Below are 72089 nucleotides of genomic sequence, written 5' to 3'. Positions count from 1 at the left end.
CACTGACAAACCTTAGTTTTAGGATCTCTTCTTTTTCTTCTTTTTCGTTACCTTTGTTTTCCTTTGTTAAACTCTGTTTCTTTTTATTTATTTATTCTCTTTTGTTCGTTTGTGATTATATATGCATAACTATATACTTATGTCACATATGTTTGCTAAACTCGTTTTATTCATAATTGTTTTGTGTTTACATCATATTTCTTTCCATCATATAATCTAGAATGGAGGATCTCTCCTCATTCTTCTGCACTCCTGGCGCTGCTCTGACCTATCCTTCTCCAGACGCTCCAGTACATGCTGGATGTTGCTGAGCCTGATCTTTAGCTCATCCCTCTCCAGAATCTCTTCTGAAGTCTTGAGCTTCTCTTCCAAACTCTCTTTCTCTTCCAGCAGCTTGAGTTCAAGCCGGCTGAGTTCTTGCACCTCCTCCACGAAGGCAAGAAATTCCTTCAGGTCTCTCTCCAACTCTGGACGCAGGTCCTCTTCCAGTAGTGTCCGTGTCAGCTCCGCGATGGTAGTTGCACCCTCTGGATGCCTGATGTTCAGGAACAAGTCCTCTTCAAAGGCCTTCTTCCTCAGCTCTTCTAGTGCTACGTTGTATGATGCCATTTTTTCTTACTGAAAATTATTCGAGGTGTGAAGCTTACCTTTCTCTCCAACGCTTTTTATAGGCTTCACTTTCTCTCTGAAAGTTAATGCTCTTACAGTTTCTCGAGGTTAAGTTCTTGGTAACTGACCCTTCTATTTACTCACTTGACCGGTGGTAAACGTTCATCCCTTGCATTAACTCTTCTATTTATTTTCGCCTAACTCTGATTCTTACATCGTTTTCATTTTCTTTTAAACTTAGACCTTCTCTAAGGGGGAGTACCTTGTCCTTCAAGCTAAGTTTTTCACACCCCAAGCTTTTTGCTTATGACAAAAAGGGGGAGTAAACCCAGTTTTTGATTTGTAAGATGTGTTAGTGTGACTTATTTTTCTTTTGGAGATTTTAAGAGTTCCACCTTCATGACCATAGATGTGTCACTGGGCAAATACAAGGAATACATTTTACTTCTTCTGAAGTGAGTCTAAGTTGACTCTGATACCCAAGACTCTGATACCTTGTTCCTGACTCTGATCACTTATGCGCTCTGATTATTCGTTTTTCATCTATGTCATAAGCTTTTCACTCTGAACTCTTATATTTTTTAGCTCAGAATCTAGACTTTACTAACGTTTTCATCAAGTATTAGATTCAGGGGGAGCTAAGCTCAGAATCAAGCAGTGACTTGAATTCAGAATGAGCAAGATAAACTATTCACATCAGGATAAGTCTTAATCTATATCTCTAAACTCTGAGTGAATTCAGTTTAATGTTTAAGAATTGTTCATCAAAAATCTTAGTTTTGTCATCATCAAAAAGGGGGAGATTGTAAGATCAAGTTTTGATCTAGTAGTACAACTCTATGTTTTGATGATTACAAGTTAACCTTTTGATATGAACAATTGTGGTACTCTAACGTGTTTTTCTGAGTGTGCTATTTACAGGCTCTGACCTCAACTCAATCTCACACAAATCAGAAGCACTGTGTATAAAGGGTAACCCAAGCAACGCTTTCGCATTCACCATGTTCAGTATGAACAGTGGAAAAGCTTCAGAAGTTCTGAAGCTATACAAACTCTGATGTGGACTCAGTCGCTAGAAGCTCTGAAGATCCAGAAGTTCTGATAACCAAGAAACACTAAAGGTTCAGATGTTCTGATGGTGTAGAAGACTCTGAAGATCCAGAAGCTGAATAGTGGAAACTCTGAAGTCCAGAAGCAAGAAACTCTGAAGGCCATGTTCTTCCCTCTGAGTTCAGAATCAGAAGATACAATGGTCAGAGGATCTGTGCTTTCCCTCTGACTCTGATCAACCGGCTTCACAAGTTCCAATATGAAGTATTCTCCTGATCAGAAGTCTCCTAGGTTAAAAGGTCAAGTCGCTATCCAAGTACAAAAGCAAGTGTACCTTCCTGACGACCTACCTAACGTTCTCAGCCACAGCAGAAGCTGGATTTTCCAGAACTGCCCTCCAACGGTAGCATTTCCCATGCAACGCTCAACCCTAATCCTTGGAGTATATATAGAGGCTGAAGATTGAAAGAAGCGGCTAGAGAAAAAGAAACACATATACGCGCAAGACATATTCAAAATATTCTAAGCTTTCTTTCATCTGAAATTCATTGTGTTTACTATTAGCTTTTTAGAAGCAAATCTCTTGTAAACAATTCTTTGATAAACAGTTTGTTTAGTTCCTTTAGGAGATCAAGGTTGATCGGATCCTAGAGAAGACTAAGAGAGTGAATCTTAGTGTGAGCTAAGTCAGTGTAATCGTTAGTCACTTGTAGGTTTCAAGTGCAGTTGTAACTCTTACCTGATTAGTGGATTGCCTTCATTCTAAGAAGGAAGAAATCACCTTAACGGGTGGACTGGAGTAGCTTGAGTGATTTATCAAGTGAACCAGGATAAAATCCTTGTGTGCTTTTCTATCTCTTATCTTTAGCACTTAAGTTCTCGAAAGATTTGTCAAAATCTTTAAGGTGGAAGTTTTGTTCTGAAAACGTTATTCAAACCCCCCCTTTCTACCGTTTTTCATACCTTCAAGGCTGAGGTCCTTAGATGCCAAGCGCTTGCACCAGTAGTGTTTACTCCTGCTGCTTCTGCTTCCATTCCAGCTCCTCAAGCTGCTCAGTTTGTTCCTTCTAGTTCTACACAGTCAAGCTCGTCCAGACTCGACATCATGGAACATCGTCTTGACACACATAAGTCTATGCTTATAGACATGAAGCAAATGATGATGGAACTTCTGCGTCGATCTGATAAACCCTAGTCTTAGGATCTCTTCGTCTTTCTCTCTTAACTTTGTTTTATTTTGTTAATTTCTGTTTATTTTCCTTAATTTACTTTAGTTATTCTGCTTTGTTCGTTACTGTTTCTCTTTGCATATATATATATATATATATATATATATATATATATATATATTTGTCACATTGTGTTTGCAAAAATCTTTTTTATTCATAATCTTTTTGTGCTTACATCATACATTCTTTTTTTCTAAAGTCTAGAATGGAGGATCCTTCCTCATTCTTCTGCACTCTTGGCGCTGCTCTGACCTCTCCCTCTCTAGACGGTCCAGTGAATACTAGATGTTGTTGAGACTGGCTTTTAGCTCATCCCTCTCCAGAATTTCTTCTGCAGTCTTGAGCTTCTTCTCCATAATTTCTTTTTCTTCCAGCAGCTTCAGTTCAAGCTGGCTAAGTTCTTGCACTTCCTTTACGAAGGCAAGGAATTCTTCTAAGTCTCTCTTCAACTCTGGACGAAGGTCCTCTTCTAGCAGTGTCCGTGTCAGCTCTGATATGGTTATTGTACCCTCTGGATGCCTTATGTTCAGGAACAAGTCCTCCTCAAAGGTCTTCCTTCTGAGCTCTTCCAGTGCTACCATGTATGATGCCATTTTTCTTTTGATGGTATTGATCGAGTTGTGAAGCCTACCTCCTCTAACCCGCTTTATATAAGCTTCATTCGCTTCTTGGAAGTTATTGCTATTGCAGTTTCTCGAGGTTAAGTCCTTGGTAACTGAAGTTCTCTTTACTCCCGTGGCCGGTGGTAAACGTTCTTCTCCCGCATTTAACTCCCTTCTTTATTTTGCTTAACTCTCGTTCATGCATCGTTTCTTTCTCCATTTTCTTAAACTAAGACCTTCTCTAAGGGGGAGTACCTTGTACTTCAAGCTAAGTTTTTCACACCCCATGCTTTTTGCTTATGACAAAAAGGGGGAGTAAACCCAGTTTTTGATGTGTAAGCTGTGTTAGTGTGATTTATTTTTCTTTTGGAGAATTTAAGAGTTCCACCTTTATGACCATAGATGTGTCACTGGGCAAATACAAGGAATATATTTCACTTCTTCTGAAGTGATTTTAGTTTGAATCTGATATCCAAGACTCTGATACCTTGTCCGTTGACTCTGATTACTTATGCGCTCTGTTTATCCTATTTCATCTATGTCATAAGTTTTTCACTCTGAACTCTTATATTACTTAGCTCAGAATCTAGACTTTTCTAACGTTTTCATCAAGTATTAGATTCAGGGGGAGCTAAGCTCAGAATCAAGCGGTAACTTGAATTCAGAATGAGCAAGATAAACTATTCACATCAGGATAAGTCTAATTCTATATCTCTAAACTCTGAGTGAATTCAGTTTATTGTTTAAGGATTGTTCATCAAAAATCTTAGTTTTGTCATCATCAAAAAGGGGGAGATTGTAAGATCAAGTTTTGATCTAGTAGTACAACTCTATGTTTTGATGATTACAAGTTAACCTTTTGAGTATGAACAATTATGGTACTCTAACGTGTTTTTCTGAGTGTGCTATTTACAGGCTCTGACCTTGATCCAGTCTCACACAAATCAGAAGCACTGTGCATAAAGAGTGACCCAAGCAACGCTTTCGCAACATCTATGTTCACTCTGAACAGTAGAAACGCTTCAGAAGATCTGAAGTTATACAAGCTCTGATATGGACTCAGCCACCAGAAGTTCTGAGGATCCAGAAGTTCTGACAACCAAGAAACTCTGAAGGTTCAGATGTTCTGATGGTGTAGAAGACTCTGAAGATCCAGAAGCTGAATAGTGGAAACTCTGATGTCCAGAAGCAAGAAACTCTGAAGACCATGTACTTCCCTCTGAGTTAAGAATTAGAAGATACAACGTCCAGAGGATCTGTGCCTTCCCTCTGACTCAAATCAACCGGCTTCACAAGTTCCAACATGAAGCATTCCCCTGATCAGAAGTCTCATAGGTTTAAAGGTCAAGTCACTATCCAAGTACAAAAGTAACTGTACCATCCTGACGACCTACCTAACGTTCCCAGCCACAGCAGAAGCTTTTATTTCCAGAACTGCCCTCCAACGGTACCATTTCCATGCAACGTTCAACCCTAATCCTTGGAGTATAAATAGTGACTGAAGATTGAAAGAAGCAGCTAGAAGCTTTCACACACGCGCAAGAAATATTTGAATCCTTCTAAGTTTTCTTTCATCCTGAATTTCATTGTGTTTACTATAAGCTTTTTAGAAGCACTTTCTTTGTAAACAAGAACTTCATATACAGTTGTATAGTTTTCCTTTAGGAGATCAAGGTTGATCGGATCTTAGAGAAGACTAAGAGAGTGAATCTTAGTGTGAGCTAAGTCAGTGTATTGTTAGTCACTTGTAGGTTTCAAGTGCAGTTGTAACACATACCTGATTAGTGGATTGCCTTCATTCTAAGAAGGAAGAAATCACCTTAACGAGTGGACTGGAGTAGCTTGAGTGATTTATCAAGTGAACCAGGATAAAATCCTTGTGTGCTTTTCTATCTCTCATCCTTAGCACTAGGTTCTCGAAAAGATTTGTTAAAATCTTTAAGGTGGAAGTTTTATCTTGAAAACGTTATTCAAACCCCCCCTTTCTACCGTTTTTCATACCTTCAATTGGTATCAGAGCGCAAGTTCTGATTACCACACCTAACAGTGTTCAGTGATCCGGGCCGGTGTGAAAAACAATGGCTACCACCAGTGAAACACAAAAAGATGGATACAACGCAAAGCCTCCTATGTTCGACGGTCAAAGGTTCGAGTATTGGAAAAATAGACTCGAAAGTTTCTTTCTGGGTTTTGATGCAGATCTCTGGGATATTATTGTGGATGGCTATGAGCGTCCAATCGATGCAGATGGCAAGAAGATTCCAAGGTCAGAGATGACTGCAGATCAAAAGAAGCTGTACTCACAACATCACAAAGCAAGAGCAATTCTTCTAAGTGCTATTTCTTATGAAGAGTACCAGAAGATTACAGATCGTGAGTTTGCAAAAGGCATTTTTGAATCTCTGAAGATGTCTCATGAAGGAAACAAGAAAGTTAAAGAATCAAAGGCATTGTCTTTGATCCAAAAGTATGAATCCTTCATCATGGAGCCAAATGAGACCATTGAAGAAATGTTCTCCAGATTTCAGTTGCTTGTAGCTGGAATACGACCTCTCAACAAGAGCTACACAACAAAAGATCATGTCATAAGGGTCATCAGGTGTCTTCCTGAAAGTTGGATGCCTTTAGTGACATCAATTGAGCTCACAAGAGATGTTGAGCATATGAGTTTAGAAGAACTCATTAGCATTTTGAAATGCCATGAGCTGAAGCGTTCTGAGATGCAAGATCTGAGGAAAAAGTCTATAGCCTTGAAATCCAAATCTGAAAAGGCTAAGACTGAGAAGTCAAAGGCTCTCCAAGCTGAAGCAGAAGAATCTGAAGAAGCATCAGAAGATTCTGATGAAGATGAGCTGACTCTGATCTCCAAGAGACTCAACCGCATCTGGAAGCACAGGCAGAGCAAGTACAGAGGCTCTGGAAAGGCAAAAGGAAAGTCTGAATCCTCAGGCCAGAAGAAGTCATCAATAAAGGAAGTCACATGCTTTGAGTGCAAAGAATCAGGGCACTACAAAAGTGATTGTCCAAAGTTGAAGAAGGACAAGAAGCCAAAGAAGCACTTCAAGACAAAGAAGAGTCTGATGGTGACATTTGATGAATCAGAGTCAGAGAATGTTGACTCTGATGGTGAAGTCCAAGGACTCATGGCTATTGTCAAAGACAAAGGAGCAGAGTCAAAGGAAGCTGTTGACTCTGACTCAGAATCAGAAGGAGATCCTAACTCAGACGATGAAAATGAGGTATTCGCTTCTTTCTCTACCTTTGAACTGAAACATGCTTTGTCTGATATCATGGATAAGTATAACTCTTTATTGTCTAAGCATAAGAAGGATGAAATCACCTTAACGGGTGTGAGCTAAGTCAGTGTATTGTTAGTCACTTGTAGGTTTCAAGTGCAGTTGTAACACATACCTGATTAGTGGATTGCCTTCATTCTAAGAAGGAAGAAATCACCTTAACGGGTGGACTGGAGTAGCTTGAGTGATTTATCAAGTGAACCAGGATAAAATCCTTGTGTGCTTTTCTATCTCTCATCCTTAGCACTAGGTTCTCGAAAAGATTTGTTAAAATCTTTAAGGTGGAAGTTTTATCTTGAAAACGTTATTCAAACCCCCCTTTCTACCGTTTTTCATACCTTTAGCACGTGGCAAAAAATTTGATATCATGGTCAATCTATAAAAAAGTTGTCTTAAATTACTATAATTAAATTATATGTACACAATTTATAGCATCATAATAAAAAAAATTAAAAACGCATGGTCAATTTAAAAGATTTTATCTTAAATTACTATAATTAAAGAGATGAGAAGTTTATTTTGATACAGAATCATGATTAAAAACTCATGATCAATTTAAAAGATTTTATCTTAAATTACTATAATTAAAGACTTGAAAAGTTTATTTTGATACAAAATCATGTTCATCTATTATCTATATAAAAAAATTCTTTTTGTATAATGAGATCATTGCTCAAAATATGTTTATTTATTGAATATGTGATTTTATTATATTTCCAAAAAAATAATGTTAATAATTTCTTAAAATTAATATTTCAAAACGATGTGGGGGTGCCACGTGGCAAAACCTTCTAGAAAAAAACCTTCCTTTAGTAATTAAGTATTACAAGTGGATGGAGAGAGAGGTTAGAGAGAGAGGCTCTGGAAGGGAGCCTCCGGCACGGTGGTTTCAGCCACGCCGGCGATCGGCGGAGATCTCAGGGAGCTGGCGCCCCCAACAACGTTGGGATGTGCCGAACTGGAATCGGAACTCTTCTGGTTATGGGGGATCTCAACGCACCTCAAGGCCAGGAGCTTTTTTCGTGAACTCAGGGCAAAGGCAGCAAAGGAAACCAGTCCAAAATAGAGGTGTACGACAAGTTTCGAATCAGCAGCAGGATTCGAATGAGCAGCAAGTATCCTTCTATGTGTTTGTGGATGGCTTGGGTGATCGAATTACATTGGCAAAACTTCGATCAATTTTTGGCAAAGCGGGGAGATTGCGTGATGTTTTCATTCAACAGAAAAACAAACTCCAACGGCGCTGTCGCTTCGGTTTTGTGCGCTTTCAGCATGATGATGAAGCTTGGAGGGCGATCAAGATGTTTAATGGATTGCGTTTGGAAGGGAACTTTCTAATGGTACAAAAATCAAAGTATCAGCGACCTTCTCGGAGTTTCAAGGTTCCGTCTCCGGGCGGATATCAATATGAAATCAAGGGGAGAAATCGTAGTCCAAAAGCTCAGCATCCTACGAATGGACAGGTTGCAGCTATGAAGAAAAAAGACACCCCAGATAAGCCAAAGGAGGTTAATCACAAGTCTGAAAGTAGTCAGTTGAGTTTCTTGGCATCGGATTTGGATGAGGAGTGGGTTCAAAGATGTGCTCAAGCACATACTCTTGCAGCTATGCCGTTAGATGAGTTGCAGGAGGAATTCAGTAAGATCGGCTTGTTTAATTTTCGTCTCATCCCATTAGGAGCGAATGAAGTGATTTTGGAATTTGAGAATAAGGATGAGATGCAGGTCACGATTACAGAGTGTCGTTATTTTTTGGAACAAAAGCTCTCTGATGTTAGACCGTGTACAGTGCTCACTTTTGGGGCTGCACATCTTGTTTGGATTCGGTTATGGCAAGTTCCGCTGGGATTGTGGACTGATTCCTTTTTTACGACAGTGGGAAATAGGTTGGGGACCTATATGTCGTCTGATTTTGCAACTTCACCGCGTCATCGTGCTGATTTTGCCAGAATTTTAGTTCGTATGAATCATCCGTTATTGCAATGTTTCACTATGTCTGTTGATGTCGGCGGGACTTCATGTATTATTTTGGTTGAGAAGGACGACACGACTTATGATTATGGGAGCGTCGAGGATATGCCGTCAACGCCGGTGAAGATTTATGTGTCAGATGACGATGATGCAGATGGTGGTTTAGATGTTGATGCCGTGAATGTTGGTGTGGTTACCACCCCAGAATTTGGTCATGACAAAGATTATGAGTCTGCCATTGACGTTGATTCAGAGGAAGAAGATGAAGTGTACAGGGATGATAGAATGGAGGGCCTTGGCTGTCTTCAAGCAGGGGCGACTGGTGGTGTATCAGAGGAAGGTCACGTGGAGGTGGTGAAGCTGGCTGGGTCGCCGGCGAGTGACCACGGCAAGGCGGAATTTTCGCATGTGATTCAGAAAGCATTTGTTTCAGATACGTCTGCCATCAATTCAGGGACGAAAGACCAGGAACTGTTACAGAAGGTGGTAATTCCAGGTTTCACGCGTGTCATGCTAGCACCATCCCAAGGGTTTCAAAATTTGAATTCACACGTGAATGTTATCGGGGTGGCGGAGATTGAGGCTGAGTCGCCAGCGGATTTTTGGAAACCGAGTCTAAAAGTTTTAAACGCAGGAATAACGACCATCAATCCAGGAACGGAAGACCAGGAGAAATTGCAGGAGGTGAGAAATTCAGCAAAAACGCGTGTGGGGGAGGAGGAGTCTTTTTCGTTCTCAGCATCAGAGGAATTACAACGTTTGAAATCTAATGTGAAAGCAGGAGAGGAAGAGGGGAAACAGTTAAAAGATTTAATTGATTCAGGTTATACAGTGGAGGAAATTGAGGAATGGAAAAATTCATTAATGAATCAGGAAAAAACTGATAAGGAATTTCAAATATTGAGTAAAGAGCAACAGAATTGTGTCAAAGATTTTGCCCAAAATTGTGCTGTTACTGGTTACTCTTTCAATACTCAAGATATGTTCCTGACTTCAAATTTTAATTGGCAGCCATGGAACCCACGACTTATTCATCAACAGAATTGTGTAGGGATGTGTTTGGCTTCCCCCAATAGCTTATCAAAAATCTTTAATCGTTAATCAGGGGATGTCTTGCTTGGATAAACCTATTTTTGCAAGTGAGGAGTTTGGAAATACAGAAACAATTTCACGCCAACAACAACAGGTGTTTGTTCGTACTTCTCCTCACCAAATAATTAGGCAAGAGATGCATACGACAAGCTTTTCCTCCCCTGCGTGTGCTGTGAAGAGAGAAACGACTGTTCAGCAACAAGGTGCGTCTCATGACTACGACGAAACAGTTACTCCTGTGTTGCCAGTACTGATTTCTACCCCAGATACAAATTCTTCACGAAAAAGCAGCTCTCAACGGGGTCGCCCAAAAGGTAGTAAGAACAAGCCTCAGCCGATGCCAGTTGATTTTTTGGAACCAGTTCCGGGAGAAGACGGCGTCACGACACGTGCACAACGAACGTGGTTGATTGGAAAACAGCTGGTGTAAGACCTGGATTTTCAGAACAAGTTAAGTTTCCGACTCACACGTAGAAATAGTGTAAGCGTGACAGGAGTTTGACATTTGAGAAAGATTAATGAAGAAGAAAGTTCAGGAATTGCTTGAGGAATGTTGCGTAGCTGTTTTCGGAGTTAGTGCGAGTCGTCTGCACACTTGCCTTAGGGCGAGCGTGTCCAGAATAGACTATTTCGCTCTTAAAGCAACGTTTTGAGTGAGATTTCGAACTCTCGGAAAATTTAAAGATTCTCTTTATTTTTCCATCGACCAGCGTTTCATTTCGGAACTCTGGACTGTACGCACGATAGGTTTCACTTTTCGGATGTCCGCCGACGCTAATTTCTTTGCTTCGAAACCCTATTTTCGAGCAATGGATGAATACTTTTTCTATTCGGGACTTCTAACGAAGATTCCGTCCGCGTTGCCAGACTTGTTTCGACGTTTCCAATCTTTCTTCAGTTGGAAGTTTTGTCGTTTGAGCATCACAGCAAAAAGTAGTTTTTCGGGGCAGATTAACCGACACCGCTTTTGAGTTTTTCGATATCGTTTTTCCCAAATTCTAGATATTTGTTTTGAGTTCTGGAATTCTGACGCTAGAATCTCTCTTAGAATTCCACGGTGATCGTGCTGCAAAAATCGGAATCGCGAAATTTTCATTTTCCCGCGATTTCGCCCGCCTATAAATAGGCGAAAAAGCAAAAATCTTGCCATTTCCACCCATCAAGGCCGAGAATTGTAGAGAGAGAGGGAGAGGGGAGATTTCCGCGAAAACTTGACCAATCTTCGTGCAGTTCGTCCCTACTTCTAGGTATCGAGGTAACTATCATGAATCCTGCCTCTGATTTCTGTTTCTGCTGAGTTTCTGAAGTCGTTTCTGTGCTCTAAGTTTTGAGCTTTTTCTAAAATTGTCCGATTTCTCTGATTTCTCGCTTGGGTTATGTTCCTTATGTTCCCCTGAGTCTAAAACCTCTGTCAGTAAACTCTGATTGCGATTCAGTTGTCCAGGATCTGAAAAATTGACTCAAAACTCTTTTTGTCTCACATTTCGAAACTTTATTGTCGTAAAGACTTAATCTGACTTCGTGCCTTTAGGATTTGTTGTCACGGATGTCATGAGGATCGTTGCTGTCAAATTTGTTTTCAGAACTGATAACTTTGAAGTTTTGAGCCTTTATTTTGGACCAAAATGCCCCTGCGTAGTCGTATTTCGACCCGATTGTCCGAAAATTGTTCTGACAGTTTCTTTGCCTTAGTTTTACCCTAAAACTACCTTGTAAACTGATTTGATCGAAGAAAAAGAGCCGAAGCCCTTTTCTCCTTATGGCCGTGGGCTATTTCCTAAGGGGGGGGAGTTTTTCGTTTTCGAAAACTTGTCCTTTCGTACCCGTTTGTCGTATTCTGAAGCTTTGATGCTTTGTCTATCGTTTATGTATTGTATTGCGATCGAACTAATCGATTTTGTGTGGATTCTGCTTTGTTTTTCCTCCGAGGTTCAGTTGAAGGAACTTTGGAAGTTTCAAGGCATTCCTGTGAAGGAGATTTGATTTGCGAAGCTGGATCAGCTCGAGGTTAGGGCAACTTACATATATATTAGCTATGAATGCATGATAGGCGTCGATCAATTCGACTTATGCTTTACTTTGATGTTGATTATGTTGATGAACTGATGTTGTGATGTTGTGCTTTGTTGGATTGAGCGTTTTGACGCAATTTCGGAGTGGAGATTCATTGATCTGGTGATCTTTGATATTTCGGGTTGGATGAACAACCCTAGGCAAGTCCAAATGTGGGGTTTGAGACTTAGCCATATGTTGGAATTCTTAGACTTTCCCCGGGAAATGTATTTTGGGTGATTGATCTTTGAAAACTTAGAATGATAGAGCTTTGAAAAACTAAAGACTTGGGAAACCTAGATTTTGAGAAATAAACTCATAACCTGACTAATCTGAATTGAAATCACTTTTATTAACGTTTAAGTATAGGAAAACTGAAGGGGAAAATATTTACGAAAGACGGGGAAAAGTCGACCTTTGTTGTGAGTTATTGGAATTGGGGGAAGCCACTAAGGTGAGCTATGGTGATGATTGAAAGTCACCGAGTACTCTAGTACTCTTGGGGATTGTTGTGGAGCCGTGTTGTATTGACCGACACCTAGTGCTCTTGTTGTTTGGGCTGTGTTGTATTGACCGACACTAGACCCTTGTGTATTTTTGTTGGTGGAGCTGTGTTGTATTGACCGACACTTACTCCGAGTTGTGTTGTATTGACCGACACTAACTCATTGGGTTTGGTTGAGATTGGGTTGTGAGCTAGACACTTTCGTGGTAAGGACGATTCGTTGTTTGGCTAACCACGTTGCATTCAATCGGGTGAATAACGGGAATGGTTCACCTGTGCATATCATGGTGAATAACGGGAATGGTTCACCTTGCATTAATGATGAATAACGGGAATGGTTCATCATTCGGTGAATAACGGGAATGGTTCACCAAGGATGAATAACGGGAATGGTTCATCCAGGATGGATTTCATCCAGGATGGATAACGGGAATGGTCCATCCATAGTGAAAATGCTTCACTTGTGGCGAACGGGAACGCGTCACAAATCCGGATACATATTGTGCATTTCACGCATACATTCATGCTGACTGAGATTGTGTGTTGTTTGTTTATTGAAGCAATGTTAGAGCCATAACATGCTAGGATTGTTTATATGTATATATATCAACATATATCTATACCCCATATCACATGTTGAGTGTATATCTACTTATTGCTGTGAGTTGACCCTAGCGCCTTGGCTTTGTTTGTATGTTTGTGTTTGGGCGGTCGGCCTGCTGCCAGATGTCGATGGCCGACTGGTGTTCGATGGTCTCTCCCTCGGGGGGGATCAGATATGAGCTTGTGGATCGGGATGCCCCCACCGCTTGGGTGATCGATGTTGTGGGTCATCGAGCGACGTACCGGGGAAGGGTCATGGAGGACCGGACTGACGAGTGTGAACATCTGACGAAAGAAGTTCTACGACGCATGGAGCTGAGCTTCAACTTGCCGTCTTCAGTTCGCCGAGGACTCGGATGTGTGAGCAGTTATGGGTTGGTAGAGTTAGGCAGGCGTCATATTTGTGTAGAGCTCTGATTCGTTTTGCTTTTGGGACGGGGTAGGTTCCCGACGCATGGCTTTTGTGTGGTTCTCTTATTGAGGGATCACAGTGAGTCAGTCGGACTATAGGAGTCTTTGCTTAGGCCATTTTGAGGCCGACTTTCTCCCAGTGGATTGTAATTATAACCTTTTCACTCACACTTCTGGATCTGTAACTATTTGCCTACGGGCACACTACTTTGGAGTCACTGCGAGTGCGCGTGACATGGGAGTGCAGCTGAGGCTGTACATGTGTATATATTTGTGTGTTGGTTGGGTTTTGTCTTTATTTTCTATTGCTTGATTTAAAAGGTATCAAACAAAAAAATTACCTGTTTTCAGCGTAAAGTCTATTTTTGGTTACTAAAGTGACACCTGGAAATCGGGGTGTTACATTGTGGTATCAGAGCTTAGTCGAGTCTTTTGGGAGTCTTTGGGGAATAGGTCTTCTGTGCTAGGTTGTTTGACTCTGCAAAGAGTGAAAATTGATTGTCTGCAGAGCGATTTTCGCTCTAATTGCTTGCGTTACTACTCAATCGGATTGAGTGGTTTGTCTAGTGCTACCGTATGGTTAGTACTAATCGGACGTTCGATGGGATATAGGATGGTGGATCTTAACCGGATGGCGGAGGCTACACGTGAGCATCATCAACGACTGATGGCGACAGCAATGTATCAACAAAGAGGAATGAACCGAACTGGAGCTGGGGGACCAATGAGGTCAGGTTCCCAAGGCTACAACGGAAGGAAGAGCTACCATAAGTGGGGACCATATCAGCGTTCCGAGGGAAGAAATCTTATCTCAAGAGAGTACAAACCGACGACTGCTGATACTGGGGGGGAAGCCAGTTGGTGACAAAGGAGTGACATCTACTCGTTGCAGAAAGTTTGGGCATTTTGCTAACAAATGCTCAGTGATTGGACGGAGATGCTTCAAGTGTAACCGAGAGGGGCATCTAGCTGTGAACTGCAAGACCAAAGAAAGTCTATGCTTCAATTGCAACCAACCGGGACATTTCTCCCAAGATTGCAAGGCACTCAGGGGCGAATCATCAGGGAATGTTGGGAAAGGAAAACAACTTGCTACAGAGGAAAGGATTCATATCAAGGGAGGAGCAAGAGTTGAGGAGTCGAACGAGGAAGAACGTGGGAACGATGGTAATATTTTAACTGTTCTCGTATTCTAGAATAACTTACTCTTTTATATTCAAGCGAGTGTGACGCGCCTAACTTGTATTTACTACTTAGACTATGATCCTATGATTATTATCCCTAGTAGGACCTTATTCGAAGTTGCTCGTGATTTAACTATAGAGGTTACACGAGATCTAGAATAGCACGCGGAGCTAGGGAGTTGTTTTACCGAGGCGTTGATAAGGAAGCTAGGATCTCAGGGAAATTCCTTATGGGTACGAATCGTAGGATTTTAGGGCGTTTAGTTTTGAAGCGGAGTCGTTAGAGGATCTTTCGGCAAAAGGGATTCATTCGACCGAGTGTTTCACCGTGGGGAGCGCCAGTGTTGTTAGTCAAGAAGAAGGACGGAAGGTCGAGATCGTGGGTGGATTATCGACAATTGAACAAGGCGACGATCAAGAACAGATACCCGTTGCCAAGGATAGATGATTTGATGGACCAACTACGAGGGGCTACCGTATTTTCCAAGATAGATTTGAGGTCAGGCTATCGTCGGATCAGAGTGAAGATTGAGGATATACCGAAGACTGCTTTCAGGACACGTTAAGGACACTACGAGTACCTAGTGATGCCGTTTGGAGTGACGAATGTACCTGCTGTTTTCATGGATTACATGAACCGCATCTTTCAGGAGTTCTTAGATCGGCGTGTGGTGGTGTTTATTGAGGACATATTGATCTATTCGAAGGACGCGAATAAACATGAAGGACATTTGCGCCAAGTTTTACAATTGTTGAGAGAGAAAAAGCTGTATGAGAACCCTTCCAAGTGTGAATTCTGGCTGGAGGAAGTCAATTTCTTAGGCCATGCTATCTCGAAGGAGGGCATAGCTGTGGATCCAGCGAAAGTGGAGACTGTTTTGGCTTGGGAGCAACCGAAGATGGTGACAGAGATCAGAAGTTCTGTGGATTTAGCTGGATATTATAGACGCTTCATTGAGGGATTTGCCAAGATTGTTGGACCTTTGACTCAATTGACGAGGAAGGATTAATCTTTTACATGGATTGAGGGTGTGTGGTTCCGTAGCGGAATCGTTAGGAACTTGATATCAGGATAATTGTGGTTACTGGATGTTAGGATCTCATTGTCTGTTCCAGTGGGTTTTTCTAAATTTCCACCTTCGATGTATTAGGCCTGATCAACCTAATATTGAGGGGGTGATATTCGGAATCACAGCTGGTTATGGACTTTGATAGAAGGACGGGTAAGATGAATTTGAATTGATTGAGGATTAGTCGGATTTGGGAGGAAAGTTCGTGTTAAGCATTTGATTGTACAAGATTAAGATTTGAACCTTTGGAAGTTGATGATTTTCGTATAGACATTGATTGGTTAGTTCGTGTGATTACTCCAAGTAGAGGTAGACTAAGCCAATAGAATTGATGTTGGAAAATCTTTAAGTATTTTCTCGGAAGTTATGAAGTCATAGGTTATGTGATTTCTGACGTGGGATTATTAGAGATTAGATAGGTTGGATTTAATATCCGGTTATAGATGATTGTTTGATGGTAGCGAGATTGAGAAGAATTAACTCTGAACTAGATTGTTATAGTCGAGTTCGAGGAATAAGTTTTGCTAAGCGTTGGATTAATATGTGGAGACATTATAGTCTTAAGAGATGAATTTTCGCTTGAAAAGTGTTGAATTAATGATTAAGTTGGAGAAAGAAAGTTTTAGCATAAGTTGAATACTTGAGGTTGGTGATATGGATTCCAAGGAAATATGCTGAGATTACTAAGTGAGATTTACTAAGTTGGATTGAAATCTTAGGGTTAAGATTGAATCTTGAGAGCCGAGAATCACGTACGAGTAGGAGATCTTATGGTTGTAGGTGTGACAATAGGAGTTGAATCTTAGAAGATTGAAGACCTGAAGGTGAGTTTCGGGTTAAGACCATTGAGGTGTAGTATAAGAGAGATCTTGAAGTAAGGGAATTCTGGGTTGTGTGGAGTGTTAAGGTTGGTGATCGATTGATGTTGATTATGAGGTTGCGGACATCATGACCATGTGATAAGATTTGAATGATGTTAGCATAATAAGTTATGATTATGGATAGCAGGATCAAGTGGTGAGTGTGGAAGCATGACGACACTTATCAGGTCGTTTGGGTAAGTGAAGGAGTTATAGTTTTAAGGAACGGATATTCATTTAAGAAGTATTGAAGAATTAAATGTTATTAGAGGACCAAACTTGGTGAAGGTTTAGGTTTTAAATCTATGAATGTCTGTCTAAGGTGTAGGACTCGAAGTTTGTCAGAATTTGATTGAGAGATTAAGAAGTTGATTGACGAGATGGTGATTGAGTCACAGAAAGGAAGGTGTTAGTATTAAGATGAATACCTGAGGTTGTTATATTTTGACGAGTTTCGTAGAGTATAAGAGTCAATGGGACTTTTTTATGGATTTTGATAATGCATATTACGAGTAACAAGTGAATTTTACTAAGGTTGAATGAGAATCCTAGGGCTAAGGTTGACCTAGTGAGCTGAGATTCATGTACACATAAGAGATTTAGTGGTGTTAGCGGTTACGATAAGAGTTAAATCTCAGAATGTTGAAGGATCGGAAGATGTAATGGCTAGTTAAGTCCCTTGAGGTATAGTTATGATTTAATCTTCTAGAGGATAAGTCTCGATTCGTGCGAAGTGTTAGGGATTTCAGTAAGTGTAAATAGGTTTGAGTGAGGGAAGTTCTAAGGAAGAAGACGATAATAATGGATTGTTAGATATTAAGAAGAGGATTATCTTATAAGTTGTTGATAACTTGATGTTGAAGGGGATAAGATTAGTGAAGGACAAGAAATAAGGACATAAGTCGATTTTTAATTCGAATGGTGACTAAGTAGGAGATTGATTTCATTGTGCGAGTGATGATAGTTACGAAGTTGGATGTGACGTTAATGGACTATTAGATTCCAACGCAATGTTTCGTCTAAGAGTTATCGAACGAACAAGTGATGGACTGTAGATGAAGATCACGAGGACAAGTTGAGTATCTACTTTGAGATGACAGAGAGGCACTGAGTTTAAGAAGAATTCCGGACGACCGAAAGTAAAGAAGTAAGTGGCTAAGGTTGTGCGACTGCACGGAATGCCAACCGGTATCATTTCAAGCAGAGGTCCGACGCAAGTAATCGAGTCAGACGACATGAGGTTGAATGATGTTTTGTCTTTTGAGACGCCGATAGTTAGCAGTGGGGATAGAAGAGTGAAACAGTTAAGGGGAAGGCAGATTGCTTAAGTAAAGATTTTGAGGAACAATGACACAGGCACTACTACATGGGAATTGGAAGATAAGATCAAGGAACTGTATTCCGAACTTTTTGCAGAGCTCTGAGTTTCGAGGACGAAACTTTCTTTTTGGAGGGGAGTATTGTAAGACCTGGATTTTCAGAACAAGTTAAGTTTCCGACTCACACGTAGAAATAGTGTAAGCGTGACAGGAGTTTGACATTTGAGAAAGATTAATGAAGAAGAAAGTTCAGGAATTGCTTGAGGAATGTTGCGTAGCTGTTTTCGGAGTTAGTGCGAGTCGTCTGCACACTTGCCTTAGGGCGAGCGTGTCCAGAATAGACTATTTCGCTCTTAAAGCAACGTTTTGAGTGAGATTTCGAACTCTCGGAAAATTTAAAGATTCTCTTTATTTTTCCATCGACCAGCGTTTCATTTCGGAACTCTGGACTGTACGCACGATAGGTTTCACTTTTCGGATGTCCGCCGACGCTAATTTCTTTGCTTCGAAACCCTATTTTCGAGCAATGGATGAATACTTTTTCTATTCGGGACTTCTAACGAAGATTCCGTCCGCGTTGCCAGACTTGTTTCGACGTTTCCAATCTTTCTTCAGTTGGAAGTTTTGTCGTTTGAGCATCACAGCAAAAAGTAGTTTTTCGGGGCAGATTAACCGACACCGCTTTTGAGTTTTTCGATATCGTTTTTCCCAAATTCTAGATATTTGTTTTGAGTTCTGGAATTCTGACGCTAGAATCTCTCTTAGAATTCCACGGTGATCGTGCTGCAAAAATCGGAATCGCGAAATTTTCATTTTCCCGCGATTTCGCCCGCCTATAAATAGGCGAAAAAGCAAAAAATCTTGCCATTTCCACCCATCAAGGCCGAGAATTGTAGAGAGAGAGGGAGAGGGGAGATTTCCGCGAAAACTTGACCAATCTTCGTGCAGTTCGTCCCTACTTCTAGGTATCGAGGTAACTATCATGAATCCTGCCTCTGATTTCTGTTTCTGCTGAGTTTCTGAAGTCGTTTCTGTGCTCTAAGTTTTGAGCTTTTTCTAAAATTGTCCGATTTCTCTGATTTCTCGCTTGGGTTATGTTCCTTATGTTCCCCTGAGTCTAAAACCTCTGTCAGTAAACTCTGATTGCGATTCAGTTGTCCAGGATCTGAAAAATTGACTCAAAACTCTTTTTGTCTCACATTTCGAAACTTTATTGTCGTAAAGACTTAATCTGACTTCGTGCCTTTAGGATTTGTTGTCACGGATGTCATGAGGATCGTTGCTGTCAAATTTGTTTTCAGAACTGATAACTTTGAAGTTTTGAGCCTTTATTTTGGACCAAAATGCCCCTGCGTAGTCGTATTTCGACCCGATTGTCCGAAAATTGTTCTGACAGTTTCTTTGCCTTAGTTTTACCCTAAAACTACCTTGTAAACTGATTTGATCGAAGAAAAAGAGCCGAAGCCCTTTTCTCCTTATGGCCGTGGGCTATTTCCTAAGGGGGGGGAGTTTTTCGTTTTCGAAAACTTGTCCTTTCGTACCCGTTTGTCGTATTCTGAAGCTTTGATGCTTTGTCTATCGTTTATGTATTGTATTGCGATCGAACTAATCGATTTTGTGTGGATTCTGCTTTGTTTTTCCTCCGAGGTTCAGTTGAAGGAACTTTGGAAGTTTCAAGGCATTCCTGTGAAGGAGATTTGATTTGCGAAGCTGGATCAGCTCGAGGTTAGGGCAACTTACATATATATTAGCTATGAATGCATGATAGGCGTCGATCAATTCGACTTATGCTTTACTTTGATGTTGATTATGTTGATGAACTGATGTTGTGATGTTGTGCTTTGTTGGATTGAGCGTTTTGACGCAATTTCGGAGTGGAGATTCATTGATCTGGTGATCTTTGATATTTCGGGTTGGATGAACAACCCTAGGCAAGTCCAAATGTGGGGTTTGAGACTTAGCCATATGTTGGAATTCTTAGACTTTCCCCGGGAAATGTATTTTGGGTGATTGATCTTTGAAAACTTAGAATGATAGAGCTTTGAAAAACTAAAGACTTGGGAAACCTAGATTTTGAGAAATAAACTCATAACCTGACTAATCTGAATTGAAATCACTTTTATTAACGTTTAAGTATAGGAAAACTGAAGGGGAAAATATTTACGAAAGACGGGGAAAAGTCGACCTTTGTTGTGAGTTATTGGAATTGGGGGAAGCCACTAAGGTGAGCTATGGTGATGATTGAAAGTCACCGAGTACTCTAGTACTCTTGGGGATTGTTGTGGAGCCGTGTTGTATTGACCGACACCTAGTGCTCTTGTTGTTTGGGCTGTGTTGTATTGACCGACACTAGACCCTTGTGTATTTTTGTTGGTGGAGCTGTGTTGTATTGACCGACACTTACTCCGAGTTGTGTTGTATTGACCGACACTAACTCATTGGGTTTGGTTGAGATTGGGTTGTGAGCTAGACACTTTCGTGGTAAGGACGATTCGTTGTTTGGCTAACCACGTTGCATTCAATCGGGTGAATAACGGGAATGGTTCACCTGTGCATATCATGGTGAATAACGGGAATGGTTCACCTTGCATTAATGATGAATAACGGGAATGGTTCATCATTCGGTGAATAACGGGAATGGTTCACCAAGGATGAATAACGGGAATGGTTCATCCAGGATGGATTTCATCCAGGATGGATAACGGGAATGGTCCATCCATAGTGAAAATGCTTCACTTGTGGCGAACGGGAACGCGTCACAAATCCGGATACATATTGTGCATTTCACGCATACATTCATGCTGACTGAGATTGTGTGTTGTTTGTTTATTGAAGCAATGTTAGAGCCATAACATGCTAGGATTGTTTATATGTATATATATCAACATATATCTATACCCCATATCACATGTTGAGTGTATATCTACTTATTGCTGTGAGTTGACCCTAGCGCCTTGGCTTTGTTTGTATGTTTGTGTTTGGGCGGTCGGCCTGCTGCCAGATGTCGATGGCCGACTGGTGTTCGATGGTCTCTCCCTCGGGGGGGATCAGATATGAGCTTGTGGATCGGGATGCCCCCACCGCTTGGGTGATCGATGTTGTGGGTCATCGAGCGACGTACCGGGGAAGGGTCATGGAGGACCGGACTGACGAGTGTGAACATCTGACGAAAGAAGTTCTACGACGCATGGAGCTGAGCTTCAACTTGCCGTCTTCAGTTCGCCGAGGACTCGGATGTGTGAGCAGTTATGGGTTGGTAGAGTTAGGCAGGCGTCATATTTGTGTAGAGCTCTGATTCGTTTTGCTTTTGGGACGGGGTAGGTTCCCGACGCATGGCTTTTGTGTGGTTCTCTTATTGAGGGATCACAGTGAGTCAGTCGGACTATAGGAGTCTTTGCTTAGGCCATTTTGAGGCCGACTTTCTCCCAGTGGATTGTAATTATAACCTTTTCACTCACACTTCTGGATCTGTAACTATTTGCCTACGGGCACACTACTTTGGAGTCACTGCGAGTGCGCGTGACATGGGAGTGCAGCTGAGGCTGTACATGTGTATATATTTGTGTGTTGGTTGGGTTTTGTCTTTATTTTCTATTGCTTGATTTAAAAGGTATCAAACAAAAAAATTACCTGTTTTCAGCGTAAAGTCTATTTTTGGTTACTAAAGTGACACCTGGAAATCGGGGTGTTACAGCTGGGTTTGAAGCCAAGAGGTTCGGAAGCCTTGATGCTTAGAGGTTTGGAAGCTCAGATACGACAAAACCATCCTCATCTCCGTTCAGATGCCAGGGCTGTGAATTACTTGGAACGTCTGTGGTTTATGAGGTTTGACAAAGAAGGAGGCTGTAAAGAAGGCTATCTTGCATTGGAAAAACTGTTCTTAGCCGTTTTGCGGGGAAGCTGCCAGGGGAGGGCTTAATAGCTTCGTTTGTTTAGCTATCCATGTCATGTGGCTCAAGGGGAAGGCTTTTTGCTTGTTTTCTCAAGGCTACTGTTGAATCAGGAATTTGACAGAGATCAGCGCAGCCTATTTGGGACTATTAGGGACCTGGTGTACTCGGTTGCGGTTTTGTCACTTGTGGTGCTGCATTATGGTTTTAGGGTCTTTGGTTTTTACTGCTATGGGGCTGTTTGCTTTTGTGCTTTGGTATTACAATGGGTGGTGGACCTAGCTAGTATTTTGGCAGGACATTTTGGTACCAAATTTATGACGTGCATAGTACTGCATATGGGACTAAAATTTCTGGTGTGAGTTTGACTTATATGGAAGGAAATTCTGTCAAGTTTTAATGAGGTAAAGAGAATTGGAGTTGCTGAATTCATGTGGCCGTATTGCAATACACATTGCATATGAGTTTGCTGCTGCAAGTGGTGAGAATGTAGGAAAGGTTGTAGAGGCTAGTTTGTTATTTTTGAGAATTGCAGACCATTGTTTATATGTTCATATTGCAGTACTCTATGGGGTAGGATATATGTTTTGGGTGTTTTGATTGCTTTCTTGGATTTGGGTACTCTTTTTCTTTCATTAGTTTTTCCCACTGGGTTTTCCTCTGAAGGTTTTGATGAGGCCATTCCTTTGATTGTATTTGAACACAAAGATCCTAGTTTGGGTGGGTTTGTCTTATGGCTCTCATGAGAGGCTTGTTCTCATGAACCTTTTATTTCTAATAATACTTCTGCTTTCAAAAAAAAAAAAAAAACCTTCCTTTAGTGTATTATATAGATATAGATGGCTTCAATAATTTAGTTTCGAACCAAATTTTGTTTAAAAATAAATAAAATTATCCCTAACAATTTTTTAATTAAATTAATTCTATGATTTTTTATTAGTCAATCTTTTACGTATAAGTCTAGTCTGTTGGGAGTGATCACATGAACCTTAACATTAGTTTTAGTCCAAGAAAATTTTAATTCAATTTAGTCATTCATCTTCCACCAGCGTCTTCTTTCTATTCCACCTTTATCTTATTCGTCTTCTCTCTTCTTTATTTTTCTACATAACTCAAACCTATAAATTACTCTATCATGGATCTCTTTCTCTTATCAATCAACAACATGCTCCTTCAACTCAAACCATAAAATACAGGTCTAGCTTTAGAATTATCTCAATTGGAGAGGGTTTAGGAGTAAGAGTGTGGATTTTTTGTTTTTAATTTTTTATAATGCGAGGAGAAGAATTATTACCAAAAAGGGAAAAAGTCAACTTTACCCCACAGTGTGTTTTTCGACAGCTTGGAGCCCATGTGACAGCTAAGGGTGAATTTGCGTCACCCCACACGAATTCAATGTAGGATTCACATCTCCATAAGCGAATGCCTTGAATGTGGATGACATGGATTCTTGTAGGGCCTTAGATGTCAACAAAACACCAGATTCCCTTACAACTAGGCAAATCCATTGTTTAATGTCTCATACGTCCCTTGTTTCCCGCAATGTCTCATCTGGATAGTGTCATCCTCAATTCGCGTGCAATCAAGCAAATCTCGATAAACAATGGATTCGTCTAATCCTAAGCGAATCTTGTGTTTTGCTGACACTTGGGGCCCTGCAAGATTCTCTATCCTCCACATTCAAGACATTTGCTTATGGGGACGCAAATTTAGTGGGGTGACGCGAATTCACCCCTATCCGCCACATAAGGTCCAAGCTATCCAAAATCACAGCATTGAGGTAAATTTGATTTTTTTTTCCTTTTTGGTAATTATTTTTTCACATTATTCAAAAAAAAAAAAAAAACAAGACTGTGGTAATGGAAGGAAGAAGACGACTTTTAACCAGTGGTCGAAAAGCTGTATGTAAATCTTGCTATTACCGATTCTTTTTCCTTAATGAAGTGGCGGGAAACTTAAGTGCGGACCTTATCGACAACTTTGATCGTCGATAACGTGGCAAAAAAATATGCTTTTGTGCGAAAAGGTTACCGCCACGTCGCCGGCAGTCTTTTCCATTGGTCACTAACGAGTATATTTTTCAATAAAAATGTCAACGATCTTACCATCAATATTTATAATAAAGGATGGGAAAAGCAGTCGGTAACCTACATATAACTTTGTGATTAACGCCAATATCACAACTCTCAACCCTTGGGCACCAACCCAAGTTATTTTCTCTAGTCTTTTCTTTTCTTTTCTTTTTATTTTTTGAAAGCAAAAGAATTATATTGATCTAATAGGCAATGATGTGCCAAACTACTAGTGTACAATTTCTCCCAGGGTTTTAATTTATCGAACCTCAAGGATTGTGATAGTTTACTTATAACATTACCAATTTCTCGTTGTAAGGACGTAAAGCGAAAGTAAAAGGGAGTTTTGGTTGGTTGATAGTACAAAGCAACAGGAAAACGCAGAAAACGACAATTATTGATGTTAAATTAATTAAAGAAAAGCGCACCGGGGAATTGATTTCGTCTACCCTTTCTATGTTTATACTCACTTCAATTATATATGAAATTAGTTAAATATGTTCATGGTGTTAAGCCTATTTGTTTACTTTCTAATCCCTTAGTCAAGCACCCCTTTTAGTTAATTAGTGGTAGCCAATTTCTTAGTACATAATCCTAATTAACTAGAGATTCAAATTCATGTTCAGGCAAACACAAATAAATTACTACCCTTATCCTTAAGGTGTAGAAACCCTTATTTAATTTCTTCATAGATCTTTATCAGCTACCAACTTCCCAATTGTGCAAATGGTAGCATGAAACTCACTCGCGATAAGATTCAATAAAAACAAAGAAGAAATTCATGAACTAAAATAATCATTCATATATAATTGAAGTGTATCAAAACATAGGCTAAAGAAAACTACATCAAATCCCCAATACAAACGAGGATTAGTTCCACATAGTCATAAAAATCAATTCAAGAAAAGAGAAGCAAAGCATTAAAATTCCTAAAGAACTCAAAGTTGTCTTCTCAAAATGTTTCCACGTGAAAAGAGAGACCAAAAAGTAGGTTAAAATCAAGTTTTATTACCATTCACAACGGAGTTTGGCGCATTTGCGCCAAGAAACACAGAAATTGCACGAAAATTTGGGCAAGAAGACATAGCTTGTGCATTTGCGCGAAATAAAGAAAGAATTGCATGAATTTTCACGCAAAAATTCCAGCAACCATGATGCACAAGCATTTGCGCGAGAAGTAAGATAAATTTGCACGAATTTCATGCTAAAATTTACAGCCACTCCATATCTTCATCAATTCCCGATTTCCTTTAAATCTTCTCCTAAGATCAATAAAGGGAAATAATTAAAAGCTAATAACAGGAATTAACTAAAAGATAGAAAAAGATAACAACTTCAAATAACTTGAGTAAATCCTAATGAAATCCATAAAAATAACATAAAAATTATAACAAGATTATAAAACTAATTAAAATAACAAAACACTAAATAATGAAAATACTTAACTAAAAAGAGGAGAGCTCCATTCACTCCAAGAGTAAGCCAAGAAAGTTACTCCAAATCTGAACCCTTAATTTTATTATACAATAACGGCGTAGATTAAAACTTAGAATCTGTCATGTGACCCTCCCCATTGTTTGGGAGTTGGGTTTGGCACCCCACCTATGGGGCTTGGCACCCCACTTTATCAAATACGGAATTTAAAATTCCGTATTCTCCCTATTGAATACGGAACTTAAAATTTCGTACTGTATTTAAGCATGCGTGTCACATTTTCAACCACTCATTATATACTAAAACAGATACGGAATTTTATTTTCCGTATTGATACGGAACTTTAAATTCCGTATTTAATAAAGTGGGGTGCAAAGCCTAAGGGGTGGGGCACCAAACTCAATTCCCCCATTGTTTCCTAATTCTTCTTCACAAGCTTGAGATCCCCAAAATTCCCTAATTTCTTCGTTCTTCTTCACAAAGTCTCCACTCTTCCACCGTCACCTGGTCACCTTCTACTTCATCATCTCGTTCTTTTGTATGGTTTTGTCGTGGGTCAAAGGGTAGGTGATTCAATTTCAATTCTCGTATATTGACATATATACTCTTGGCCATTAATTGATCCACCATAGAGCTTAGAAAATGCTTCTGCAATTGGATGGCATGTGCCGTAGATTATTCATGAATTGAATGAGGCCGATCAAATTTAAAAGTAGGTTGTCGTTACCTCACAAATTTATCAGAGAAATTGAAATCAGTTTTTAGTTTTGTTATTTACAAAGGGGGTTTCATATCTAGATCCCCTTTCTTTAAATCTGATGATGATATCACTAATGACTTTCATTTTCTTTGATTAATTGGTGTGTACGGGTTTTGCCCAAAATGTATTTTACATTAACCCTAGAGTTACTAGGTTTGTGTTTAGAACAAAGTAGTTTAATGAAAAAAAAAAAAGAGAGTTTGGGTGAAAGAAGAATTAGGAAACAGGATGTCATCTGACAGATTCTACGTTTTAATCTGAGATGTTATTTTATAATAATTTTTTTTTGAGAACAAAAGAATTTTATTGATAAGAAAGTAAAGGTTATGAGAACAATCCACTCATGTAGAATGGGAAGAGACAACTGACAGTCTTATCCAGCCCTACACTATTTTGGTGATTTAAACACGGTTCATGAGAGAGCCTAATTAAAACCTCAATAGAAAAAACTCAGTAGGAAAAACCCTAGGAGAGGAAAAAGAGTAAGATTTGCAGTAACTTTCTTGACTTACTCTTGAAGTAAATGAAGCCCTCCTCAAAGATGTTCAACTAATTAACAATTGGAAGAATTTTACATAATCATTTCATTTTTTGGTGAAGACCTTGTATTTGAAGAGATTAAGGCATCCCTTGCAGTTTATAGTTTTAAATGAAGGTTATCAATGTGCATTGAACAAGAATCAGATGCTTTAACTTCAGGTGCCCACTAGGGTGGGCAATTTTAGTTTTTGGTCCACCGGTGGTCCATTATTAATTGCCGTTAGATTTTGGAATCTAAGAATATTCTTTAGATGGATGGATAGGATTGAAAGGATGATAAAATGGTAAAAATGTAATATTCTTTCTTTTACTAATTAAAAAATAAAATAAAATAATAATTTCTAAGACTTACCAAAACAAATAAATTCCCAAGCACCAAAAAAAAAAAACAAATAAATTCCCAGATTGATTTCAAGATCATCAAATCCCAAATTAACTCCCAGATTAACAGGTATCATCAAATCAAATCCCAGATATGTCCATATTCATCAACTTAAACAACTTTTCATACAAATTGGACTTCAATTATACTCCCTCCGTCCCTAATTATAAGCTAACATTGAGACTTTTTTTGTGTCACTAAATATAAGCTAACATTGCAAAAGTTAATATTTCTTTCCATATTCACCCTTGCATTTATTGGTAGTGGAGCACCACCATTAGTAGTACAATGATGAAAAAGTGTTATCATAAATAAGGGTAAACATAGAAAGTTGTACATTTTTTTTGAAAACCAATGCATCAATTAAGGCTTTCTTAATAAGTGTGATTTTTACAACTTTAGCTTATAATTAGGGACGGAGGGAGTACTATTTTTCTCAAAAATATAGCAGAATCAGAAAAATTTGAGAATCTGAGAATCCCTAGCTTAGGTAAATGTGGTACTGCAGAATCCCTAGAGTCATAAACATAATTCGAAGGTGCTGCAAAATTTGGGGTCATGGACTGGGAAGGGTGATGAATCTGAGAGTAAGCAACATATTGTTGTTATTGCTGCTGCTGCTGACTATTAGGAATCTGAAAAAACTGAGGCCTGTCTCGCAGGAACATAATAAACCTGGTATTGTTGATCAACCAGATGGTGATGCCGGGGAGAGAAAGGAGAGCATAGCAGTGAGAGCACCGTCCTCCCCGCCAGACCACCTAGCCCCCACGCGCCTCCATCCCCGTCACCTCCTCTTCTCCCAAATTCTCCTCCTCATCCCAACCCCAAGTTCCAAAACCCATCTCTCTGATTCTCTCCTTCCTGCTCCTCCTCCCTCCACCCGACCCAAAATATCTTCCTCCGGCTTCAGACTCGCCCCCAACACCCTCACCGAGCCAGTTCGGGAGCTCGTCGTGTTCCCCAACCCTTACCGTGAGGATCCCGGTAAGGCTCTTCGCGATTGGGATCTCGGGACAAAAATTTCTAGAGGTTTTGGAGCATGTTCGTCTTCCCCTCGTTAACTCTCAAATCTGAACCCCTCTTCTCTCTTGTTTTGGTTGTAGAAATTAGTAATAAGGAGTAGAGTACTAATGCTGATGATAGATTGATAAGGTTTCCATTTAACAGTGTGAATACAACAGATTAGAAACTGGAGGTGAAGAAGGATCTAGATCTAGATCTAGATCTGTTCTGTCATGGTTTTAGAGTTTAATTTTTTTTGTTGATATTTTTATCTTTTGTAAATTAGTAAAAACACCTTGGTCCATGGGTGGACCAAAAACTAAAGTTGCCCACCCTAGTGGGCACCAGCATAAGGCAGCACAAGGCAACTGCTTTAGAAGCCTAACGAGACTTTCTTGACTAGGACTGTTTTTAGTATGCAAGGAAAAGTGGGAGCACTGTAACCAAGTAAGCAAAATACATCCCCAATGACTTGTAGACAATATGTGTTTAACACTTTAACTTAAAGTCTTAAACTATTTGTTTTGTTTTGTTTTATCCTATGTTTAAGCAAAATGGGCATTGATCCATTAGCAAAAAGATATATACTTTGTATTGTTTTCTAAATTTTCAAGCATACTAATTATATATCTGTGGCACTCCTAAAAGAAGCAGGTATGTTTTGGGTCAATCTATAAGACCCCAAGTAAACTCTGCAGAAGTTTTATTTTGTTACAATATTATAATATATGGCATGTAATAAAGTGGTCCATATGCTATCATGCCTCAATTGAAACATATTTCTTTTCTCTGAAAACTTATTGTGTTACTCTTAGGCTTCTTTTTCTTTTTAGTGTGAAAGGTTGAAAGAACATATAATAGCCAATAGATATCATCTTTCAAAATTCATCTTGCTAAGAAGTCAAGATAAAACCAACGCGAATTAAGTCTAATTGCATCCTGAAGTGGAAAACGTTCAGGCTTAGAAAACATAAAAAATAGCTCAGGTTGAACATTTTTTTTTGCCAACAAAAAGAAAATGTATTCATAAAGCTCAAAAGAGCAAGGATTAAGAGACCAACCACATGAGTTCCAAAAACACCCACCACCCACTCTTTCACAAGCACTTGAGCCTAGAGTATGTGCTTCATTAAAATCTTACTAGGAAAACCCAATGAGAAAAAACCTAGTAAGGAAAAAGAGTACATCATACTCTAGAGAGCTTGTGAAAAATAAAAAAGAGTACCAAACCATTACACCCTCAAATACATGCTAGAACAATACACCCAAAGTCCTAGAGGTTGTCTAACTGCTCAGCTTGAACAATTTAATAAATTGGAACCAAATATATGCAAATAAACAATTTAATAAATTGGAACCAAATATATGCAAATATAGTATGAAGGGAATTAAAAACTTGAACCTCCTAAACGCATTAAGGATAACTACGTAATGCCAAGATAGTTTCTCATATGATAGATTCATGCAAGTAGAGCTATTACTGAGTAAGTAATCAAGACATCCATCATATTAAAAAAAATTAAATAATTTGAATAGTGATTATATATAAAAGGAGGAGGATCAATTTACACTTGTGTAAAACTTTATTAATCGTACACGTTAATAACTTTAAATAGTTGATCAAGACATCCATCATATTAAAAAAATTAAATAATTTGAATAGTGATTATATATAAAAGGAGGAGGATCAATTTACACTTGTGTAAAACTTTATTAATCGTACACGTTAATAACTTTAAATAGTTGTTTTTTGTGAGTCCAACCATGCATTGAATGACAATTATTCATCATCTAATAAAACTGGTTTCAGGAAAGCACAATTGCACACAAATTTAAGAGTAGAAACCCTAGATTCCAGAAACCATGGTAGAATTTGTATTGATGATGAACAAGGAAATTACATAAGAACTGAAACTGTTACAGAGAATAAGAAGAGAAACTTGGTCACCAAGAGACCAATTTGGTTACCTCTAACCATCCAAACCTTTCCCAAAAACTGACTCTAACTGACAACTATTGCGGTTTTATACCCCCAACTAACTAGTAACTAACTCTAACTAACTAATTAACCAAGGTTAGTTGATAGAGTAACACTGACTCTATCCCACAAGCAACCAGGCTAACCTAATTAACATTCCTAACCCTCTTCCTTTCATAAACCTTAGTAATAGGCGATTTATATGAGAGTGGGGACATATCAATATCCCCCCTCCCCTAAAAGATGAACATTGTCCTCAAGGGGAAAACTAGGGAATTTGTCTTGAATCTGGGCTGCCAGCTCCCAAGTGTTATCACAAGAAGGAAGATCGTCCCACTGAACTAAAACCTCCAGATTGCCCTAAGCATCTTAATTATATTGTGTGATACATTTGATAAAAAATTTATGAAACCAAAACAACATCAATGATTTAGTATTCATGCATCACATGGATTTATCACTAGCTATATTAGGAAAAACACCCTAAACACAGCAAAGTTCGCAGGAAATGCCTGTGAAAAAATTGACAAAAAATGTGTAAGTAATTAACATATTTCTAGCAAGGAACACTGATCCACAGTTCAACCCGCCACCAGTAATATCAACCATACTTTGCTGCCTATAAATAGCCAACAACCTACCACCATTCTCGCATCACTTGATTTAATTTGTTCTTTAAAACAACAAGTCAACAACTAACTTTTTTATGTCAATGATGAATCAAGAGGAAACACCAATGATGTTAGAGTACATGCTTCAAATAGCTCGACTTTACGATGAGACATCACATGAATCATCCTAAGACTCATCACATGAAACTGAAGTTGGTCTAAACACCCTTTTTTCTCATTATTGTAAACAAATTCATATGTGAAACTCTCGTTCATGGTAGCAATGCTCACACATAGGTTTCTAATCTGGATGCTCACATATTAATTCTTAACAAGAATTTGTTTACAATAATGAGAAGAAAAAAAAGGTGTTTACCATCTTGACCAACTTCAGTTTCATGTGATTAGTCATGGGATGATCCATGTGACATCTAATCATAAAACTGAGTCATTTGAAGCATGAAGTACTCCAATATCATGAGTGCATCCTCTTGATTCCACCTTGACATGAACAACACGCGACATGAGTGCCTCCTCTTGATTTATCCTTGACATAAACAACACGAGATTTCACAAAAAATGAAGAACAATAAGTAAGAGATGAAAAAAAGAGGCTTTGTTTTGGGCAGGGGTATGAGAATGGTGGTTTGGTGAGTTTATAAGCGGTATTTGGAAGAAAAAATAGGCTGGTTGTTAGTTGACGTGGTGCATGCTCGTTCTCTCAATGTCCTAGATAGGAGGGTGACCGGTTCTATTATTACAAGAACAAATAAAGAGGGAGTGAGGGTTTTTAGTTGTTGTTTTAATAAACAAATCATGTGATGCGAGAATGGTGGTAGGTTGTTGGCTATTTATAGGCAGCAAAGTATGGCAGGTATTACTGGTGGTGCGTTGAACTGTGGATTGGTGTTCCTTGCTAGAAATGTGTTTATTACCTACTCATTTTTTGTCACTTTTTTTCATAGGCATTTCCTACGTACTTTGCTGCGTTTATGGTGTTTTTTTCCTAAATAACTAGTGATAACTAAATCATTTATTTTGCTTTAGTTTCATAAAATAATTGTATCAAATGTATCACACGATATAATTAAGATTATTTATATGGTCAAGATGAGCAGTCAATCAGCTTGACTCTATCATATGTGTGTGTTTGTTATAATAAAATTAAACAATAATTCAAATTTATTTTTTATTAAGATATCTTTTAATATTTGAAAATTTTAAGTGGTATATAATTGATTAATCAAGACCAAATATACCACCACTCGCCTAAATGATTTTTTTGGAACGGAATATGTAGAAAGTTGTTTTCCACGATCCGCGATTAACAACGTTGCTACATATTTTATAAAGGTTCCAACTATAACACATAAAATTAAATGTTGAGTTGTACGCTTTTTCTAGGAGTAAGAAAGATGAGTTGGGAGCGCCACATTCTAGTTGGGAGCGCCACATTCATTTCATCATCATCAAGTAGTTTGAAAAAACAAATATGTTAGAACAACAACACGAATACAGATCAAGAGTAGAGAGAAACACACGAAAGTTTGTTCACGCAGTCCGACCAAATTGCCTACGTCTGCGACTATAGAGCAGCTATAGTTCCGTTTATTGATTCTCTTCTAAATACAATAATAGGGTTTCGGTGTTACAAGCTTATATAAGGATACTAATTATTCAAATTACAATAATACCCCTAAACCGTACCGCGGGGGCAAGCCCTCCTCACCCCCAACCCCTAATCGCCCCCCAACAACAGTTGGTCCATTGCTTTTGAAAGTCTGTTACTGATGTTAGGCTATATAATAACCATTACTTCTCAATAATAGAGCATAGTTTTGTTTTGCTCCAAACCCCTTTCTATACACGTATTTTGTTTCCTGACACAGAGTTCAACTTCGAAATGCAAAAGGTAAGGAATTGAAAAGTTATAATATAAAAGTTTTCCCTTGCAACTTTGAGATGCAGAAACCACCAATTGTTTATCCAAATCACCAAGTTATAATACAAAAATTATCCTTGTTTATACCCAGGATGTTGTTGTTTCTTTGGATAAACAATTGGTGGTTTCTGCATCTCAAAGTTGTAAGGGGAAACTTTTGTATTATAACTTGGTGATATCATTAAGTATAAACAATTGGTGTATCATTAAGTACCTACATCCAAAAGTTATCCAAAGAAACAACAACTTGATATCACCAAGTGGTTTCAACTTCAAACCTCTTTCATAATCCCAAATTACTAAATGATCACCAAGTTGTACAACATCCAAAGAAACCAACAATTGTTTACACTTAATGATATGACCAATCTATAATACAAAAGTTTCCCCTTGCAACTTTGAGATGCAGAAACCACCAATTGTTTATCCAAAGAAACAACAACATCCTCCCTAGGGCCTGAGTGGGAAGGAGCCTTAGCCAAACTCTTCCCTTTCTTGGGTCGCCCACGAGACGAGAAGCCTTCGCTTTGGGACAATGATCTCTAGAGACCTCTTCCCCAGGATCAAAGGCCAAACACGAAACACCACCAAGGATCTTTTTAGGACGACCACGACGCCTAGGAGGACCCGAAGTCCCTTCAGCAGGAACAGCCTGGACAACTACCTCAGCGGGCACAAGGGTGGAGCCCCTTCCACTAGAAACACAGGAAAAGTCAACTGGACAAGCAAAGGAAGCGGAGCAGAAGCGAGTCCCAGCCACCAAAAAATTAGAGTTTTCCTGTACAAAATTCTATAAGGTAGGGATCTTCATTTTCCAAGAGCGATCCGGACCAAAAGAAAGGGTATCGATCCTGAAAAAAAGTCGTTTCTCGAAGCATAACAGAACAGAAACAGGATCCACCTGGGTTAGCCACTGCTTGGCTGACGAAACTACCAAGGTACCCACTGACTCAGGACTATCACGAAGCTCTAGAGGAGACAGAGTACCATGAACTTGAACTTGGCAGCGAGAATAAGCTCCACCACGAAACAAAGCCTCACCATTCTAAGCCACAACTCCTTCCAATCTAGACACCTCAAACCCCCATTCAGGGAATAAGACATTAGTCGAGACCCGATTGATTCCCAACCCAGCACAACTTGCCTCCACAAACCGCCACCCAGAAGCAAGCTCCGGGAAAAGAAAACCCTCTAGTACCTTATCAACCTCCTTGTAACATCTCCAGAAAGCAGGAAACATACAGTCTTCTTCTGGAGACTTCAGACTCTCCACACACCCTCCAAACTTTCCCAACGCTACATCTCACCATGATAAAGAAGAAGAACCTCCCTTAACAACTCTCTTCTGCAAAACAAGTAAACCCCATTTTCTGACTAGAAGCCATGGCAGCCGAGCTTTGGATCTGCGAAGCCACGCCATTCAACAGGGGGAACTTTGCCACCGTCACCGAAAAGTGAGCACCGCCGTCTCTGTGTGAGACCTTGAAAGGAAGTGGACGAACCCAAACCGGAATCTCCTCCCTAACTTGCGATGACGTTGCACGAAGACCTTCCAAATCTGAGCGAAGAGAGCTCTGATTTGGGGATAACCCACAAGTTCTGAAATCCCATCGATAAACAGGGTAGAACACTCCAGAGGATTAGACCCACCCCACCGCGATGCTTCCCTTTTTTTCCCCTATGCTCCATCATCATCATCATCATCATCATCATCATCGTTGACGTCACCTTGCAAAGAACCGTCGCCGCCCCTCGCAACGCCTTCTCTCTCGGATGACGACGCAGAGTGTGCAGTAGCGTAAGGAACCCTAGCAGAGGAGAGGGTCGGGTTTTCTCTCATTTGTAGTTCCCAAAATTTCTTACAATATGTATTACACTTCACCTTATATTATATTTTTTTTAATACATCGAAAAATAAACAACTAAAACACACTACACTACTCTGAGAGCATCCCTTAACAAGATATCCTCCAACTCCGGGGGAGGAGTAGCCACCAAACATGATTATATATTTTTTTAACAGCAAAATGATTTTTTAAAAGGAAATTAAATTTTACTAATATAATATAGAGACTCACTTATAAAAAAAATTATCAATATGTTTATATTTAAAATATATCTATTAAAAAACCCGTTGAAGTATGTATTGTGCTGCGTTTAATTAATATTTAATAAAGATGAAAATTATGCACCGTTTGGAAAAAAAATAAAAAAAATTAACTAGCGTGAAACTTAGACCATCCACAATGGTTAAACAAAAAATGTTTTGTTTAACCCTTTTCTACCCCACTTTTTCTCTTCCCAACACTCCACATCATCTTCTCTCTCCAATTCAACAAACTTTCAACAATTACCCACTCCAATGGTTTTGTTTAACTCTCAACACCCTACCCCACCACTCACCACTCACCCTACCCCACCACTTTTTTATTTCACATTTTTATTTAATTTTATATTTTTGTTTTTATAATTACATAAAATTACAATTATCGATTTAAATTAAATTAAAACAATAAACACTTAACGATTTTATTTTTTTTAAATATAGACTTTTTTTTTAAAATATAGACTATAATTTTTTTTTTCTTAACTTAAAACGCAAGACAACAAACTAAGCATACAAGAATTTATTTTATTTTCTTAAAATAAAATGCAAGACAACAAACTAAGCACACAATATCTTAAAATGCAAGACAAGGAAAAACTAAGCACACAACACACAAATAACGTAAATAGTACGATACAAATCATCTTCAATCCTGAGACATTCCAAACTTTGCCCAGATGTGCTTCACTAGATCTGCTTGCAGTTCATGATGAACATTTGAATCACGCAACTCGGATCTAGCACGCACATGATTTGCAAAAGCGGGTAAAACCTCGGTCGAGTATGGTTGCTGTGTACTAGATCCACCTTCCCCAGATTGCTCAAAATCGGTCCAACGTTGAGCATATGTATCTCGTTCATCCTCGACAATCATATTATGTAATATGATGCATGACCTCATAATGATACTCAAGTCATCTATGTCCCACAAGCGAGCTGGTTCACGGATGATTTTAAAACGAGCTTGAAGAACTCCAAATGCACGTTCGATGTCCTTCCGACATCCCTCCTGAACTTTTGCAAATAACTTATCGGGTTCACTTTGAGGAAGTCTAATCGTTTTGACGAAAGTTGGATAAGAAGGATAGATACCATCGGCTAGATAGTATGCCATATTATAGGGACGTTGATTCACAACGAAATTCACGGCTGGAGTCTTTCCCTGTTCCACGTCATCAAACACTGGTGACCGATCTAGAACGTTTATGTCGTTCAACGTTCCAGGACATCCAAAAAAGGCATGCCAGATCCATAGGTCATAAGTTGCAACTGCTTCAAGAATAACTGTTGTGGTTCCCTTATCCCCTCTAGTAAATTGACCTTCCCATGCTTTAGGACAATTTTTCCACTCCCAGTGCATGCAGTCAATACTCCCGATCATGCCTGGGAACCCCCGCATGTCATTAGCATGTAATATCCTTTGCAGGTCTTCTTGGGTTGGTGCTCTCAGGTACTGTTGCTCATACAATCGTATGATTCCTTTACAGAATCTACGTAAACACTCCAATGCTGTAGTACCTCCAATTTTGATGTACTCATCGACCGCGTCTGCTGCCACACCATATGCTAACATTCGCATTGCTGTGGTACATTTTGCTAAGGGTGATATACCTTGTTTATTGGCTGCATCAACGCGTTGGGTGAAGTAGTTATCACTACTTGAAAGGTCATCAACGATTCGAAGGAAAATATGCTTTTGCATCCGGTACTGACGACGAAACATTGCATCGTCATATGTAGGCTCATTGGCAAAGTAGTCGCCAATTAGCATCTGGTTTGCCGCTGTATGATCTCTACCGAGATATTTTCTACTACGAGGTGCAGCATCTTCTCGAATTTTTCTTCGACGCTCTCTAAATCGGTTGAGTACATAAGCTTCTTCAATTTGACTATTTTGAATGTATGCTGCAAGATCAAAAGGACACTCAGATGGATCCATTTTTTGTGAAATTTGAAGTAGATTGGAAGAGATTTGGGATATTGGTACATCAATGGAGCTATGAGTCCATATAAGTAGGTACATTGAATGGTGGTTGAGTGCCGGATTTGAAATAAGTTATCAACCAGAGTTAATTATCGGAAAAGGACAAGATTCGAATTGAGTGGCACATATTCAAACACAGTTACCCGAGAATCATAAAAGGCAAACACTACTGACCTAACACCACGGGCAAATTATTAAAGCAAACACTACAGACTTGACACCACTGGTGGATTTGAAATAAGTTATCAACCAGAGTTAATTATCGGAAAAGGACAAGATTCGAATTGAGTGGCACATATTCAAACACAGTTACCCGAGAATCATAAAAGCCAAACACTACTGACCTAACACCACGGGCAAATTATTAAAGCAGACACTACAGACTTGACACCACTGGTGGATTTGAAATAAGTTATCGGAAAAGGACAAGATTCGAATTGAATGGTACATATTCAAACACAGTTACCCATACATTAAAGCAAACATTACATAGCTGTCACCACTTGAAAATTATTAAAGCAAACATTAAAGCAAACACTACAGACTTCACACCACTGACAAGTTTGACCGATTACAGACAAAGACTCGCTTGAAATTAATTTCCAAATAGCTCTTTGGACAACTGCTCTAACAACTCTTTCTTACGGTCACTGAGATGCTCTTCCGAAGTTAGCTTTAGATACATACTAACTTTCTTAGCATTAGTCTTCTCTTTCATCGCATTAGTCTTCTCTTTCATCAATTCGTTAGTCTCTGCTTGCACCGATGCTATCTTTTCCAATTTTTCAAGCTCTTTCTCCTTGAAATGGATATAAGAATCCCACTCTTTGTCCACCACCTCGTCAGCATCTTCTCTAATTTTCTTTTTACTCTTTTTTTTAGCTGCCTCCCTACCCATTGGACGAGGAATTGATCCTATAGAGTTTGAGCCACTTGCATCACTGTCGTGTGATCTCTTAGATCCACTACTTCTCGAGCCACTATTTCCTCCTACCTGACTACAAAAACGTGGTTGATCACGGAGAGCGCGCCATTCTTCCATGAAAGTAAATTGATCAATCTTCCCACTTGCGAATAATTCCTGCGCTTTTGCGATAACATCATCCTCCGACCAACCGCTTCGTTGCTCACGCTTAGCGCTATCATAAGCGCCAATCCATTTACCCAGTCTTGCGTTCATATAATTCCAACGGTTTCGGCAGGCAACCCAATCGCGCGGAGGATCGAATGAGCAATGCTCATTACAATACTCAGCAATATCTCTCCAAAATGTTTCTCCTTTCTGGTTTCTTCCGACAACACTGCTTGTTCCACAATTAATCCACCCACTAATTAGCACTAGATTTTGTGCAGTGTTCCATGCGGGTGAAACGGTTTTTTTGCTCTTAGGAGTGACTTCATTGACTTCATTATCAGCTGACCCGCCACCAAGATTGACTTGTGTTGAAAATTCCGGAAATTCCGACACATCAACACTCGGAAAATTTTCAGGAACCACTGGCATATAACCACTAGACTGGGGTGTTTGAGATGAATATCTCACAGATCCATAAGATGGATGAGAGTTTGGAGCAATTGATGACTGGTTAAAATTTTGTATGTTTTGAGGAGGTTGGTACGAATATTGATTTGGATCTGGATAATAGTTTGGATTTCGAGGACGTTGGTTGGAGATTTGATGTGGGACTTGATAATAGTTTGGATTTTGAGGACGTTGGTTGGAGATTTGATGTGGGACTTGATAATAGTTTGGATTTTGAGGACATTGGTAAGAAATTTGATTTGGATCTTTATAGTTGTTGGGATTTTGGTTGTAAAATGGGTTGTTTGAAGAATTCTGGGTGTTGAAATGGGGATTGTTGGGATCCATTTCAAAACAAATGCTAATTGATAGATAAATAAGATGGTGAGAGAGATAATAAGATGGTGAAAACTTGATTTTTTTTCTGTGTCCAAATCAAACAAACCAAGTCTCTATTTATAGAGAAAAAAATATCACGAATTTTGGTATAATTTTTTTTTTCCAGATTATTTCTTTTTATCAGATAATTGAGCTCAAAAGATAAGGGTAAAAGAAAATCCGGGGAACCAATCAGAGAATGACACGTGTCAGGACCATCATCCACCATCACGTTTTCTCTCTCCGGACCTGCCACTCACGCGCCCTGTCGGCGCGTGTATTACACGCGCCTGACCGAGCCATTCAGAGGGCGCCACGTGGCGTCCCTCTCTCCTCTCAACATTGTTGAATTTCTTCAACAATTCAGCCGGTTCTCTCTCCTCTAAACACTCCTCAACAACCATTGCATCACTTCAACAATGTTCAACACTCTTCAACATCAAAATTAAACAACCATTGTATATGGTCTTAGTATAATCCTTCAAAAAAGATTAGTAATGATCACATGCGGGACCCACAATGCCAAGGTGTGTTGGGTTTATTGAAACCTTTCCCAGATATAGTTTTTGGACAACAACAAAGTCTACATGATGAAGTTGATGATTATCTCAAATGTATTGGTGCCAATGCCCAAAGGAGTACCTCCGTGGACAAGGATTCCAATGCTCAGAAAGCCCAGCGTTGACCCTTTGGGGTCGTTGGGGTTTTACCCCTTTCTCAAAGAAATCGTTTTAATGATTGGTTTTGAGGATTTAATGATACTTTCTTGGAATATTAAAGGTGCTCTATATGAGAATGGACAACTTTTTGTCAAGGACTTGATCCGGGCTAAGAAACCTGATATGGTTTTCCTTCTTGAAACCCGGTGTCAATTTAGCCGTGCTACTCAGTTTTGGAACTCAATGGGATTCTCTCCCTCATTTATTTCCAAAGCTCATGGCTTTAGCGGTGGTATTTGGGTGCTCCTGAATAATGCAGCCAATCTATCTTGTAGATTGATCCATTCACATCCTCAAGCGGTGACCTTCGAAGTCTGGAAGGAGAACCTATCATGGATGTGCAGTGCCATATATGCTTCTCCTATTCCGGTTCGGCGGGAAGAGTTGTGGTCACACCTAATCCAGCTTCGTAGTGATATTGTTCTCCCTTGGCTCATTGTCGGGGACATGAATGAGATTCTTCATCCTGGAGAGGTTCGTGGAGGTGACTTCTTGGCGACCCAGGCTAGCAGGTTCGCATCTGTTCTGGAAAATTGTGGGATGGTGGACCTGGGAATGATAGGGGGTAAATACACTTGGTTCAAGAGAAATAATAACCGATTGGTTTTGTCAAAGAGGTTGGACCGTGCTTTGGGGGATGCGGCGTGGCGTATTGCTTTTCCAGAGGCCTATGTCGAAGCCCTTCATCGCATTCATTCATATCATTGCCCTCTTCTTATCCATTGTAGTGCTAATGTGATTGTGAATACTGATCGACCCTTCCGTTTTTTAGCTGCTTGGGTAGACCATCCTCAGTACAAGGGGGTGGTGGAATCGACTTGGAACGCAAGGGAGGAAAATATTGCTGGGAAACTTAACGAGGTTCGAATTCTCTCTTGCACTTTTAATAAGGAAGTGTTTGGCAACATTCTTAAGCGCAAGCAGTGGGTGGAAGGTCGTTTGAGGGGGGTTTACCGGGTGACGTCTGACATGACCCGTTTTGAAGCTGAATTGCAAGCTGAATATAGATCTCTTCTTAAGCAAGAGGAGCTTCTCTGGTACCAAAAGGCCAGAGAAAATAGAGTCAGATTTGGGGATAAGAACACATCATACTTTCATGCCCATACTGTTATTAGAAGAAATAGAAACAAAATTCTTCGGCTTAAACTTGGCGATTGATCTTGGTGTGATGATCGTGAAACCTTAAAGGCTGAAATTCAAAATTATTTTCAAGGTCTTTTTGCGGCGGATACTAGCCTTCCTAGCACTCCTCCCCAACCCGATTTGATCCTTATGTTATCAGCAGCAGAGAATCTTGTCCTCGACTCCCCGGTGCTCAAAGAGGAAGTGCGACATGCTCTAATGATGATGAGATCCTTGGCAGCGCCAGGACCCGATGGCTTTCATCCCTTCTTCTTCAAGAAAAATTGGGATTTGGTTGGTGATGATCTATGGAGAGTGGTTCGGGATGCTTTCGAGTTTGGTAGAATTGATGATAAGCTTTTGGAAACTTTGATCGTTCTCATTCTAAAAGTGGACAGCTCGTCGACGGTGAAAGAATTTCGGCCGATAAGTCTCTGTAATGTGGCTTATAAATTGATAACCTAGGTAGTGGTCAATGGAGTTCGACCTTTCTTGAACCGGCTGATTGGTTCTATGCAAAACAGCTTCTTTCCGGGTAGAGGTACAATGGATAATGCTTTCTTAGCTCAGGAGATCATCCATTATATGGGTTCTTCTTCAGCTAGGAAGGGAACTTTGGCTTTCAAGATCGACTTGGAGAAAGCATATGATAGTGTTTCCTGAGCCTACTTGAAGGATACCTTGGAACATTTTGGTTTCTCAGATAGATTGGTTCAGCTTATCATGAGGTGTGTGAGTGGCTCTACTCTTTCGATTCTGTGGAATGGGTCTCGCCTTCCCTCTTTTAAACCCGGGCGTGGCCTAAGGCAAGGGGATCCTCTCTCCCCGTATCTGTTCATCTTATGCATGGAGCGGTTATCAGTTAATATTCATAGGCTTGTGGATTCGGGTTTGTGGAAACCAATCAGAAATGCTCCGGGTGGCCCCCTAATATCTCATCTCTTTTTCGCTGACGATGTGCTCTTGTTTTGTCAAGCAACAACCGTTCAGGTTCAATTGGTGGCGGAGACTCTTAGGAATTTTTGTCAACATTCTGGTTTGAAGATCAACATGTCTAAGTCCAAAGCTATTTCTTCCAAGGGGGTTAATCATATTGTGAGAGAGGAGATCCGCAGCATAGCCCCGATTCCCTATGTTCGTGACCTGGGTAAATATCTTGGATTTCCTTTGGCGAGAGGAAGGATCTCAAGGGGAAGGTTTAACTATTTGCTTGAGAACATTCAGCGGAAATTGGCATCTTGGAAGACAAATTTACTTAACATGGCAGGGCGTGTGTGTTTGGCTAAGTCGGTGATAGCCGCTATTCCAACTTACACCATGCAAGTTTTCGGGCTTCCTAGGAGCATCACTGACAAAATTAATCAGATGATGAGGGGATTTGTGTGGGCTAAGAGGAATGGCCAACGAGGTTGGCATCGGGTCAATTGGAATACTATAACTAGGGACAAAGAGCATGGTGGTTTGGCCATAAAGGACATGGATGATTTTAATACCTCTTTGTTGGGTAAAGCAGTATGGCTTTTAGCTAACAATTCTTCAAAGTTGTGGGTGCAGGTCTTGTCTCATAAATACCTCAGGGGAGAGTCCATCTTCAACGCTGGGCACCGTTCGAATTCCTCGCCAATTTGGTAGGGAATCTTGAAGGCCCGGGACCGTCTTCGTGATGGTTTTCAGTTCAGATTGGGTGAGGGCTCCTCTTTAGTGTGGTACCATAACTGGACGGGGAATGGAAAACTGGCAGAGAAGGTGTTTTTCGTGAACATATTAGACACATCTATGTGTCTTCGTGATTTGGTGGTGGGAAATCAGTGGAATCTTGATCGAATGGCTACCATGCTTCCTCAAGATATCAGCGACTTCTTCACTCAAGTAGAGCCTCGGATTGTGGCCAATATGGACAGGATTGGGAGATGGTATATACTCTGTGCGTGATGGTTATCACTGGTTGAGGGACCGAGATGAGGTTGATGTTGGCCATTGTTGGTCAATCTGCAAGTGTACAGAATCTACCCGGTTTTAATTTATCGAACCACAGGGAATTGGAATGTGAATTCAGTTTAAGCCTCGAGTTCACGATAAGAAAGCGAGTAAAATTTAGTTTTAAGGTTGATTGTTTAGGTGACTAATTAACAAGCAATTGAAATATAAGTGTGTGAGAACAATGGTGAGCATGCCTTAGGTTCTTGCTTGACTAATTCAGTTCTAATCAACCTATTCTATCCACAAAACTCTGAGTCTCTCCTTGATGTTCTAGCCTAATCAATCATCTATCGATGCCTCGCATAGACAATCCTCTCAAGCCAAAAGATAGGCACAATTCCTTGATAACCTAAACATTTGCTAAAGGCATTAAGCATGCAATTCAGGCCAACAAACCCCAACCCTTCCTCTATTCCTAGTAGCAAGTATAGAAGAGGTAATCCCACAACAAGTCCCTAATCTATAACAAACTTCTGTTCTATTATAGAAAAGCATAAAGCTAGCACATGTTCTAACTTGAAACATAAAGCATGGATATGAGATTCAAGGGTTTACTCAGAGGAATCATGAATAGAAATAGGAATTAAGATTAAAACATCGTAAGTCTTACAAAGAACCCAAAGCAAAAGGGGTTTTAGCCAAACATGGCTATGAAATCCATACAAGAAAAGAAAGATGAAACCTGAAACATAGGGCTTAGAGAAAGCTCCTGAAGCTCCAGAACTCAAACCCTCTCTTCTAACTTATGAAAATATGATAAAATGACAAAAGGTTCCAAGAGAAATGTCTAAAAACCAATTTATAGCCAAAACAGTCGAGTCTGGGCGCTCAGGCGCCAATTCAGAGCGCCTGAGCGCCAATTCCAGCCCAGAAACATGCTCTCTGGAGGTGTCTGGCGCCTAGGCGCCAATTCCCAGCGCCTAGGCGCCAATTCCAAAAGCTTCAGGAAATTGCACTAGCGCCTAGGCGCCAATTCCCAGCGCCTAGGCGCTCAAGCTTCGCTGGAACAGACTTTTCAGCTCCTTGTAACTCCTCTTCAAGCCTCTTTAAGCCCTCCTTCAATTCCAAGCTTCTTGCCCTTCCTCATCCATCAGTTTCAGACATGGTAACTTAGGCACAAAGTAAAAGAGATATCTAGAAGCTTCAAAGAGTTAATTAGCAAGGAGAACCTTCAATTAAAATAGAAAAGATATGCAAGTCCTCTAGCTAATCAAAATGCATGAAAGGTCCTTATAAAACTACAAAAATACAAAAACAAAATAAAAACACAAAGAAAGACAAAAATGCATGACAATGCATGAAACACTACATGAGACTCAACAAAAAGACTCAAAACTAACTAAGAAATGACCCTGAAAACACTACTAAACTAGGGTCATCAGCCATGGTGAGTCGTGGCTTTGGTTTGGAAGCTGGCAGTCCCTGAAAAGCTTCGATTTTTTATTTGGATGGTGCTCCAGGATGCTTTACCAACAAACGCGAAAAGGTTCCATAGTCAGTTAGCTTCCTCGCTAGATTGTGCTCGCTGCTCGAAAGGCCCTGAAGATGCTACTCATTGTCTGCGAGATTGTCCCCATTCCAGAGAGCTTTGGGGGAGATTGGGGGCGCTGCATTGGCAGAATTTTTGGCTGGTTGATTGCAAGACCTGGGTCCGTACTCAGCTCTAGAGTAACAACTTTCTCCGCTTCCTTGCTGGCCTTTGGGGCGTGTGGAAATGGCGCAATAATATGTTGTTAGATCCCCTTCCTTGGACGCTCGAAGTAGCGTGGCAGAAACTTCGTCATGACGAGGTCATTCAGTTTGCAGGTGATAATGCAGTGGATGAGAGCACATTTTTAATTTATCGTTGGCAGCCTCCGTCGCCGGGGTTTGTGAAATTGAACACTGACGGCAGCTACCATGATGTGGATCATCGTATGGGCGGAGGCGGGCTTCTGCGTGACTGCCATGGTTATTGGATTCTAGGCTTTGCGAGCCATGGCAGCAATGGCAATCCTTTCCTCGTTGAGGCATTACCACTTCGGAATGGGTTGATTATGACGTGGAACCATGGTCACCGGCGGGTTTTGTGTGAAGTGGATTGTGCGGGTCTGATTGCGGTGTTGAGAGGTGGTGATCGTTGGCGGATGCATGACCATGCTGATGTTTTGGGAGGGATCTGCGAGCTTCTTAACAGAAATTGACAGTGTACGCTGAATTGGATTAATAGGGAGGGTAATGGTCCAGCTGATTGGCTTGCTCGTCATGGTGCTTTCTCTCAAGTCGCGGGTGTCAAGGACTTTGCTGCTGCTCCTCCGGAGTTGGAGTATTTCCTGTTGAAGGATAGACTAGTCATGCGCTAGTCCCCCTGCTTTCTTTCTTTTGTTGTTTCGCTTTTGTTAATTTTCCGATGTACAAAAAAAAAGTATAGTTAGTATTTTTTTATGCATAACGACAAAGAGGATAAGGAAAAACAAAAAAAAAAACAAGGAACCCAAATTAGCTTAAGGTCCCTTTAAAAAATTAGCTTAAGATTAATTTATATTTGGAAAATTTTAATTATTTAATGATAGAAAAATAATAAAGTAGTGAAATGTAATTATCTCAATATTAAATTATTGGCAAAGGCTACGGTGCACAACCGATCAAATGGTGTACACATACACGAGCGAAAATAACTGTTGGATATAATAATTAAATAAATGAACGGCTGTGATGCATTACCGGGTACTAGCCATGTATGTTTCACTTTTAATTGTTGTTTCCTCCTTCGGAATTAAATAAATTGCAAAAGAAGGCTCCTACATAATTGCTATAGTAGGCTCATGTGAAATTGCAAATTTACCCTGTATTGTAACGGAACGGCCCCATCAAACAACCACCATTCTTTCCCTTCTTCATTATTTGTTATCCCACCTGCAACTTAAGTTGGGGGAGGTCGACATCAACCAATTTTGTGCCAGATATTAAAATCAATCAACCCAGATCATGATGCACGCTTGAACTCATGATGCATGAAGGAACCCAGATCACCATTTGTGAACCAGCCCGGAATCAAAGACCCCGAGCTTGTTTCCTCTGGTTGGACCTCTCTGAAATGGGGTGAGGGTGAGGGTGAGGGTGAGCTCGAAATCAACCCAGATGGTTTTCCAGACATTCGTTTGAAGTGACGACACCCGATGCATGAATCAATTTCGTTGGCTAGATCCTCTGGCTGGACCTCGATGAAAATTCGTGAAAAAGGATGCAAGACGTGGAAAGAGATGTTTGAAAACTTGACAAGAAGTTCGTATCCCATCTATTGTTGAAAACATTGCAATTTATGGTTTTTTGTCCTTGCCTAAATTTTCCCTTAACTAAATTTATTTTCCCTTAATTTGTGCATGATGAATGCAATGGAATGTGCCTAAATTTTGCCTTGGTTTGAGCATGATGAATGTAATTGAATGACTAATTGGTAGTATGAATCGCAAGATAAAGTCTTGTATGGGTTGTATGGGGTTGGTGATGCAAGATAAATTTTCCATTGTTTTCAATGCCTTTTATTGCAGTGTAGTTAAGTCATTTTGTGAGAATCATGTGGTGCTTGATAGTGCTTGATGTAATGGTAAATTTTGATCCATAAATCAGTTTTCTCGACCAAATCTGGTATTGAATTGATAATGTTTAGTTCTGATGGTCATATGTTGATGTTGTTGTCCAAATGTGAGAATTCATGAGCTTAAATGTGAGAGATTGGCTTGCCAAAATTAGACTTCCTACTAATTCAATATTTTGAAGTGATAGGAGCATGTTATTTGAAAGGCTTAATTCCATTTTGGGCCCCTGATGTTTCAAAAATGAGCGATCGGGGCCCCCCGTGTTTAAACGTAGCGGTCAGGCACCCCAACGTTTCAAAAACGTGCGTTCCAGGCCCTTCTGTTAAGTACCGTTAGTTTGACCAAACGGAACCCCTTTCATTAATTGACGTGGAATTTCTTTTTCATTTTAACATTATATTTTTTACCCAAACTCATTCCCCAAATCAGAAACACGATTCCCCTCCCCCAATTTTAACCTAATTGAAGAAAGGAAGATGAAGAAGAAGAGAAGGGGAGAAGAAGAAGCTCGAAGAGAAGGAGAAAGGAAGAAGCTCAAAGAGAAGGGGGGAAGAAGCGCGGAGAGTAAGAACCGAGGAAGAAGCTCGTTCGATTCAAATACGATTTCTTATTCTTCTGGGGTTGTTGCTGGTTCGAGTTCAGAGGAGGAAGGGGAAGAGTAGCAGCAACTGGGTTGCGTTGAGAATTGCAGTGGCGGGGTTGATGATGAAGTTGCGGTGGCTATGGATTCCTCGGAGCTCGTGTAGAGGTGGGTTGGTCGCAGAGGGACTTGAGTTTCTGCGCGGGTGAAGAGATTCACAGGTGGGTCTTTTGGTGGTGGCGGCTTGGAAGCCATTAGTGTGCGAACGAGGTTCTCTGTGGTGGCGGTGTTGGGTGCGGTGGTGGTTTGGGTTTGGCACCATTTGAGAATGGAGGATTTGAGGGCAAGGTTGGGAATGACGACGGAGAAATCAGGGGTGTTACCATCAGGAAGTTGAGGGGTGAAGTTGAGATCCTTGCAGGCTTGGACGGAGGCACGGTCGAAGGAGTGGCCGGAGGAGACGATGACAGGGTCTGCCATGATGGAACCTGAAATGGGGCAGAGGAACTCTTCTGGAGGGTTCTGGGTTTTGTTGTTGCTGTTGGGTTTTGAAGGGTTGATGCTGTGGAAGAAGAGCTTCTTCCACTTCAGCCTTGGGGTAGTGATTGGTTCTGGGAATTTTTCAGACTCTTTTGCTGCTTTTGGTGAACCCCATTTCTTGTGGACCATCCGCTTCACACTTTGCTAAATCTCCATGAAATGATTCAACTCAGTTAAATCTTGTTGGTTTTGCTGAAGAAGTTGTTCAGAGAGTTGAGGGTGAGGGGTGAAGATTCCATGGTTTGCTAAATTAGGATGAAATTAGGGTTAAAATTGGGGGGAATCGGGTTGGTGAATTGGGGGGGAATTTTTTGGTAAAAAATATAATGTTAAAATGAAAAAGAAATTCCACGTCACTGGCTCCGTTTGGTCAAACTAACGGTACTTAACAGAAGGGCCTGAAACGCACGTTTTTGAAACGTTGGGGTGCCTGACCGCTATGTTTAAACACGGGGGGCCCCAATCGCTCATTTTTAAAACATCAGGGGCCCAAAATGGAATTAAGCCTATTTGAAACAAGAACCTCCTTTAATTAAAAGCATTGCAATAGCTAAGTACAGCCCCAGTACAACAGCAAAAAGACTCTTTCCTACAAAATAAATGCCCAGATTACATGGATCCAAAAGACTGGGCATTATCTAATCTCATAAGCTCTTAATTGGACTAAATAAGAAAAGGGCCAAGAACACATTGGGCCACTTAGGACATAAAAGAAAACACAAAGGCCAAGTACACATTGGGCCAACTAAATAAAAGACATAGACATAAACAAAACATAGGACCAACTACATAAAAGACAATCACTTTTTTGTGTTGCAATAGGATTCAGCCTTCATATGCAATTCTGCTCTGCACTGGTTGTGTAATCCTTGCAACAAGCCAATGAAAATCTTCATGCGAACTGAATCTTCATCAATCTACATCACATAGGCAAAACCAAATATAGTATAGTTTAGGGCAGGGCCATAGTTTAGTGACTATGGAGTATTTATGAATAGATATTTTGGACTTAGAGAAGAAAGTTTTAATTACCTCTCCACATATGTGTGGATTGAAAAAATCTTCCATATCCATCCAATGAAGGACCCAAACTGCCGAGTTATAACTACAATGTAATTAAAATGGTCCTGTTAATTCCCTCATGAAGAAAACTAATTGCAGGAAGGAAATATTGAAAGTGATATTTACTATCTTCCAGGTCCAGTATTGTTGATCCCATCAACAACTGAAATCTCCCATCCTTCCACTCCAAGAAGTTGAGTTAGGCTGTTTGATGTCATGTATTGAGTGAAAACAATCTGAGATATTGCTCCACACTAGGAAAACCAACAAAAATGTGGTTATGAACATGTAGTGTAAAGTGAAGTTAGATATACTCTAGTAGGGCCAACTTGAATAAAGCTTCTTACCAATCCCCTGATAGTATTTTTTCTTGTCAAATCATTTATACTCATACAACCTGATTCCAAGAAGTAAACCATTTGGTCTGTGACAGAAATTACTGCCATGTACCAAAGACCACAACAATCCTCAATGGGAATGTAAACCTAATCACATTTATCATGGTTAGTGTTCCCATGTGTAATAAATTTTTGATTATGCAAAAAAGTACTTTGATTGAGTGACATACATAGTGTAGATTATCAAATGCTGGCATCCAGTCTTTGAGGTATTTCTCAGTGAGTGTGATATGGCTTGTCCCTTTCATAACATCCACCTGGAAGATTACAAAGAAAAAAGGAATATTTAGGCTACTAATGAGTCTTTGAGGTATTTCTCAGTGAGTGTGCTAGGGTTTGCCCCTTTCAATGTTGTTACATTACTTACCACAAATGAGGGTGGAAAAGCCCACACTGTTGGTGTAGGTGTCAAGCTTTGGATCCAATTGATTTTCAAGGCCATGAACAGCACAATCTAAAAAACAATAGTGTTAGGCATCTAGCTCATGCATGCCATTATCTATTTAAGATTTATTCAATATTTATGAAAATATCTTTCTTGCCAATATCATAAGCTCATGGCATGCCTATTGTAGCAAACCCTTAAGTTACCTCTTTCTCCACTATGACACCTGGACACAATCGTTGAAAATCCTTACGTGTACCATAAGTCTCACCCTGAGGAATAGAACTTCGCTGTAAGTGTGAGTATTGTTCCAAAGTTAAAATCATTTCAATGTCCAATGTGAATTGTAATTTGGAAGCTTTTTTACCTTGGATCCAATGTATTGCTGAACACATAATCAACAAGGTTTTCTTGGTCAGTGTTCAAACCCATTTGTGTAGTTGGCATGAACAAATTTGTCAAGTTCTGTGAACAAAACACCATAAACATGGAATGTTAAATAATATCATAAAAATTAGGTGTTAAGTTAAGGTTTAGGTAATTCCAACACTTGTTTAACCTTAGGAGAACATGGTGACACACTTCTTAGTACATCACATGCAGGTTTCTTTCCCCTAGCAACATCCTTGTTTCTGCTACTTCCAGGTAGTTGTTGATCAGGTTTTATGTCAGCATCCACAGATGAAGCTGACTCAATCTTAACCTTTTTGTTTCTATTATCAGTTGGTGAGTGAATGACAACCTCCTTGCTTGAAGTGCAACAGAGTTGACAACATTAACCTGTAGATATTCATTTCATGTCTATTATTTTACCTTCCAACACTGAAATAAAAAATATACTAAGTCAAAATGAAAGTAATACATACAAGGGTTTAATGGGGCTTTACACTTTGAACTCTGCGGAAAGCACTACCAACAACCTTCTTGGTTGTGAACTTTTCATGTAGGAAGATCTTTTTAACGCCCTTTTTAACATTTGGTAGTGAAATATGCATTCTGGACACATGGTTGTCAGCCAAGTTCACTCCTTCATCATAATGAGTAGCATCATCATCATCAGATGATATGTCCATTATAACCTTCGAGAGCACAGGCGATGGTGGAATTTCCCTGCTTTGTTTTGAGTGTTTAGGTGTTAATGTGGTTTTTTGTTTGATCCTTGAAGGAGGTGTAACATGCACCTCCTTTTTTTTTGTTTCCAACCATATCAACTTTTGGGGTCATTTGGAATCTTGAGAATGTGTTGGATTCATGTAGAGTCAGAACCTGTTTCAAGTCCTTAGAAATAGTTAGACATTGATCTTCCATAGCTTCCATACGACGCTCAATTCCCTACACAAAAGTGATATCGTATGGTTTAATAAACACATGGTGATAATTTTGATTGCAAAATAATGATGTGGTTGCTATTGTAGACACACCCGGATGCATGTATTTTGATCACAGATTGCATTTAAAATCCCTTGGATGCTGTTCTGTACTAGGGAATGCTTACGTAAGAGAATGACAGAAAGTAAACCCTAGCAGAGCACTCAAAATGGTAAAAATATCATAAAAGGAATATTCTCATTAATGCTGAAAAAGTTGTTTCGTACAAGCTGATAACCTTCCCTTTTATAGAGGGTAAAATCATGACATGGACTTTTCCTATATTTGGGCCTGACAATCAGGGCCCAAATCCCTGTACATATAAGACAAATCCAAAGGAATCTTCCAGCTGGCTCGTGGGTCCACCTAAGGAAAGGCAAAGAAGCTCGTTGTGTCATTGTTCCCGCCATGGCTGTCTTCGGTCAGTTATTGTTCATTTTGGGCGGGCATAAACATCCTTTATGTCCCGCCCAGTCCACATGCCCCCAAGACATGAGGCTCGGATAACTTGAGTCGAAATGTCTTCGTAGCCCGCCTTTATTGTTTACTCATTCATCGCCATTTCGTTGTTCGTTGATATGACGCCACATTTATGTTTCGCCATCTTCATTCCCGTTTTCGTAGATATATCGCCATTGTCATAACCGTCAATCACGTCTTTTCAACTGACGCACGTAATCCTTGTTTTCCGGGATTTCGTCATCATTTGCCATAAATGCGGTTGTGCGTCTCGAGGAGTTACATCTTTTCAGTTCATGCCTTTTCAAATTTCGAATCCCTCGTCTCTTCACGATCTTCCCCCACTCATTCTCTCTCCTCCTTTTCCCTCTATAAAAACCCCTTTTTACTTTTCACCTTTCACTTTTCTAAAACTCTTTTCCTGAAAACTTTCTCTGCAATTCTTACTTTTTCCTCTTCAAACTCCGGCGAACCTTCCTTGCTCCGGCCGTCGTCATTGCGCGGTGCTCCCCCATAGCCGACGTCCTCCTTACTTAATCCTGCAGTTCTTCCTCCGGTTAGTTCTTCCTCTTTCTTGAAACTCTTCGTTTACTTCTTTTTTCTTCTTGAATCTGTTCATCTTCTTTTTTCTTCTTGAGTCTGTTCATCTTCTTTTTTTTTTCTTTTTATGAAACTGCCCCGTATGTCGTTGCAAAACACCAGCATTTCTTCCCTGGAACTTTCTTCACCCTCTACGGAGGAGGAAGTTGTTGCCCCCACTGTTATTGAAATTCACTCCTCGCCTTCCACTCACGAGGATTCCGAACCCGCCGGCTCGGTAGATTCCATTCTTTCTTCCAATGGAGACTTGTCCTCGCCCGAATGGCGTTCGAACGCGCATTTGGTTGAAGATAAATGTCTTTGGCGGTCCATCTGGGGAAGCATGATGCATCAACTCGCTTCGAATATCTACCCAGGGGTTTACCAAGATAAATCCCGCCACCTCTAATAATGAAGATCTTCAGTTGAATGTTCTTCCATGTGGTGAGGATGACTGTGTTCTTTTGCGCAAAGAGCCAGCCGATGAATCGCCCGATTTCTTTTTTGTTTATGGTTATTTTTTCTTAGACTTGAATATCAAACTCCCGTTCTCGCCTTTTATATGTCACGTTCTTTCCTTTCTGAACGTGGCGCCTTGTCAACTTCAACCCAACGCCTGGGGTTTTATCCGCTGCTTTGAAATTCTCTGCGAACACTTGAGTTTTACTCCCACCTACCCCTTGTTTTTTCTTTTCTATAAGTCAGTCACCACAAAATCTACATCCGTTAAGTGGGTTCCCCTTTTAGCCCGTAAGAACATGAGCCGATTCACCGCCCTTAAAAGCCACTACAAAGTGTGGCAGAAAAAATACTTCAAAGTTATGGAGTCGCCCGAAATAAAGAACTTGTTCCAGGATTCCGACAACAATCCTCTCTTCCCCTTTTACTGGACAAAAAACCCTCGCCGAAAAATATCCGTTTCATATGACGCCTTGGATGATTCTGAGCAAGGCATCGCCGATTATCTTCGCACACTACCAGTAATCTCTGGTCATGACTTGATTGAGGCGTCGAAATCCGGCACTTTAGATCAATTTTTTAGTAAGTTTATAATCTTTGCACATAACTTGTTTTTCTTTTTGTTCATGTATCTCGTCTAATTGATGCTTTCCATGCAGCTACGACGGGAAAAAGCAAGGTTGACGCAAACCCAATTAAGATGAAGGAATACCTCGCCCAGTCTGCTGCGGCGGCGAAGAAAAGGGCCGCCGAAGCTGAGCAAAAGAAGAAGAATGAGGGTGCTTCGGGCTCTGATAACGCCAGGGACCCTAAGCGCCAAAGAACTTCAGGTGCTGGTGGCAAACCTCTTCACCAGTCCACTCTCGATCCGGCCGGTTTGGCTTCCAAAAGTCATCATGCGGAGAAAAAGAAGGGAAATGACAATATCCCGCCACCCCACCAGGACTCAAGCATGCTGATCAACCGCCCGCCAACTCCATTTAGCCAAGCTGGCCCTAGCTCAGCCATTGGTGGCGAGGCTCCTCCCCCTTTGCTGAGCTTATCTGATCCTCACTTCAACGGGTTGGACTTCATGACCTGCACTTTTGACAACCGGATTCACAAGGATATTTCCGGTCAAGGCCCTCCCAACATTGCTTCTCTAGCAATCTTTCATGCACTCTCTGCCGCCAGCACTGTGGCAGGAATGGCTCAGTGTGTGAAGGAATTGATATCGGCCAAGAATCGTTTCGAGAAGAAGGCGGCCGATTATAAGACTGCGTATGAGCGAGCCAAGGTTGACGCCGAGACCGCCAACAAAAATCTGAAATTTGCTGAGGAGAAGTGTGCTAAGTTAACTGATGACTTGGCGACTTCTAACCTGCTCCTTCAGAAGACCAAGTCTCTGAAAGAAGCCATCAACGACAAACACACTACTGTTCAGGCCAAGTGCCAAAAACTGGAGAAGAAGTATGAACGCCTGAATGCTTCCATTTTAGGGCGTGCCTCTCTCCAATTTGCTCAAGGCTTTCTGGCGGCCAAAGAGCAAATAAGTGTGGTTGAACCAGGCTTTGATCTTTCCCGCATAGGATATCTGAAGGAGATCAAGGATGGTCAAGTAGTTGGCGATGATGACATTGGCCTCGACCTTCTTCCTCAGTTTGATTCGGACAGTGAGCCCGAGGAAGGGAATGGCGAGGATGGGAATGACCAGAACAAGGATGAGGATCAAGGGAAGGAAGACCCTCAAGCTGTTGCAAGCCAGGCCAACAACGCCAACAATGAGAACCTGGCTTGAATTTAGATTGTTTTTATTTTGTTAGTCCAAATTTCATCTTTGGGCCTTGCCCTTTTTGCTCTTTTTGTTCTTTGTTGTTTTAAGTCATGTATGGGCTTCGCCCATTTCTCCTTTTCAATATAACTTGTTTAATTTCAACCGTTGTTACCTTTAAGCTGTTGTTTACTAAATTTTCATTTTATTTGGCTTTATATACCTTAGCCGATTTTTCAACGAGGCTTGGTTCCTAGTGGCCACTAGAATTGCCAAGGCTTTTAATATTTGATGGCGATACTTTCTTATTCCGAAAGGTTTACTCGTGGTATTGTATACCTTGATACGATTTGCACTGCATAAAACTCGTAATATAAATCAAAAAATAAGCAATTCTGTTGAAATGATCTTTTCATTACTTTTTCATATATGGGAACAATTGTTCCTTCATTCTTACATATGCCGCCTCATTAAAAACCTCTACAAAGAAAGGGAAAAAGAGTGCGGCTTCATTCACCTTTGTTGTTTCTTTTAACTAAAATACTGCTTCAGATGGGAGGCGTTCCATGTGCGTGGAACCTTTTGACTGTTAAGTTGTTCCAATTTATACGCTCCTCCTCCCACGTCGCCTATAATCCTGTAGGGCCCGCCCCAGTTGGGCGACAGTTTGTTGTGTTTGTCAGGTATGGTATTTTTTCGGAGCACTAAGTCTCCTACCCTCATCTTTCTTGGCACCACTTTTGTTGAAAACTTTCTTGCAACCTTCACTTTTCCCGCCTCATTTCTTATGTGCGCCTCCCGTTGTTCCTCAGGCAGCATGACTAGACTCGCTATCAGATTTTCCCCATTGTCATTCTCATTAAACCGAGCCACTCGCCAGCTTTGGTTGGCAATCTCCACAGGGAGCATGGCATCAGTTCCATAAGTCAAACGATATGGGGTTTCCCTCGTGCTTGACTGTTCAGTGGTGTTGTACGCCCATCGGACGCCTGGCAATTCTTCCGCCCAAAGCCCTTTCGCTTCATCCAGCTTCTTCTTTAAGCCTTTCAAAATAACCTTGTTAGCTGACTCAGCCTGTCCATTGGTTTGTGGATGCTCTACCGAGGCAAACCGCATTTCAATTCCCATTTCTGCGCAAAATTCCCGGGTAACACTACTTGTAAATTGGGTTCCGTTGTCCATTACTAACGCCATGGGAACCCCAAATCTGCAAACAATCCTTCGCCACAGAAAGTTCCTGACCTTGGCGGCTGTGATAGTCGCCACTGCCTCAGCTTCTATCCACTTGGTGAAGTAATCAACCGCCACGATGATATACTTCATTTGTGCCTTTGCTACTGGGAATGGTCCTAAAATGTCAGCCCCCCACATAGCGAATGGCCAAGGCGCCATCATGGTTGTTAATTCTTCCGGTGGAGCCTTATGCAGGTCAGAAAAGACTTGACATTTTTCACACTTCTTAACATATTCCAGACAATCCTTCTTCATTGTTGGCCAATAAAATCCTGCTCTTAAAACCTTTACTGCCAAGGATCGCCCACCGATATGACTGGAGCACACTCCTTTGTGGACTTCCGCCATTATTCCCGGGGCATCCTTAGTATCAACACATTTGAGCATAGGGGACATAATTCCCCGCCGATACAACTCACCATCCACCAGCGTGTAAAAACTGGCCTCCCTACGTTTTGCTCTCGTGTTCAGATCATCATCCTTTGGAGGGTTCTCTAGGAAGGTCTTGACTGACTCCATCCAGGAAGTCTCGCCTTCAATTACCGACTTTACTGCTTTAAACTTTATTTCTACCAAATCAATACTTGGGCGAGGCAGGGTTTCTTGAATGACTGTTTGATAATTGCCCAATCGCCCTGTACTTGCCAATTTTGCTAGCACATCAGCCCTCTCATTTTGGCTTCTTGGGACATGCTCTATCCTAATGTCTTTGACCTCCATCATTAATCTGCGCACCACTTCCAAGTATTTGGAAAGTTGCGGGTCTTTCACCTGATACTCGCCCTTCACCTGCTTAACAACCAACTGTGAATCTGAATCTCCTTTGATGAATAACTTTTGAACGCCCAACTCAATGGCCAACCTCAATCCGGCGATCAAAGCCTCATATTCGGATTGATTGTTGCTCGCCTTGAACTCAAACTTTAAAGATTGTTCAATGACCATTTTGTCTGGACTTTCAATAGTTATCCCCGCCCCACTTCCAGTGTCATTGGAGGATCCATCCACAGACAGGACCCATTCTCCTTGAGTTTTCTCGCCTTCTGTAGGTGTTAATTCCGCTACAAAGTCGATCAAACTTTGGATTGTAACCTGACCCCTGGGCTCGTATTGTACATCATACTCTGATAACTCAACCGACCAGCTAACCAATCGCCCTGATAAATCAGGCTTCTGGAGTACCTGCCTTAGGGGAACATCAGTTTTAACTTTGACTTGGAAACTTTGGAAATAAGGCTTGAGGCGCCTTGCTGTTTTCAGAATTGCCAAAGCCGCCTTTTCAATTTTTTGGTACCGCAATTCCGCCCCCTGCAAAGTATGGCTCACGAAATATACAACCTTCTGTTTATTTCCTTCTTCCTGAAGCAACACCGTACTCACCGCCTTGTTAGTGACTGCTAAATAGAGTATTAAGGGAACGCCTGGTGTTGGCTTGGACAGTACTGGTAGCGTTGCTAATGTTTCTTTTAACTTGGTAAAAGCTTGTTCACATTCCTCTGTCCACTGAAACATTGAATTCTTTTTTAGACAGGTGAAGAATGGGGCCGCTTTGTCACCCGCCATTGGCAAAAAACGTGATAAGGCGGCCATTCGTCCTGTTAAACGTTGAACCTCTTTTACGCTTGTTGGGCTTTTCATTTCCAAGATCGCCCTCCCCTTATCAGGATTCACTTCTATTCCTCTTGACGTTAACATAAATCCCAAGAACTTCCCTCCCTGGATCCCAAAAGAACACTTCTCAGGATTTAACTTCATTTGATATGTTCTTAATTGAGTAAATGCTTCCTTAAGATCGCCGCCATGATCACCAGCCCTGGCGGACTTTACAATCATGTCATCCACATATACCTCCATATTCCTGCCTACTTGTCTTGAAATTTTTTTATCCATGAGCCGTTGGTACGTAGCTCCTGCGTTCTTCAAACCAAAAGACATTGTCTTGTAACAATAATTCGCCTGATTGGTCATAAATGTTGTACTTTCCTCGTCAGAAGGATGCATTATAATTTGATTGTAGCCTGAGTAAGCATCCATGAGACTTAGAAGCTCATTCCCGGAAGCTCCATCCACAAGCTTATCAACATTGGGAAGTGGATACGAATATTTGGGACACACTTTGTTCAAGCTTGTGTAGTCTGTGCACATTCGCCATTTCCCATTGGCCTTTTTGACCATCACAACATTGGCGAGCCAAGTTGGGTACTGCACCTCACGGATGAAGCGAGCCTTGATTAGTTTCTCAGTCTCTAATTGTACGACCTTATTCTTTTCATCACTCATTCTTCGCCTTGGCTGGATGACTGGTGTCGCCCCTGGTCGTATGGCCAGTTTGTGAGTGATCACATTGGGGTCAATCCCTGGTACATCATTAATGGTCCATGCAAAGAGATCCAAATTATCACCCAGGAGGGTGATCAATCTTTCCTCTTGCTCCTTTGTTAAACTGCTGCCAATCTTTAAAAACTTATCCTTGACTTGCACCTGCTTGGTTTCTTCCAGAGGTTGTGGGCGGAAATCATCAGCATCGTCTCTTGGGTCTAAACTAAATCCCTCTTGTGGAAAGATTTCTGTAATTCGGTGGCTTTCCATGGCGGCCTTTCGCCCATAGAGCGCCACACTTCTTAGATAACACTCTCTTGCTGCGTTCTGGTCGCGTAGTATCCCGACCTTTCCATTGCAGGCTGGATATTTGACAGTTAAGTGAGCAGTTGAAATGACCGCACATAATTTGTTGAGGGTGTCTCGCCCCAAGAGTACATTGTAATTGGCTCTACACGCCAAGACTAAGTACTTTACTTGAAACTTCTTAACGAACTCTCCTTCTCCAAAGGCAGTTGGTATTTCCACGTATCCACGTACATTGACACGGTCCCCTGTAAATCCCACCAAGGTTCCTTTATATGGCTTCAAGTCTGATTCCTTTAAGCCCAGGCGATCAAAGGCATCTCCATAAATGATGTCCGCCGAAGATCGCTGGTCTAGAAATACTTTTTTCGTCATGTAATTGTTAACCCTGATTGTTACTACAATTGAGTCGTTGTCATGAGGAATAACATGCGCAAAATCCTGAGGGGTAAATATAATAGGAGAGTGGTTCAGCCAACACTCGCCTTCATACGCCTCATGTACTGAATGTACTGCCGCCACATAACGCTTTCTAGCCTTGCTTGAAATTGCACCCCCTCCGAAGCCTCCTGCAATAGATGAGCATTCCCCAACAGGATCGCCCAACTCTTCAACTATCTCCTTTCCCTTGCCTTTGTTCCCTTGTGCTATCTTAGGGGCCTCTGGTGCTGTTGTGTCTTTTACAAAATTTGCTAAATGTCCAGCCTTAATCAAGCGATCAATTTCCCGCCTCAAGTTCCAACAATTATCTGTGGTATGCCCCAACGCTTTGTGGTACTCGCACCATCTATTTGTATCCACATTAGCTGGCGGCCGCCGGGGCGGTGGTGGATATTGCACAACATTTTTCTGCCCAACTGCTTTTAAAATGGTACTTAAAGGAGCATTCAACTTGGTAAGTGGAACTGGAGCTGGCGAGGCACCATGCTGACCAGTTGAGGCTGTAGTGGGGCCTTGGGAATTTCTGTGCCAAGTATTTTGAAATCCGGGTTTGGAGTTTTGATATGGTCCCGGTCTTGGTATACGCGGAGCTTGTGCTACCCTGGTGTCCTTCCCCGCCTTGGGTTTCTCCTGTGAAACACCGCCAGATTGAGACTGCTTGCGTCCTTCCTCTCTTTCTTGTTTCTTCTGATCATCTTGTTCAATTAATATGAATTCCTGAACGCGAGCACGAAGATCCATCATATCTCTCGCCGGTCGCCTTGTTAAGTCTCGATTCAAATCTCCCGCCCGAAGGCCATTTTTGAAAGACGCCAAGCATACATCCGGGTTATCCTCCTCCAGCTGTACCGCCATCTTGCTGAAGCGTGCCATGTAGGTTGTTAACTTCTCGCCTGGTTGCTGGTGTATGCTGATAAGATCAAACATTGTTGCTTTTGTGGTTTTATTGGCGGAGAATTGAGTCAGAAACTTGGTAGACAGATCAGTAAAATTATCGATGGAGAAGGGCGGTTGTCGGATGAACCACTGCATCGCCATGCCTTTGAACGTTGAAGGCAATAATCTGCACTTTACCGCGTCCGTTGCCCCACCGATCACCATTTTAGTGTTGAAATACCTCAGGTGTTCCATAGGATCAGAGTCGCCCGAGAAGGCGTCTAATGCCATGGTTTGCAGGTGCTTTGGTATGTCCACCTTGGTGATGGCTGGAACGAAAGGCTGAAATTCGAATACGTCCTCCGCCTCCAGACGTTGTCCTTGCTTAAAATCTTGCCTCTGAGTAAGATACTCAACTTGGGCTTGTAACTGCTCGTTTTGGGACTGCACCTTCTGCAAAGTATCTAACATTTGTTGCAAAGCCGCAGGCGTGATACCCGTCACTGCCTCCTGCGTTCTCCGTGGAGCATTGGTTTTAAGGTCTTCTAAGTTCACATAGTCCGGCGGCGTTGATCGCCGCCTAACGCCTGGATCTGATTTAGCGATCAGATCTGAAGGTCTTCCCGGAGCTGCATTCACCAGCGACGCTGGCGACGGCGCCACTGAGTGGACCCCCTCCGAGGAAGCTTCCTGCTCTTGCTCGTCCAGTATAGGACGATTGTTGTCCCGTCCACCGCCGCGGCCGCCGTGACGACCACCACCGCGCCGACGATGATCACGGCGGCCCACGCCGCATGAACGAGTCTCCATGGCTCGTTGTAAGATCAAGATTTGGTCATGTGGTACAACTCTATGTTTTGATGATAACAAGTATTTATTTGTGGATGAACAACTATGATACTCTAATGTTTGTCTTGAGTGTTTTGACAAACAGGTTCTGATTCTGACACCAGAAGATATATTCGTCAGAAGTTCTGAGGATCAGAAGATCTGAAGATCAGAGGATCTGAAGATCAGAGGATCTGAGGATCAGAAGATCAGAGGATCAGAAGATCTGAAGATCAGAGGATCTGAAGATCAGAGGATCTGAGGATCAGAGGATTAGAAGATCAGAGGATCAGAAGATCTGAGGATCAGAAGATCTGAAGACCAGAAGCTCTGAGGGACCAGAGGCTCTGAAGGTTCAGAAGCTCTGAAGGTCCAGAAGCAGAAGTTACGAAGGTCAGAGGATCCAAGCATCCCTCTGACTCTGATCACCAAGCTTCACAAGTTCCAACACGAAGCATAACTCTGATCAGAAGTCAATGGTTAAAGGCAAATGTCTCTATCAAGAAGTACAAGAGCAGTGTACTATTCTGAAAAGCCTACCTACCAAGGTTCAGCCACAGCAGGTTCTGGAAGTTCCAAAAATGCCCTCCAACGGTCATATTCTCTCAACAGAAATATCCTTTGCACCTTGGACTATAAAAGGCTGAAGAAAAAGAAGAAAGCTAAGAGAGAGAGATCAAGAGCTGCAATACAAGAAAAGATTCAAGCTTCTACTTTCTTCATCTGTTCTTATTTAGTTTACACTCAGCTTATTTAGAAGCAAACCTTTGTAAACACCAACCTCAAACAGTTGTTTGATTTTCCTTAAGGGACCGGGTAGGTCAGTATCCTTAAGAAGACTAAGAGAGTGAATCTTAGTGGTGATTCCTTTAGGAGATCAAGGTTGATCGGATCCTAGAGAAGACTAAGAGAGTGAATCTTAGTGTGAGCTAAGTCAGTGTATTGTTAGTCACTTGTAGGTTTCAAGTGCAGTTGTAACAATTATCTGATTAGTGGATTGCCTTCATTCTAAGAAGGAAGAAATCACCTTAACGGGTGGACTGGATTAGCTTGAGGGATTTATCAAGTGAACCAGGATAAAATACTTGTGTGCTTCTCTCTTCTCTCTATCTTTATCCGCTGCACCATCTATCGTAGAGAAACCGAAAAGATTTACTTTAAATCTTAAGGGGAAAGTTTTTATATTGAAAACGCTATTCAACCCCCCCCCCTTCTAGTCGTTTTTCACACCTTCAATTGGTATCAGAGCGCAAGTTCTGATTACCACACCTAACAGTGTTCAGTGATCCAGGCCGGTGTGAAAAACAATGGCTGCCACCACCAGTGAAACTCAAAGAGATGGTTACAACGCAAAGCCTCCTATGTTCGATGGTCAAAGGTTCGAATATTGGAAAGATAGACTGGAAAGTTTCTTTCTGGGTTTCGATGCAGATCTCTGGGATATTATTGTGGATGGCTATGAGCGTCCAGTTGATGCAGATGGCAAGAAGATCCCAAGGTCAGAGATGACTGCAGATCAAAAGAAGCTGTACTCACAACATCACAAAGCAAGAGCAATTCTTCTAAGTGCTATTTCCTATGAGGAGTACCAGAAGATTACAGATCGTGAGTTTGCTAAAGGCATTTTTGATTCTCTGAAGATGTCTCATGAAGGAAACAAGAAAGTCAAAGAATCAAAGGCATTGTCTTTGATCCAAAAGTATGAATCCTTCATCATGGAGCCAAATGAGTCCATTGAAGAAATGTTCTCCAGATTTCAATTGCTTGTAGCTGGCATACGACCTCTCAACAAGAGCTACACAACAAAAGATCATGTCATAAGGGTCATCAGGTGTCTTCCTGAAAGTTGGATGCCTTTGGTGACTTCAATAGAGCTCACGAGAGACGTTGAGAATATGAGTTTAGAAGAACTCATAAGCATACTGAAGTGTCATGAACTAAAGCGTGCTGAACATCAGGATCAGAAGAAAAAGTCCATAGCCTTGAAATCTAAATCTGAAAAGGCTAAGGCTGAGAAGTCAAAAGCTCTTCAAGCTGAAGAAGAGGAATCTGAAGAAGCATCAGAAGATTCTGATGAAGATGAGCTGACTCTGATATCCAAAAAGTTCAACTGCATCTGGAAGCACAGGCAGAGCAAATACAAAGGTTCATCAAAGGACGAAAAGTCAAAGAAGCATTTCAAACCAAAGAAAAGTCTGATGGTGACTTTTGATGAATCAGAATCAGAGGATGTTGACTCTGATGGTGAAGTCCAAGGACTCATGGCTATTGTCAAAGACAAAGGAGCAGAGTCAAAGGAAGCTGTTGACTCTGACTCAGAATCAGAAGGAGATCCAGACTCTGACGATGAAAATGAGGTATTTGATTCTTTCTCAACTTCTGAACTTAAAGATGCTTTGTCTGAAATTATGGATAAATATAACTCTCTCTTGACTAAGCATAAAAGGTTGAAAAAGAATTTCTCTGCTGCCTCTGAAACTTCTGTTGAACATGAGAAAATTATTTCTGATTTGAAAAATGATAATCATGCTTTGATCAATTCTAACTCTGTGCTTAAGAACCAGATTGCTAAGTTAGAAGAAATTGTTGCATGTGATGCCTCTGATTGTAGAAATGAGTCTAAGTATGAAAAGTCTTTTCAAAGATTCCTAGCTAAAAGCGTAGACAGAAGCTTAATGGCTTCAATGATCTATGGCGTAAGTAGAAATGGAATATATGACATTGGTCATTCTAAACCTTCTGAAGTTGCTCCATCATCTCTTAAGAAAGGATCTTTCTCTATGTCTAAATATCATGCAAAAATTCCTTTACATTATCATGTTGAGAAACCCAAAGTTGTCAGAACTTCTGGGTTAACTAACAAGAAAGGACCCAGAAAGTGGGTACCTAGGGATAAGATTATATATGTTGCAGATATCTTCAATAGGTCCATCGAAACTCCAACCATGGAACCTGGACAGTGGATGCAGGCAACACATGACGGGAGAAAGGCATATGTCCCAAGATCCAAAACTTGAACCTGAAGGTGAAGTTAATCTTGGAGGCATCAGTAGAGTAAGATTTGGTCAAGTCAAAGCTAGCTGAAAAAGCTTGTAGAGATGAGCATGACTGTTTCAGATAGAAACAAAGACTCAGAACTTGTCAAACCAGAAGCAACAACATCAGAAGATGCTAATACAACTTCTGACTTGCGTCATCAGAAGAAGAGTAGGTTCATAGCTTCTCATTCTGAAGCATCTGAAGATGGAATTTTTTCCAGAATGGAGATGTCACCAGAACCTCTGGACTTTGACACTTCTGCTCTCATAAGAAGATATACTAATCAGCAGCCAAGTATCCCTTGGTATTCCTTCTGAGGGGGAGTATTTCGTCTTATGCTCTTACTATTTTTTCCCACCTTCATTCTTTTTGCTTATGACAAAAAGGGGGAGAACTTATAGTATCTTGACAACTCCTATATTATTTAGCTCAGAATCTAGATATTACTAACATTGATATTAAGTATTAGATTCAGGGGGAGCTTAGCTCAGAATCAAGCACGAGTCTTGGATTCAGAAGGAGCAAGATAAACTATACACATCAGGATAAGTTTTAACTCCGATACCTTATACTCTGAGTGTATTCAGTTTATTTGTTTAGAGTTGTTCATCAAAATACATGGTTTTGTCATCATCAAAAAGGGGGAGATTGTAAGATCAAGATTTGGTCATGTGGTACAACTCTATGTTTTGATGATAACAAGTATTTATTTGTGGATGAACAACTATGATACTCTAATGTTTGTCTTGAGTGTTTTGACAAACAGGTTCTGATTCTGACACCAGAAGATATATTCGTCAGAAGTTCTGAGGATCAGAAGATCAGAGGATCTGAGGATCAGAAGATCAGAGGATCAGAAGATCTGAAGATCAGAGGATCTGAAGATCAGAGGATCTGAGGATCAGAGGATTAGAAGATCAGAGGATCAGAAGATCTGAGGATCAGAAGATCTGAAGACCAGAAGCTCTGAGGGACCAGAGGCTCTGAAGGTTCAGAAGCTCTGAAGGTCCAGAAGCAGAAGTTACGAAGGTCAGAGGATCCAAGCATCCCTCTGACTCTGATCACCAAGCTTCACAAGTTCCAACACGAAGCATAACTCTGATCAGAAGTCAATGGTTAAAGGCAAATGTCTCTATCAAGAAGTACAAGAGCAGTGTACTATTCTGAAAAGCCTACCTACCAAGGTTCAGCCACAGCAGGTTCTGGAAGTTCCAGAAATGCCCTCCAACGGTCATATTCTCTCAACAGAAATATCCTTTGCACCTTGGACTATAAAAGGCTGAAGAAAAAGAAGAAAGCTAAGAGAGAGAGATCAAGAGCTGCAATACAAGAAAAGATTCAAGCTTCTACTTTCTTCATCTGTTCTTATTTAGTTTACACTCAGCTTATATAGAAGCAAACCTTTGTAAACACCAACCTCAAACAGTTGTTTGATTTTCCTTAAGGGACCGGGTAGGTCAGTATCCTTAAGAAGACTAAGAGAGTGAATCTTAGTGGTGATTCCTTTAGGAGATCAAGGTTGATCGGATCCTAGAGAAGACTAAGAGAGTGAATCTTAGTGTGAGCTAAGTCAGTGTATTGTTAGTCACTTGTAGGTTTCAAGTGCAGTTGTAACAATTATCTGATTAGTGGATTGCCTTCATTCTAAGAAGGAAGAAATCACCTTAACGGGTGGACTGGATTAGCTTGAGGGATTTATCAAGTGAACCAGGATAAAATACTTGTGTGCTTCTCTCTTCTCTCTATATTTATCCGCTGCACCATCTATCGTAGAGAAACCGAAAAGATTTACTTTAAATCTTAAGGGGAAAGTTTTTATATTGAAAACGCTATTCAACCCCCCCCCCCCTTCTAGTCGTTTTTCACAACTTCACTCGTAACTTCTACCTTCTACGTCACAGGAAGATCTAGGTCAGAGCCACAGACGGCGCCAATGTTCTGTACTAGGGAAAGCTTACGTAAGAGAATGACAGAAAGTAAACCCTAGCAGAGTACTCAACATGGTAAAAATATCATAAAAGGAATATTCTCATTAATGCTGAAAAAGTTGTTTCGTACAAGCTGATAACCTTCCCTTTTATAGAGGGTAAAATCATGACATGGACTTTTCCTATATTTGGGCCTGACAATCAGGGCCCAAATCCCTGTACATATAAGACAAATCCAAAGGAATCTTCCAGCTGGCTCGTGGGTCCACCTAAGGAAAGGCAAAGAAGCTCGTTGTGTCATTGTTCCCGCCATGGCTGTCTTCGGTCAGTTATTGTTCATTTTGGGCGGGCATAAACATCTTATGTCCCGCCCAGTCCAGATGCCAAAACTTATTTCATTCCATCTCTTTTCCATTACCTACAAAAGGGTTGAAAAGGCAAGGATGTTATGGTTGGTGAGATAGAGAAGAAGTGAGGAATGGAAAATAGACAAAAGGGGATAGAAACATACCACCATCAAGTGGTCCCTTCGAGCATCGAATTGAATGCAGTCCCCCATTCCTTCTTGAAGATCTTGTCCCCTCTCACCATACTGATTTGAACTGCTCATGTTAAACCAAACCAACCAAGTAGAGGTTCAGAGATTGAGTTAGTAAGTGAGAATGAGAATGAAGAGGTTAATGGTTAGTTGTGCCATCTACTTATACAAGAACATGTGGCATCCAATGCTGGTGTACTAAACCGTAGACAAGCAAGGATTTTGGAAATGTTAACTAAGGCCAATGGTGAGTGAATGACAAAAGAAGTAGTATAGGTTAGAAGGCACAATACCATTTGTTTCTACTTTCATGCATGCATTTATTGCATGTAACCATGTATTTGATGTTGGGTTGATGCGTGGCCACCCTATCCCATTTGTACTAGGTAGATTCCAACCTTGTATGTTGTGTGGTTTCATGAATTAAAAAAAGGACCGGTCAATGTGAATTTGTTTGGTTCGACATAAGACAAATATATAGGCAACAATACACCCTTGACCAAAAACTCAATTGAGTTACATTTAATCTTGTACTTATTTGAGTGACATATTATAATCAAATCACCATTCACATTTGATTGAACCTTATTTATTTGTTAAAGTAATTATGTTGTAGATTTTTTTTTCTAATGAGATTGTCTTTTCCACTCATTGTCTTTATCATGTCAACATGTGCTTAAACTCATTATTTGATTTTGTGTTAATGTTGTTTATAATAGGAGTAAGGGAGTAATGGAAAAATGTTGATTCATGATTACATCATGATGAGAAGGGTGTTCCATGAAGAACATAAGGATCATGCAAGGATCTTGACACCCAAAAATGGAACTAGGTTGACTTCAAGTATGAGTAAGAACAGGCAAAGATCATTCATTACTACTCATTGACAAAGTAGTTTGAGTTGAAGTTGTTAACTTCTTCAATCTTCCATCATTCCTCCGGCAATAAACACCAATGTTGCATTTATCATGAAATTAACTTACGACCAGTTCAATTTATAACTTCCTATTACTTTGACTTTCCATTTTGTCGTTTTTTATGGAGGCAAGTTGTGGTTTCGAACGTTGTTGTACCTTGGCATTTTTTATTACGAAAAAACCTTTGGCAAACCTTTTCAATAGTACAGTAGCAGACCTGAGTTGGTTCAGATTGGGCTTGAGCAGGTTATTGATTGTGACAATACAAATTGTGGAAGCATGATGACAACTTTAGGTTCATAGGCATCGTTCCATCGTTCCTCACAAAGTTTCACTATAACAGGTTATTTTGACAACCAAGGCAAAAAGCAAGGTTCAGATTATCTTCAAGTATTTTTCCCATTTGGTGATTCTTCTTATTATCTCCAACACGTGAAGACCTGTATAAGCAAAGTATCTGTTGTAACCAATTGTGGGGTGAACGAAGTAGTTAGTTCCTCAAGTAATTATGGTGAGGAATGAAGTTAGGGAAGTTAGTTCCTCTAGTTAGTTTGTCCAATTAGACCTTCAGACAAGTACTCCCTTATTAGTTACATGATTAATGCAAATTAGTAATTAAGCCCCTCAATTAATTAAATAACCCTTTAAATTTGGGTGAGCTCTCACCTCCTCTATTGTCACCTCATCAGACTCAATTGTTCTTCATCTCCTTCTATTTTTTCCCCTCTTTCACTCAATCTCTTCCTCAACCATGAGAAGGTCATTATAATTCTAGATCCCTTAGAACAAATGTCCTGCACGATGCTGGGACAATCGATTAGAACATCATACAACTGAAAGACCTGAACACGAAACAACAAACAACTAAAAGGAAACAAGACACAGGAAGTTGTTAACCCAGTTCGGTGAAACTACACCTACGTCTGGTTAGCTTTCGCCCAATGAAAAGGAATTCCACTATCTCAAGAACTAGGTATTACAGACCCACATGAACACATCAAGTTCATTGTTCTTAACCTATTCTACCCAGTGGTATTCTACTTAGAACCACAGCCTAAGTATGAGAGCCCCTCTCACTTTTCCTCAATTACTGCCACAGTGATTGGTGAACAACAATAACACAGAGTTTGTTTGACACTCAAACACAACACAGAACTCAGTCTCACTTTATAGAATCAGTGAGCAAGACGAGTTCACAACTAACAAAGACAAAGAACAACTTACACTCTTAAGAACACTTGATCTTCAAGGTAATTCTCTCGATCAACATCAAGCTTCAGGTCTTTGTCAATATATATACTTCAGCAGAGGCGGCTAGGGTTTATTTGGGCTGAAGAACACTTTGATCCAACTCATATCAGCAGAGAATCTTTCAAGATCTGATATGAGTGATCAACAAGTAAAAATAGAAACAAATCTTTTTAATCACAGATTTGCTTCAACAATTACAACCCGCAACTGGCTCCCAACACACAGTTACTTGACCTTCAAGTAAGCACAGATCATACCATAAAGCATAACCACAAGGGACCCACTTGCATGCCAGCAGGGGCGGATGTCCTGGCCTTCATCAAGGCAGATGTCACAACATCGGCTAGGACATCAGGTTGTTTTTTTACAAAATTGATGACAACAAAGGAACAACAATCTCCCCCTTTGTCAAATTTTGACTAAAAACAACTTCACTACCAGAGAGGGAAAAAATATCAAAATCATCAGAGTCAGCAGCAGGAATACTCCCCCTCAAACCAATGCATCCACAACAGCCAAAACATGGAGGAACTCCCCCTCAAAAGATGCATCCAAATAAACACTGCATAAAGTATATAGAACCCATATGCAACACAGTACAAACTAAGCAAGCACACTTGGTACTACTTGAACAGAAGCTAGCTTGTAGCACTTGAACACTTGAACATAAAATATCTCCTGAACTGGTCTTGTCTTGACAAAGCTGCATACTTATTACATAACATAACTAGAATACCAAGTCTTCAAAAAAAAACAACCACAACAAACTACTACTCTACTACTACTCCCCCTTTTTAGCACAAATTTGGCAAAGATGGAAAGAATTGAACCAAGGCCAACTAAAAATCAACAAGGAGATGCACTAAACACCAGAAGAAGAGGAGTGTTCCTCATCATTTTCTGCAGATCCTTCCCTCTCAGCATCAGCTGCATGCTCACCCTCTTGACCAGCTTCCTCCTTGAGAGTTTGAATGAGAGCATCCACCTTAATCTTCCTAGCAGCAGCAATCCTGATCGTCTCTTGAAGTTCCTTGGAAATGGCCTCAAGTTCAGCAATGACACTGTGAGTGCCTGAGGCAGACATAGAGGCAGGAACAGATGTCCTACTGGATGGCAGATCAATGTCCAGGACATGAGGGTCCAGGAACAACCGTTGGTCCAAGGTGATGGGAGGGCCTTTAGGCACAGGAACATCATCAACAGTGAGGATATTAGGATGTTGTTTCAGAATGATAGCAGTCAGTAAAGAAGGAAAAGAGATGGGGAGTTTCACTGCACAGGTATCTGCATGCTTCAAAGTTTGGGAAAACACAAAGTTGCCAAAGTCATAAGCAATTTCAGTCCCAATGCGATAGAGAAGCTTGGCAAGCATAGCAGAAACAGCAGAAGTATGGTTAGAGGGAACCCAATTCACCACTCCAATCCTATTCAAAATAGCATACTTCACACTCAGAACCCCAGTTGACAGAAGCTTCTTAGCAGGCCACTTCTTTACTCTTCCAGCAGTCAATTCCTCAGCAACCGTATCCAGAGAAAGTTCTTCTTCAACAAATTCAACCACACTTCTTCCAAGGGTTTGGTTGATGATAGCAGGAGAGAAATTCACACACTTACCCCTGACAAACACTTTCCTGAATTCAGGACTGGCAGAATTATTAACATCATCAGAGAGATTGACAATAAATTCCTTTACAAGCTTGTCATAACATTTTCCTATGTTCATCACAGTCTGCCTCAACCCTGCTTTTGCTATCAAGGCAATGATCTCTTTGCAGGCTAACACATCAGAATCAATCTCCCTTTCTTTAGCAACACGTCTTTGATAGACATATTTCCATTTGAAGGCATTTTCTGGAGCATGAATAGACACATTATCTAGAGGAACATTAGGAATATCTGAGGGAATACGCTTACCAGAGAACATTTTCTTCTCCGAGGCGGTGATGTCCAGGACATCGCCTTCAACATCTGATTCAGTCTCCAAATCGATTCTGGAACCTTTATGCTTTTTCCCAGTAGTCTTCTTGGCTTTCTTCCCTGATGATTCCACAGCTTTCTGCTTGCCTTTCCGTGACGCATCGGTTGCCCTTGATTTTGAAGATCCAGTAAGGATCTTGGTTTTCTTCTTCTTGACAACAGGGATTTCTTCAACAGATGCTCTTCTTCGCTTAAGCATTCTGGCAGCAACACTTGCCAGAGGCACATCCTCTGAATCTTCATCATCAGAGACATCATGAACAGTGGGAGGGGTCTTCATCGATTCCTCTGACAAGACATCCATTGAGTTTGCAGCCTTGGAATCAGAACTCTTGGATGAAGAGGAAGAATCCTTTGAGAGTGAAACTTCCTTGGCAGGCTTATCAGACAATGTCGCGACATCGTCTTCAACATTTGCAGAGACAGAAGTATTGGAGACTTCCTCAGGCACAGGGGCTTCTGGGTTTTGCATTGGGGTTGCACGAGACTTGTAGTGCTTCTTGGAAGGAGTTCTTGAGTTCTTCTTAGATTGAGAGGAAGAACTTGTGTGCAAACCCATAACCCTAGCACCACCAGCAGTTCTCTCTATCTTTCCTTTCACAGACTCTTTCTTGCTTGAAGACATGATGAACTGGTAAAGCAAACGAACAAAAACAAGAAATTGAGAGAAACGTAAGTGATGAGAATCAGAAATTGTTAGAGCAAGATTGGCAACTTGTGGTGAGAATGTGATGAAGTCATTGGTGATGATTATATAGCAGTTGAGTGAGAAGGAAGCAATGATGTCCCAACGGCAGTTAATGGTAGTTACGAGGAAACTAGCCGTTAGACAGAAAAGGGGCTTTAATTGCGATGCTTCTTCGAAGAGGCAAATCCCAAGATTTCCTCTTAATTTGTCAAATGTAGCAGCATCTAAGGGTTTGGTAAAGATGTCAGCCAATTGTCTCTCTGTGGGGACATGTTCCAAAGTAACAATTTTATCCTCCACTAATTCCCTGATGAAGTGATGTCTGATATCTATGTGTTTGGTTCTGCTATGTTGTATAGGGTTCTTGGCAATATTGATAGCACTCAAATTGTCACAGTACAATGTCATGACATCTTGCTCAACTTCGTATTCCTTGAGCATCTGCTTCATCCAAATAAGCTGAGTACAACTGCTTCCAGCAGCTATATATTCAGCTTCAGCTGTGGATAAAGACACGCAGTTTTGCTTCTTGCTAAACCAAGAAATTAAGTTGTTTCCAAAGAAGAAACACCCTCCAGATGTACTCTTTCTATCATCAGCACTCCCTGCCCAATCTGCATCACAATACCCTACAAGGGAAGAATTAGTATCATTTGTATAAAGAATCCCATAGTCACAAGTACCATTTATGTACTTAATGATTCTTTTCACTTGTAAGAGATGACTGGTCTTTGGAGCAGCTTGATATCTTGCACAAGCACCAACAGCAAAGGTAATGTCAGGTCTGCTAGCAGTGAGGTACAACAAGCTTCCAATCATGCTTCTATATAAGCTTTGATCAACATCCTCTCCCTGATTGTCTTTAGACAGCTTGATATGTGTAGCAGCAGGAGTCCTTTTATGTCCAGATTTTTCAAGTCCAAATTTCTTGACGATGCCCCTAGCATACTTACTCTGGGAAATAAACATTGAGTCTTCCATTTGTTTGATCTGAAGTCCCAGAAAGTAGTTCAATTCACCAACTAAGCTCATCTCAAACTCTGACTTCATTTGTTGGACAAAATGTTCCACCATCGAGTTCGACATCCCACCAAACACAATATCATCAACATATATCTGTGCAATCATGAGTTTTCCTCTTTCATTTTTCACAAATAATGTCTTGTCTATTCCTCCCTTGCAATAACCATTGCTCACCAGAAACTCTGTAAGGCGTTCATACCAAGCTCTAGGGGCCTGTTTTAATCCATACAGGGCTTTCTTGAGTTTGTAGACATGTTCAGGATGATGTGGATCTGTGAATCCCTTTGGTTGTTCAACATAAACTTCCTCATTCAGATAACCATTTAGAAAGGCACTTTTAACATCCATTTGGAATAATCTGAACTTCAAAAGACAAGCAACACCAAGCAAAAGTCTTATGGATTCCAACCTAGCCACTGGAGCAAAGGTTTCATCAAAGTCTACTCCTTCAATCTGAGTATATCCTTGAGCCACCAGTCTTGCTTTGTTTCTAGTTACTACACCATTCTCATCTGACTTGTTCTTGAAAATCCACTTGGTTCCTATGATGTTTACTCCCTCAGGCCTAGGAATGAGATCCCATACTTCATTTCTTCTGAATTGATCAAGTTCTTCTTGCATAGCATTTATCCAGTATTCATCTGTCAGAGCCTCCTTGACATTTTTGGGTTCTACCTTGGATATAAAACATTCATGAGCAATGTAGCTTCTAGCCCTGGTAGTAACTCCTTCTTTGAGGTCACCAATAATATTCTCTTGAGGATGATTCTTTTGAATTCTGATCGATGGAGCTTTATTTGCAGGGGTCATCTGGTGATCTTGCTCATCAGAACTGGTTTCTGATTCAATGTCGAGGTCAATAGTTGGGACATCGGCTGTGACATGTGGACCATCATCATCTTCAGTTGCACCAGTGTCTTCTCTTTCATTTGGTTGATCATCAATAGAGACATTTACAGATTCCATCATTACCTTTGTTCGGGAATTGTACACTCTGTAAGCTTTGCTATTTGTAGAGTATCCCATGAAAATTCCTTCATCACTCTTAGGATCTAGCTTTCTTCTTTGTTCACGATCAGCCAGAATATAACATTTACTCCCAAAGATATGAAAGTGTTTCACAGTTGGCTTCCTTCCTTTCCAGAGTTCATATAGAGTGACTGTGGTTCCAGCTCTAATGGTTACTCTATTGTGAATGTAACAGGCTGTGTTCATGGCTTCTGCCCAGAACTTGTTGGAAATCTTCCTTGCATGAAGCATAACCCTGGTGGATTCTTGAAGAGTCCTGT

The 72089-nt window shown here is 40.6% G+C and overlaps 4 protein-coding genes across 4 annotated transcripts; 1 reads left to right on the top strand and 3 right to left on the bottom strand.

Moving 5' to 3' along the window:
• The first annotated feature begins 27408 nt into the window (after window positions 1–27408).
• On the top strand, window positions 27409–28712 carry LOC130738806 (uncharacterized). The gene has a single exon (XM_057590961.1). The coding sequence runs from the start codon at window positions 27425–27427 to the stop codon at window positions 27992–27994; it is 570 nt and encodes a 189-aa protein (XP_057446944.1). The 5' UTR covers window positions 27409–27424; the 3' UTR covers window positions 27995–28712.
• Window positions 28713–35082: 6370 nt separating this feature from the next.
• LOC130738805 (uncharacterized) lies at window positions 35083–36596 on the bottom strand. Its single transcript, XM_057590960.1, has one exon. The coding sequence runs from the start codon at window positions 36594–36596 to the stop codon at window positions 35220–35222; it is 1377 nt and encodes a 458-aa protein (XP_057446943.1). The 3' UTR covers window positions 35083–35219.
• Window positions 36597–37135: 539 nt separating this feature from the next.
• LOC130736824 (glutathione S-transferase T2-like) lies at window positions 37136–38861 on the bottom strand. Its single transcript, XM_057588606.1, has 2 exons — window positions 38707–38861; window positions 37136–38311 (listed from the first exon to the last, which is right to left on the bottom strand). Exons 1-2 carry the CDS (start codon window positions 38859–38861, stop codon window positions 37153–37155), a joined length of 1314 nt encoding a protein of 437 aa, XP_057444589.1. The 3' UTR covers window positions 37136–37152.
• Window positions 38862–46463: 7602 nt separating this feature from the next.
• LOC130736823 (U-box domain-containing protein 40-like) lies at window positions 46464–47105 on the bottom strand. The gene has a single exon (XM_057588605.1). The coding sequence runs from the start codon at window positions 47103–47105 to the stop codon at window positions 46464–46466; it is 642 nt and encodes a 213-aa protein (XP_057444588.1).
• Between the last annotated feature and the right edge of the window lie 24984 nt (window positions 47106–72089).

This window comes from Lotus japonicus, chromosome 2 (assembly GCF_012489685.1).
Source record: "Lotus japonicus ecotype B-129 chromosome 2, LjGifu_v1.2".
In the NCBI taxonomy this organism is placed as follows: Eukaryota; Viridiplantae; Streptophyta; class Magnoliopsida; order Fabales; family Fabaceae; genus Lotus; species Lotus japonicus.
The sequence above is the reverse complement of the archived record's forward strand: the minus strand, read 5'-3'. Positions and strand labels throughout refer to the sequence as shown.

What these genes read in the sequence shown, in the direction of transcription:
- LOC130736823 (XM_057588605.1), bottom strand. Translation starts at nt 47,105, where the DNA reads ATGGTCCACAAGAAATGGGGTTCACCAAAAGCAGCAAAAGAGTCTGAA.
- LOC130736824 (XM_057588606.1), bottom strand. Translation starts at nt 38,861, where the DNA reads ATGGTTGTTGAGGAGTGTTTAGAGGAGAGAGAACCGGCTGAATTGTTG. An exon ending in ACAGGGCGCGTGAGTGGCAG is followed by an intron (nt 38,312 to 38,706) that starts GTCCGGAGAGAG and finishes ATGTCCTCAAAA; the next exon opens with TCCAAACTATTATCAAGTCC.
- LOC130738805 (XM_057590960.1), bottom strand. Translation starts at nt 36,596, where the DNA reads ATGTACCTACTTATATGGACTCATAGCTCCATTGATGTACCAATATCC.
- LOC130738806 (XM_057590961.1), top strand. Translation starts at nt 27,425, where the DNA reads ATGTGGTACTGCAGAATCCCTAGAGTCATAAACATAATTCGAAGGTGC.